This window comes from Triticum aestivum, chromosome 4A (genome assembly GCF_018294505.1).
Source record: "Triticum aestivum cultivar Chinese Spring chromosome 4A, IWGSC CS RefSeq v2.1, whole genome shotgun sequence".
NCBI classification, from domain to species: Eukaryota; Viridiplantae; Streptophyta; class Magnoliopsida; order Poales; family Poaceae; genus Triticum; species Triticum aestivum.
The window spans coordinates 208,951,340-209,023,428 of NC_057803.1; positions in this window are offsets into that span (position 1 = coordinate 208,951,340).

Genomic DNA, 72,089 nt, shown 5'->3' on the forward strand with positions numbered 1-72,089 from the left:
AGTGATTGAGTTTAAGATCCACCGAGAGAAAACCAGGAGCCCAAACTTAGATAGTGGTTTGGCATCACAGTAGTTCTGAGTGAGAGTTCTTGTACATATTACTCTTGAGAGCTGCGCACTCTCTAGACGGATAGATTTGGCTTCGAGTGTTGAAGAGTTGTTGTCTTCGCCGATCCTGATCTTTAGCAACCAAGGGTGATTGTGGTTCGCGGTCGACCGAAGTTTTGGAAATCACCGACAAGGATCTACCACGAGTGAAATCAACCTGAGTCTGATCAACTCTGTGTTGAAGGAGAATAGGGTGAGAGAGTTTATCTTCCGTGTCAAGTCAAGGCCTCTCCAACTAGATGTAGCCCTTTGGCAGAAGGGTGAAGTGGTCTACCCAATCTCTTGTCGCCATCAAGCACTATTGGTCAAATCTATTCTACTGCATTTCATTCAGTAGTTTTCATTCATGCTCTGTGTTGATAGATTACCTAATTGCTTATCTTGTTGATTTATCCTCATCATGTGTATCAATGTTTACTCCTATCATTGTCCTCGTTTATACTCCTTCATTGCTAGTATGTACCTTTGTCTACTTGTGTAATCTTTCCGTTGCATTTCACTCTGCTTCAGCTATGCTATGTCTCATTGTGTTACATCTGTTTGCTTGCTGCATAACCCTCATTGTAGTTAAACCTATTATCTATCAAGCTCATTCTATTGTAAATGCTTTCCTCGATGAATATGCCTCTGGCGAACAAACCAGATTCAGTGCATTTCTCTCAATACTCTATTCCGCTGTTGTGTTTGGGTTAAGTTTCAAAGCTTTAGAAAGAAATTTTGAATGTCCCATTCACCCCCCTCTGGTCGATGTACTCTCGGTCCTAACACTGTTGATGATTATTCTTGTTACACCTGGGTGCATATCATTATGTACAAAATTGAAGTGCAGGAAGTATTCAAACGATTTTCCTCAAGGGCCTCGACGAATTTTGGTGTGAAGATCAAGCATATCAGGAGTGACAACGGGACCAAGTTCAAGAACACTGGTCTTGATGACTATCTTGATGAACTTGGTATTACTCATGAGTTATCTACCCCATATACTGCTCAGCAGAATGGCGTCGTGGACCACAAGAACATGACTCTTGTTGAGATGGCTCGCACTATGCTTGATGAATACAAGACACATTGTCGCTTCTATCCTGAGGCTATTGATACTGCGTGACACATCATCAACAGGGTATATGTTCACAAATTCTTCAAGAAAACCTCATATGAGCTCCTCACTGACAAGAAACTAAAATGTGATTTATTTCAAAGTCTTCGGTGCTAAATGTTAGATTAGAGATCCTCATCACAATTCTAAATTTGCACCAAAAGCACATGAAGGTTTTATGCTTGATTACGGAAAGGACCCGCACACACACAGAGTCTTCAACACCTATCACAACAAGGTTGTTGAAACTGTAGATGTGCAGTTCAATGAGACTAACGGCTTGCAAAGAGAGCACCTACCTCCTGTGCTAGATGAAATGCCTCCTGAGAAATTCATTAGGTTCAAGGATACTGAGGATGTCATAGCCACTAAAGAACCCGCTGAAGCTGTTATTCCAGATCATGAAGAAAATCATGCTGGTGCACTTGAGGAAATTGGCTCTCAAGGAAATGCTCAGCCCAACCAAGTCGTCAACCTGGTCATCCTCGTGTGGCAAATGAAGTGCATATTGACAAAATCCTCGATGACATCAATGCACCAGGTCCTCTCACACGCTCAAAAGCTTCACATTTGTCTAACTTTTGTGGGACTTTGCTTTTGTCTCTATCACAGAGCCCACCAAAGTTGATGAAGCATTTTTGGTGCCTAAGTGGATTCAAGCAATGCAAGAGGAATTACATCAATTCAAGATCAACAATGTGTGGGAACTTGTCAAGCGACCAGATCCTCGCAAGAAAAACATCATAGGTACCAAGTGGATCTATCGCAACAAGCAAGATGAAAATGGCCTAGTGGTGAGGAATAAGGCTCGTCTTGTAGCTCAGGGCCACACAGGTTGAAGGAATTGATTTCGATGAAACTTTTGCAGCTGTTGCTAGACTTGAAGATATTCGCATATTGCTTGCTTATGCTAACCATCATAATATCATCTTATATCGAATGGATGTGAAAAGTGTATTCCTCAATGGTAAGCTTGAGGAAGAAGTATATGTTGCTTGATACATCTCCAACGTATCTACTTTTCCAAACACTTTTGCCCTTGTTTTGGACTCTAACTTGCACGATTTGAATGGATCTAACCCGTACTGACGTTGTTTTCAGCAGAATTACCATGGTGTTATTTATGTGCAGGAGCAAACATTCTCGGAATGACCTGAAACTTCACGGAGACATTTTTCAGAGAATAAGAAAAATACCTGCCAAAGATGAAGGCCAGGGGGGCCACCACCTTGCCACAAGGATGGGGGGCGCGCCCCCCTACCTCGTGGGGCCCCTATTGCCTCTCCGACTCCAACTCCACCTCCATATATTGAGTTTCGGGGAGAAAAAAATCAGAGAGAAGAAATCATCGTGTTTTATGATACGGAGCCGCTGCCAAGCCCTAAAATCTCTCGGGAGGGATGATGTGGAGTCCGTTCGGGGCTCGGGAGAGGGGAATCCGTCACCATTGTCATCATCAACCATCCTCCATCACCAATTTCATGATGCTCACCGACGTGCGTGAGTAATTCCATCGTAGGCTTGCTGGACGGTGATGGGTTGGATGGGATCTATCATGTAATTGAGTTAGTTTTGTTAGGGTTTGATCCCTAGTATCCACTATGTTCTGAGATTGATGTTGCTATGACTTTGCTATGCTTAATGCTTGTCACTAGGGCCCGAGTGCCATGATTTCAGATCTGAACCTATTATGTTTTCATCAATATATGAGTGTTCTTGATCCTATCTTGCAAGTCTATAGTCACCTATTATGTGTTATGATCCGTTAACCCCAAAGTGACAATAATCGGGATACTTACCGGTGATGACCGTAATTTGAGGAGTTCATGTATTTGCTATGTGTTAATGCTTTGTTCCGGTTCTCTATTAAAAGGAGGCCTTAATATCCCTTAGTTTCCGTAAGGACCCCGCTGCCACTGGAGGGTAGGACAAAAGATGTTATGCAAGTTCTTTTCCATAAGCACGTATGACTATGTTCAGAATACATGCCTACATTATATCAATGAACTAGAGCTAGTTCTGTGTCACCCTAGGTTATGATTGTTACATGATGAACCACATCCGGCATAATTCTCTATCACCGATCCATTGCCTACGAGCTTTTCCATATATTGTTCTTCGCTTATTTACTTTTCCGTTGCTATTGCTATCATCACAACAAAATACCAAAAATATTACTTTTACTACTATTACCTTTTGTTACCGTTATCACCACTATCATATTACTTTGCTAATAAACACTTTGCTGCAGGTATTAAGTTTCCAGGTGTGGTTGAATTGACAACTCAGCTGCTAATACTTGAGAATATTCTTTTGCTCCCCTTGTGTCGAATCAATAAATTTGGGTTGAATACTCTATCCTCAAAAACTGCTGCGATCCCATATACTTGTGGGTTATCAAGACTATTTTCTAGCGCCGTTGCTGGGGAGCATAGCTCTATTCTTTGAGTCACTTGGGATATATATATATATATATATATATATATATATATATATATATATATGCTTATCAATATGAAGAACTTGAGAGATCCAAAAACCAAGATCTATCCCTTAACTAGGAGGGGAGGTAAGGAACAACCATCTAGCTCTGCACTTGATTCACCTTCTGTTTTGAGTAAGCTTGCAACACCTACACCTGCTTCTGCTATTCGTTCTGATATGTCGCATGTTATTGATGATGCCACTTCTCCTATGCATGATACTTATGATGAAACTACCTCTATGTCTGATACTACTATGCCACTTAGTGCTTTTCTTGATGAACAACTTGCTAGGGCTAGAGAAATTGAAAATATTGGATCTGATGATACTGATAAAAGTGATGATGAAGAACCACTTGCTATTCCTAAGGGTTATGTTTTTGATCAAGATGCTTCTTTAGCTATTTTAGCTTGCAGAAATAGAACTGAACTTAAAAAATTATTAGCTAAATAGAGTAAGCAATCTCTAAATGCTAGAATGAAACCTGACCCTACTTTTGCTACTTCACCTATCTTTGTTACTGATAAGGATTACGAATTCTCTGTTGATCCTGATATAATTACTTTGGTTGAATCTGATCATTTTCATGGTTATGAATCTGAAACTGTTGTGGCACATCTTACTAAACTGAATGATATAGCTACCTTGTTTACTAAAGATGAGAGAACTCATTACTTTTATATCCTTAAAATATTACCGTTCTCATTAAAGGGTGATGCTAAGATATGGTTTAATTCTCTTGATCCTGGTTGTGTGCGTAGTCCCCAGGATATAATTTATTACTTCTCTGCTAAATATTTCCCTGCTCATAAGAAACAAGTTGCTTTAAGGGATATATATAATTTTGTGCTAATTGAAGAAGAGAGTCTCCCACAAGCTTGGGGGAGGCTTCTCCAATTACTTAATGCTTTGCCTGATCATCCTCTTAAGAAAAATGAAATACTTGATATCTTTTATAATGGACTAATCGATGCCTCCAGAGATTACCTGGATAGTTGTGCTGGTTCTATTTTCAGGGAAAGAACAACGGATGAAGCTGAAATTCTATTGAATAATATGTTGACAAATGAAAATAATTGGACACCTCCGGAGCCAATTCCTGAACCTATTCCTAAACCAACTCCGAAGAAGAGGGGTATTCTATTTCTCAGTCCTGAAGATATGCAAGAGGCAAAGAAATCTATGAAAGAAAAGGGTATTAAAGCTAAAGATGTTAAGAATTTACCTCCAATTGAAGAAATACATGGTCTTAATTTACCGTCTGTTGAGGAAACATATAATCCAAATCCTTTACCTATTGAAGAAACTCATGGTCTTGATAACCCGACACAGGTAGTAAAGGTAAATTCTCTCTATAGATATGATAAAGCTATAATCCCATTTACTAAAATTGCTAGCCCATGCTTAGATGAGTTTGATAAATTTATGGCTAAGCAAGAAGATTTTAATGCTTATTTTGGTAGACTATTAAAATACAACTCAAATATGCTTGGACACTTGGGTGATTATATGGCTAATGGCAAAGGTGAACTTAAACTTATTAGTAAACATGCTTCTATGGTTACCACTCAAGTAGAACAAGTACTTAAAGCTCAAAATGATTTGCTCAATGAATTGAATAGTAAAGATAATGATAATGCTGTTAGAGTTATGACTAGAGGTGGTAAAATGACTCAGGAACCTTTGTATCCTGAAGGCCATCCTAAGAGAATTGAGCAAGATTCTCAGAGAAATAATTTAGATGCACCTAGTTCTTCTAAAAAGAAGAAAAAGAAAAATGATAGGAATTTGCATGCTTCTAGTGATCCTATTGTTGAAACACCTGAGAATCCAAATGATATTTCTATTTCTGATGCTGAAACACAACCTGGTAATGAACCTGAAACTAGTGATAATGCCAATAATAACGTTCATGATGATGCTCAACCTAGTAATGATAATAATATAGAAATTGAACCTGCTGTTGATCTTGATAACCCACAATCAAAGAGTCAATGTTATGATAAGAAAGACTTTGTTGCTAGGAAACATGGTAAAGAAAGAGAGTCTTGGGTTCAGAAACCCATGCCCTTTCCTCCCAAACCATCCAAGAAAAAGGATGATGAGGATTTTGAGCGCTTTGCTGAAATGATTAGACCTATCTTTTTGCGTATGCGATTAACTGATATGCTCAAAACCAATTGTTATGCTAAGTACATGAAAGATATTATTACAAATAAAAGAAAGATACGAGAAGCTGAAATTTCCACCATGCTTGCTAATTATAATTTTAAGGGTGGAATACCAAAGAAACTTGGAGATCCAGGAGTACCCACTATATCATGCTCCATTAAAAAGAAATTATGTTAAAACTCCTTTATGTGATCTTGGAGCCGGTGCTACTGTTATGCCTCTCTCTTTATATCGTAGACTTGATTTGAATAAGTTGACACCTACTGAAATATCTTTGCAAATGGCTGATAAATCAACTGCTATACCTGTCGGTATTTGTGAGGATGTGCCTGTTGTAGTTGCAAATGTTACTATTTTAACGGACTTTGTTATTCTTGATATTCCTGAGGACGATAGTATGTCTATTATTCTTGGAAGACCCTTTTTCAATACTGTAGGGGCTGTTATTGATTGCACTAAAGGCAATGTCACTTTTCATGTTAATGGTAATGAGCACACGGTACACTTTGTGAACGAACAACCTCAAGTTCATAGTATCAACTCTATTGGAAAAATTCCATCGATTATATTTGGAGGTTTCGAATTTCCTCTTCCTACTGTCAAGAAGAAATATGATATTCTTATTATTGGGGATGTGCATATCCCCGTTGAGGTAACATAGTGTTATTCGAAATTTCTCCGGTTCCATGTTATTCGGAATGAGTTCGTTAACAAGACTTGATCAACCTTGTTAGTGGATTCCTTTTGATGATCATGGGATGAAACTAGAAGGCACAACCTTCTGTACCCCACTTTTACTTTTTGTTATTTATATTAAATAAAATAAAAATAAATATTTTTCTGTCTATTATGTCATTATCCGTGAAATATAAAAATACCTCGAAAATAAAAGTTCTCCAAATGCCCTGAAAATTAAATATGATTGTTTCTAGAATATTTGAGGATTTATGGAACCGAGAACACACCAGGGGGCCAACCACCTGCCCATGAGGGTGGAGGGCGCGCCCACCCCTCTAGGGCGCACCTCTGCCTCGTGGGCCCACAGTGGCCCTCCTCCACTTATCCTTTCACACACACACTCCTTCTTCCTCCCCCAAACACGAATAACCAGCTCAAACCCGAGTCCAAGCTCGTTTTACTGCCGTTTTCGATCTCCTTGCTCAAAGCACCTCTCACAAAACTGCTTGGGGAGATTGTTCCTTGGTATGTGACTCCTCCATTGGTCCAATTAGTTTTTGTTCTAGTGCTTTATTCATTGCAAATTTTTGTTGCTTAGGTGACCCTATTCTTGAGCATGAATGTCAAATTTATATGGTTCAAAGTAGTTTTGATGCATGATATAGGCCCTAGGCACTTGTAGGAGTAGTTGCTATCAATATTATTGAGTTTGGTTTACTTTTATTTTGAAGTTACTAAAAATTTCAGAATTTTTAAGACGAAGAAAAATGCTTAGGAAAATGTTCCAAGGTGGTTCTTCAAGGAAGCAAGGACCCATGCTTGCAATGCGTGATGTTAATGAAGAGCCACCAAGAGATGCTCCAGTTCGTCCTTGTGAATGGCCTTCTGAGAACTTTATGGATCGAGCGGGAATTAAAGAAGAATTCAACGCATATTTGCGTAACGCTGATCTTGTGAGCTTCGAGGAAGAGAAGTGCAGCCAGTATCACAACCTCACCAGTACCTTTGTGAAGAGGTTTGAATTTTCAACTTCACATAATTCTCCAACTGTCCTGTTTGATCTTTATGATAAATCTTACACCATGGACTTAGAGGATTTTACCACTGCATGCAAACTTCCACAATGGGGTAGTATAAGGGATCCTCGCAAATCTGAATTTAGAGATTTTCTTGCTGATATAACTGTGGGAGAATCTAGAGATATTACACAAGCTACCATAGGGAGCATTCACTTTCCTGCTATACATTATTTTGTTCTCTTCATAGGTAGATGCATAAATGGTAAAGATGAGGCATGTCACATGTGTGTCCCCGATCTCAGTATTCTCAGGAGTGCTGTGTTAGGAGACCAATCATATAATTTGGGAGCCATTGTTGCACGTAGGTTGAACCTTAATAGATATAATGGAGATTTCATTGGTGGAATTTATGCAACCCGCGTAGCTAATTTTCTTGGTATAGATGTACGTGAAGATGTTATTGAATTACCTCCTGCCTATCTAGATTTTAATGCTATGGTTCACCACCAGTTTGTCGAGAGGAACGAATCACCTCTCCAGTATCGACTAATCTTTGACAGACGCCGTGCTGTCCGTATTACTCTCCCTGCTCCTGCTTTCTTTGCTTATCAGGCAAGAGGAGGATATACTATTACCAGAGAGGAGGAAGATGAGTACGAGAGGAGAGAGGAGGCCACTCGTCGCCACATTGCAGCTCAGCAGGCAATAGCTGCTGCATCACAGTACGACCCCAACTATTATTATTGGTGTTAGTATAAGAAAACTTTTAAGAAATGGCAGCTTAGGTCTCTCTAAACCATAGTTCATACGGTGTCGTCTCAACGGAATTGTGTGGTGCCCTATTTAAAGTGAGTGCGGTTGTCTCTAATGCCTAACCCATAAACGATAGTGGTAATTCGATAAGAGACATCATGGTATGCACCATATCCAATAGGGTGAAGTTGTGATGTTCGGACACACCATCACACTATGGTGGTCCAGGTGGTATTAGTTGTGAAACAATTTCCATAATGTCTTAATTGTGTGCCAAACTCGTAACTCAGATATTTATCTCTATGATCATATCATAGACATTTTATCATCTTGTCACGACGATCTTCAACTTCACTCTGAAATTACTTAAACCTTTCAATAATTCAGACTTGTGTTTCATCAAGTAAATATACTCAACATCTACTTAAATCATCTGTGAAGTAAAAACATAACGATATCCACTGCGTGCCTCAGCACTCATTGGACTGCACACATAAAAATGTATTACTTCCAACAAGTTGCTTTCTTGTTCCATCTTACTAAAAACGGGGCCTTTCAGTCATCTTGCCCATGTGGTATGATTTGCATGTCTCAAGTGATTCAAAATCAAGTGAGTCCAAACGATCCATCTGCATGGAGTTTCTTCATGCATATCTACCAATAGACATGGTTTGCATGTCTCAATCTTTTCAAAAATGAGTGAGTCCAAAGATCCATCAACATAGAGCTTCTTCATGCGTTTTATACCAACATGACTCAAATGGCAGTGCCACAAGTACGTGGTACTATCATTACTATCTTATATCTTTTGGCATGAACATGTGTATCACTACGATCGAGATTCAATAAACCATTCATTTTAGGTGCAAGACCATTGAAGGTATTATTCAAATAAACAGAGTAACCATTATTCTCCTTAAATGAATAACCGTGTGGCGATAAACATAATCCAATCATGTCTATGCTCAACGCAAACACCAAATAACAATTATTTCGGTTTAACACCAATCCCGATGGTAGAGGGAGCGTGCGATGTTTGATCACATCAACCTTGGAAACACTTCCAACACATATCGTCATCTCACCTTTAGCTAGTCTCCACAACCTTTTATTTCGAGTTACTAACGCTTAGCAACCGAACCGGTATTTATTACCCTGGTGCTACTAGGAGTACTAGTAAAGTACACAATAGTATGACGTATATCCAAAATACTTCTGTCGACCTTGCCAGCCTTCTCATCTACCAAGTATCTAGGGTAGTTCTGCTTCAGTGACTGTTCCCCTCATTATAGAAGCACTTAGTCTCAGGTTTGGTTCAACCTTGGGTTTCTTCACTAGAGCAGCAAATGATTTGCCGTCTCATGAAGTATCCCTTCTTTCCCTTGCCCTTCTTGAAACTAGTGGTTTAAGCATCAACAATTGATGCTCCTACTTGATTTCTACTTTCGCGGTGTCAAACATCGCGAGTTGCTCAAGGATCATCATGTCTATCCCTGATATGTTATAGTTCATCACGAAGCTCCAATAGCTTGGTGGCAGTGACTATGGAGAACCCCTATCTCATCTGGAAGAAGTACTCAGACAATCTGAGCACATGCTCAATGATTGAGTTTTTCTCCCTTAGTTTGCAAGCTTAAGAAACTTGTCAGAGGTCTTATACCTCTTGATGTGGGCACTAGTCTAGAATTCCAATTTCAGTCTTTGGAACATCTCATATGTTCTGCGACATTTCAAAAACGTCTTTGGTGCCACAATTCTAAATCGTTAGTATTACGTACTAAACTATCACGTAGTCATCAAAACGTGTATGTCAGATGTTTCCCAACATCTACAGACGATGCTCAAGGTTCAACACATTGAGCGGTGCATTAAGGACATAACCCTTTTGTGCAGCAATGAGGACAATCCTCAGTTCACGGACCCAGTCCGCATAATTGCTACTGTCAACTCTCAACTAAATTTTCTCTAGGAACATATCTAAAACAGTAGAACCAAAGCATGAGCTATGACTTAATTTGCAAAGACCTTTTGACTATGTTCATGATAATTAAATTCATCTAATCAAATTATTCAATGAACTCCCACTTAGATAGACATCCCTCTAGTCATCTAAGTGATACATGATCCGAGTCAACTAGGCCGTGTCCGATCATCACATGAGATGGACTAGTCATCATCGGTTAACATCTTCATGTTGATCGTATCCACTATACGACTCATGTTCGACCTTTCGGTCTTTCGTGTTTCGAGGCCATGTATGTACATGCTAGGCTCGTCAAGTTAACCTAAGTGTATTGCGTGTGTAAATCTGGCTTACACCCGTTGTATGCGAACGCTAGAACCTATCACACCCAATCATCACGTGGTGCTTCGGAACAACGGACCTTAGCAACGGTGCACAGTTAGGGGGAACACTTTCTTGAAATTATTGCGAGGGATCATCTTATTTATGCTACCGTCGTTCTAAGCAAATAAGATGTAAACATGACAAACATCACATGCAAATCATAAAGTGAAATGATATGGCCAATATCATCTTGCGCCTTTGATCTCCATCTTCGAGGCACGGCATGAACACCATCGTCACCGGCATGACACCATGATCTCCATCATCGTGTCTTCATGAAGTTGCCTCGCCAACTATTACTTCTACTACTATGGCTAACGGTTAGCAATAAAGTAAAGTAATTACATGGTGTTTTCATTGACAAGCAGGTCATAAATAAATTAAGACAACTCCTATGGATCCTGCCGGTTATCATACTCATCGACATGCAAGTCATGATTCCTATTACAAGAACATGATCAATCTCATACATCACATCCTTTTGGCCATATCACATCACATAGCATACCCTGCAAAAACAAGTTAGACGTCCTCTAATTGTTGTTGCATGTTTTACGTGGCTGCTATGGGTTTCTAGCAAGAACGTTTCTTACCTACGCAAAACCACAACGGTGATATGCCAATTGCTATTTACCCTTCATAAGGACCCTTTTCATCGAATCCGATCCGACTAAAGTGGGAGATACAGACACCCGCCAGCCACCTTATGCATCAAGTGCATGTCAGTCGGTGGAACCTGTCTCACGTAAGTGTACGTGTAAGGTCGGTCCGGGCCACTTCATCCCACAATGTTACCGAATCAAGATAAGACTAGTAACGGCAAGCAAATTGAACAAATCATCGCCCACAACTACTTTGTGTTCTACTCATGCATAGAATCTACGCATAGACCTAGCTCATGATGCCACTGTTGGGGATCGTAGCAGAAATTTAAAATTTGCTACGCATCACCAAGATCAATCTATGGAGTAATCTAGCAATGAGGGGAAGGGGAGTGCATCTACATACCCTTGTAGATCGCTAAGCGGAAGCGTTACTAGAACGCGGATGAGGTAGTCGTACTCGTAGCGATTCAGATCGCGGTCGATTCCGATCTAAGCGCCGAACAACGGCGCCTCCGCGTTCAACACACGTGCAGCCCGGTGACATCTCCCATGCCTTGATCCAGCAAGGAGAGAGGGATAGGTTGGGGAAGACTCTGTCCAGCAGCAGAACGACGGCATGGTGGTGGTGGAGGAGCGTGGTACTCCAACAGGGCTTCGCCAAGCACTACGAGAGACGAGGAGGGAGAGAGGTAGGGCTGCGCCTTGGGTGAGAGAGACTCGTGTGTTGTGCAGCCCCAAAACCTCCACTATATATAGGGGCAAGGGCAAGGGGAGGCGCCCTAGGGTTTCCCCTAGGGGGGCGGCGGCCAGGGCAGATGGGATCTCCCCTTGGGTGACTTGGCCCCCAAGTCAGGAGGTGGGAACCCTAGATGGGGCACCCCAAACTCCCTGGTCACGTGGGAATAGGTGGGGGGGTGCACAGCCCCTTAGGGGGCTGGTTTGCCCCTTCCCTTGGCCCATGAAGCCGCCCAACACTTGCCGGGGCTCCCGAAACACCTTTCGGTCATGCTGGTCATCACCCGGTACCTCTGGAACACTTCCGGACTCTAAAACCCTTCGTCCAATATATCAATCTTCACCTTCGGACCATTCCGGAACTCCTCGTGACGTCCGAGATCTCATTCGGGACTCCTAACAACATTCGGTAACCACATACATACTTTTCCTATAACCCTAGCATCATCGAACCTTAAGTGTGTAGACCCTACGGGCTCGGGAGTAATGCAGACATGACCGAGACATCTCTCTGGTCAATAACCAACAGCGGGATCTGGATACCCATGTTGGCTCCCACATGTTCCACGATGATCTCATCGGATGAACCACGATGTCAAGGATTCAGCCAATCCCGTATACAATTCGCTTTGTCTACCGGTATAGTACTTGCCCGAGATTCGATCGTCGGTATCCCGATACCTTGTTCAATCTCGTTACCGGCAAGTCTCTCTACTCGTTCTGTAACACATCATCCCGTGATCAACTCCTTGGTCACATTGTGCACATTATGATGATGTCCTATAGAGTGGGCCCAGAGATACCTCTTCGATTACACAGAGTGACAAATCCCAGTCTCGATTCGTGCCAACCCAATAGACACTTTTGGAGATACCCGTAGTGCACCTTTATAGCCACCCAGTTACGTTGTGGCGTTTGGTACACCCAAAGCATTCATACAGTATCCAGGATTTACAAAATCTCATGGTCTAAGGAAATAATACTTGACATTAGAAAAGCTTTAGCAGATGAACTATACGATCTTGTGCTAGGCTTAGGATTGGGCCTTGTCCATCACATCATTCTCCTAATGATGTGATCCCGTTATCAATGACATCCAATGTCCATGGTCAAGAAACCATGACCATCTATTGATCAATGAGCTAGTCAACTAGAGGCTTACTAGGGACATGTTGTGGTCTATGTATTCACACATGTATTACGGTTTCTGGTTAATACAATTATAGCATGAACAATAGACAATTATCATGAACAAGGAAATACAATAATAACCATTTTATTATTGCCTCTAGGGCATATTTCCAATATATTTTATGCGATGATACTTGGTTAACTTACCATTTACTCTCTTCTACTGCTTCAAGATGGAGGCTGCCAGAAGCGTAGTCTTCGATAGGACTAGCTATCCCCCTCTTATTCTAGCATTCTGCAGTTCAGTCCACAGATACTACCCATTTCATTGACACCATTGCATATGTTGTGTAGATCCTTGCTTGCGAGTACTTTGGATGAGTACTCACGGTTGCTTTGCTCCCCCTTTTCCCCCTTTTCCTTTCTTCTGGATGCCGCAACCAGATGCTGGAGCCCGGAGCCAGATATCACCTTCGACGACTCATACTACATTGGAGGTGCCTACTGTTATGTGCAGGCCACTGACGACGATCAGGAGTAGTTTAGGAGGATCCCAAGCAGGAGGCCTGCGCCTCTTTCCATCTGTATCCCAGATTGTGTCAGCCATCTTATAGCAACTTGTTTAACTTATGTTTGTACTCAGATATTGTTGCTTCTGCTGACTCTTGTGTATTCGAGCTTATGTATTCGAGCCCACGAGGCCCCTGGCTTGTAATATAAAGCTTGTATTATTTTAATTTGTGTCTAGAGTTGTGTTGTGATATCTCCCTGTGAGTCCTTGATCTTGATCGTACACATTTGCGTGTATGGTTAGTGTACGATTGATTCGGGGGTGTCACATCATCGGTATGTTACTTTCCTGAGATTCGATCATCGGTATCTCAATACTTAGTTCAATCTCGTTATCGGCAAGTCTCTTTACTCGTTCTGTAATACATCATCTTGTAACTAACTCATTAGTGACATTGCTTGCAAGGCTTATAGTGATGTACATTACCGAGAGGGCCTAGAGATACCTCTCCGATACTCGGAGTTACAAATCCTAATCTCGATCTATGCCAACACAACAAACACCATCGGAGACACCTGTAGAGCATCTTTATAGTCACCCCATTACGTTGTGACATTTGATAGCACACTAAGTGTTCCTCCGGTATTCGGGAGTTGCATGATCTCATAGTCGTAGGAACATGTATAAGTTATGGAGAAAGCAATAGCAACAAACTAAATGATCATCGTGCTAAGCTAACGGATGGGTTAAGTCAATCACATCATTCTCTAATGATGTGATCCCGTTAATTAAATGACAACTCATGTCTATGGTTAGGAAACATAACCATCATTGATTCAATGAGCTAGTCTAGTAGAGGCATACTAGCGACATTCTGTTTGTTTATGTATTAGCACATGTACAAAGTTTCTGGTTAATACAATTCTAACATGGATAATAAACATTTATCATGATATAAGGAAATATAAATAACAACTTTATTATTGCCTCTAGGGCATATTTTCTTCAGCTAGTGCCCCGCTCGTCGATGCCCCCGTCAAGCGCTGCCGCCCCCGTCAACGCCGGGCGTTGCCGCCCCCGCCAACCCCAGGTGCCGCCGCCAACCTCCAGCATCTCGCCGCCGGCTCTGGGAAGCCGCTGCCAACCAAGAATTCGTTGGCTACGGGATCCCGTCGCTACCCCACGCGTTGCCGGGCTCCGGAATCCAGCGGCTAACCCGCTCGCCGCCAGGCACCTGGATCCAGTGGCCAACCCGCTCGCTGCCGGCCACCTGGATCTAGCGGCCAACCCGCATGCCGCCGGCCTCCGAAATCCCGCCGCCCTGGGCTCCGTCGACCGCCGCTGTGGTCAAACTCCTCCACTAGACGTTGTTCTCCCTCCAACACCGTCCGGTCTCTGCTCCGGCGCCAAGGTTGTACTTCACACGGCCATACGCGCTCAACATGAACTTTCATGGTTTGCACCTCTTCTCTCCTCTGATTGTGTTGCCCCGACTACCGGCCGGCATCCGGCTCCATCCGTCACCTGCAAACCACCCACTCTCTCTTTTGGCGATGTTCATGCTTGGTAGCCTGTAGGTAAGGTCACAATTCTGCTTCTTCATGCTATTCTTTTCTTCTGAATAAAGGCTCTAGACAAGTTCATGGTGAGAATTCAGCTGTGTTCCACTACTCTTCTTCCTGGGTGAGCATCAGTTATGTAAAAATGATCAAGTTCAAGAAAAATGGGTGCGTGATGGTTCATTGTGCAGGGAAAGCTGCAGGAATTCGCTACTACTTCTACATATTGGATCTGTGATGGGTATCCTCACACTGTACCTCTGTCCCAGGAGGATGCAGCTACAACCAGATTTGCTTTGTTCTTGAAAGAATGTATTTCGATGATTTCCTACAAAAAAGGAATTTGGCAGGTCAGATACGAAAACAACTGAAGTTCAAAAAGCTAGCAGGGTAGTTTGTAACAAAACATAGTAGTTGAACAACATTTTCTACAGCATATGTAGAATTAGATCAAGAATAAAAAAGATAACATTGAAAGACTGTGTGTGTGTGTGTGTGTGTTTTTGCGATCAAATCAGAGAGTTTTATTCAACAAAAGTGTTCCTAGGGCAGTCAGCATATGTGTCTGAAAGACTGTGTGTGAAGCAAGCAGAGTACTAGTTGCACATATAGGGGGCACGTACTAATTGGAACATCTACTGGACCGTCGTATGTTAAAAGGAGTCTACTCACTTACAAGAGGAGCACACATTCGTGTAACAACAAATGTCCGATATTGATGCTCTTACAGCTGGGGTTAGTATCATGGTGTCTATGTGCATGTCTAGATAATTTTTTTCCACTTCCATCGATAATGGCCGAGGGAAGAAGTAGTTCGTTCAATTCTTCTTTAGAATTCACAAGAAGTCTTTGTTTTGACCACCAGACCAAGATTCCAAAAAACAAACAGGAGTCCAACTAAAATCCAAAAAATAGTGTTCCTATAAAACCTAGATTTTTATAGCACTTCAAAAATATTTTTTAAAAACTAGATTTTACTTGTCTACAGAAAAAGACACTAATTAAAGAAGCGCTCCGATGTTTATTACAAAAACTAGTTTATTTCCGGTTACTAAAGAATAAACCAAGAAGTCCAAATTAAGAAAATGGAGCAGTCCAATAAATATAAAACATGCCGATTTTCCCCGTTTCTAAATAACCTAGAGATTCAAATTTAAATATCGGAGAAGTTCGATATTTATTACAAAACAAGGGAGTCCAATTTCAAAAAAATGATCAGGTCAAAAAAGCTTATATAACATGGATTTGCTCGATTTATAAAAAACCTAGAAGTTCAAATTAAAATAGCGGAGCATTGCTTTATTACAAAACTAGGATTCTTTTACGTTACTAAGAGAAAATAAAATCAAGAAGTCCCAATTTAAAAATTTGAGCAATTTAGCGTTTGTAAAAAATGAGATTTTCCTAGTTACTAAAGAATATAAAAAAAGTTCAAATTTGATAAATGGAGTACTTTGATGTATACAAATAACTCAAAATTCTTACCTTTTATAGGAAAATAAAATAAAAGTATGTAGTTCATTTTTTAAAGGTTTTGGTGCTTATTTAAAAATATATTTTTCCTAAGATTAAAATTAAGAAGTTCAAAATAAAATAATAGAGAAGTTCGAAGTTTATAATAGATTGGAATAACAGAGCATTTCATTTTCACTGTTAAACCAAGAAGTTCTAATTAATCTAACAAAGAAGTTCAATCTTAATAAAAAAATTGGATTTTTTTTGTTTCTAGATGTATAACTAGGAAGTTCAAATTTCAAAAACAAAGCACCATGATATTCCTATACGAAAAACGAAACAAGGCTCACCTAGGATAATGTTAACTCTCGGAGTTCATATTTAATAAATTGGAGAGTTAGACAAAAGTGAGAAAACAAAAAAGAGACACCTATGTTTGTACCAAAAAAGCACATGGATTTTCCTGTCTATTGAAAAATGGATTTTCCTCATTTCTAAAATAACCTAGAAGTTCAAACTTAAAATTTTGATCATTTCAAAAATTATAAAAAAATATTGATTTCCCTGTTCCTAGAAAAATTTAGATTTCTAAATTTAAAAGACAAAGAAGTCCAATGTTTATTACAAACCCCAAGAAGGTCAAACACAAAAAAACAAAGCATCTCAACACAGATTTATATAAAAAGGATTTTATGTGTTAAAAAACCTAGAAGTTCAAATCTAAAAAACGGAGCAGTTCGATGGTTTTACAAAATTCAGATTTTCCTCTTTATTAAAGAATGAAAACAAGAAGTTCAATTTTTTTTAAATAGAGTAGTACAAAATTCATAAAAAAGGATTTTCAAAGTTTCTTACAAAAAAATCTAGTAGTTCATATTTAAATAACGTGCCGGTTCAATATTTGTTTAGAAATCCACGATTTTTTCATTACTACAAGGAAATAAACCTAGAAGTCCAAATTATGAAAATCGAAAAGTTAGATATTTATAAAAAAAACTCAGATTTTCCTTGTTACTAAAGAATAAAAATGACGAAGTTCAAATTAAAGTAAAGGCGTAGTTTGATGTATACGAGAAACTCAAATTATTATCGTTCCTAAGAAAAATAAATAAAACTATGAAGTTCAATTTACAAAAAAATGTTTGATGCTTATTTAAAAACATATTTCCTTTCTAAGAATATGACTAAGAAGCTAAAATTAGAATAACAGAGAAGTTCGAAGTATATAAAAAACCAAGATTTGTTGCAAGAAGTTCACGTGCACCTCCGTGCACGGTCCATAATTTATATTGCGGGACGTACGACCTCCAATTACATGTTTTAAAAATAGCAAAACATGACGTCCGACCTTCAATTGCGTGTGATTCGACGCATACACAAAAATGTGACAGAAGTTCATAGTGAAAACAATGAGAAGTTCAAGTACTGCAAGGAATGCATTTCATGTGAGAGTAAAAGTATAGAAAAATAAAAGTTTAACAGTTTTGTTGAAAGAATTTCATGTGCTCTGTCCGGGGAAGTTCAAAGATTGTTGCGAGAGAGGTTCACCTTGTATTTCCATGTTCAAAAACACAAAAAAGGAATTATTTTTTTGTGTTTTGAAACAATTCTCTCAATCCACAAAGAAATTCAGTTATTATTTAGGAGCAATTTGATTTCAAAAAGAAAATAAAAATGCAAATTATAAAAACGGAAAAAGTTCATGTAGTACATGGTGTGTGTTTAATATGAGAAAAATGAATAAAAAGGCAAGGTTTTCCTCATTATTAAAGAATGGAAACAAGAGGTTCAAAAATTAAATAACAAAGAAGTTCAACTTTTAATAATAGAGTGCTTCAAAATTTCATAAATAGATTAAGAAATAAAACCAGGAAGTCCATATGAAAAAGATGGAGAATTCGATGATTATAGAAAATTTAGATTTTCCTCGTTATTAAAGAATGGAAACACAGAGTTCAAAAATTAAATAACAAGAAGTTCAACTTTTAATAATAGAGTGCTTCAAATTTTCATAAAAATGATTAAGAAATTCAAATTAATATTCATAAAAAACTCAGATATTTTCATGCAACCGGGAGAAATTTAGATTGATAACTACGAGAAGTTCACATACTACACGGTGTGCATTTTATATTAAAAAAGAATAAAAAAAGCAAAGACTAAAAGTTTTGTTGTTATAAGTTCAAGTCATCGGTCGAATAAAGTTAAAAAAATTATTGTGAGAGAGGTTTGTACAAAAATAATATCATTTGTGTAACACTAACGAATGGATGGGAAAATTACAAACGAAAATACGTCACAGAAGTTCAACGTGAAAACAGCAGGAAGTTCACCAACTACACAGAATGAATTTCAGACGAAAAACTTTTAAAATAGTCAGTAGTATGAAAAAATGATCAACACGGGAAAGTTGTGTGTTTACATGAGCTTCCCAAGGTATATCACTTGCTCAATTTCGGTGAGTGTTCCGGTGAGTGGATGCAGAGCTACGAGCAAAAAAAGCATGTGAAAAAACAAAGTGAAGTTCAAGTAAACATGCTGAGAAGTTCAAGTTCTTCACGCGATGCATTTTTGAAGAATCTGTTTCGTGATAAAGGCAGAACGAATGATCCTGCCATTTTCGAAATTACTTGAAAATGGCTAGAAATCAGAGAAAACCATCAACATGAAAAAGTTTCGCATTTTCCGTAGCTTTTCAACGGTATATTATTTGCCCTATTTTGATAAAAGTTGAAAAATTTACAGCAAAAATCCGATTTTAGCCATTTTCAAAATTGGCATAAAACTGTAATGAATTGGGAGAAATTATATATACCAAAAAGTTTCACATTTTTTCAAGCTTTCCAACGCAATATTATTTGCTTCATTCGGACGTATGGTTCAAAAATTAGATCCAAAATACGAACTCGGTGGAACTTGTACCATTTTCTAAATTACTTTTAAACACGTTCAATATTACAAAAAAGTTTCAACAACTGAAAGTAGCGCATTTCATAAGCTTTCCAATGCCATATCATTTGCCTCAATTGGATTAGTCATTTAGAAATAGCATCGAAAATATGAACTTGACTGTTCGGTTTGTGAAATTTTATGATTTTCCAGATTACTCTTTAACCATAGGGAATTAGAGAAAACTTTCAACATGTGGAAGAAGCGGTTTTACAGCAGCTTTCCAACGCATATTGTTTGCCTCATTCCGGTAAATGGTTTAGAAATGCGATCAAAAATATGATTCACGTTTTTTGTATGAAGAAAAAACGGTTTTCAAAACTGTTATTAAACCGCCTACATTTTTTCAAAAAATTAAGTTGGGTCCTGATACTGGTGTCCATATCTTTCTAATGGTATATCGCAAGCCCCATTTGGGCAATATTGGCGGAAGGTCAACCTAGCACTAGGAGAAGTTAGGTCGAACATGTCAGGCAGTAAAATTGCAAAAAACGCAATTTCATCATGACTCGAGAGGAAAATCCGCTAACGAGCGAGATTCCTATTTAAAACAAGTATTTAGTTGCTAAAAAAAAATTTAGATTAAACTAACATCATATAGCACCTGACTAACAAGAATAATTCACGCGGGGAGGCACGATTACGATGATAGCCCGAAGGTCGGGTTCCTACAGAGGGAAGTTCAGGCGTGTAACTCAGGAAGTTCATGTTGTGATCAGAATAATATTTTGATCCCGTGATCAGAATAGTGTTTATGTGTGTGTGTGTGTGTATAGCTGGTCTATTCTGCTAATATTAGTAGAATAACTATTCTGATAACACTTCCGCACTGCACACTCAACGCGAGGGCACTGCACTTTCAGTAGCTGGGGTATTGCAACAAAGAGACTAGTGTGTTGAAATATATTGTGCGCCTCCCTCCATCAGTTCGGACTGATGGATGAGTTGGTTGGTGCATGATTCAATATGGTATCCAAACCAAGAGGTCTTGAGTTCAAGACCCTGCCAATGCATTATTAAATAAAATGATTATGCGACCTACATCGATCCCATGTCTAAGGACTAAAGTAGCCTAGACGCGAGGGGGGATGTTGAAATATATTGCCCGCCTCCCTCCATCAGTTTGGACTGATGGATAAGTTGGTTGGTGCATGATTCAATATAGTGAACTTCGTGTCGAAAAAAACTGCACGTGCTATTTTTCGGCACCTTTTTCGCTCTAGTTTTTAACCGTTTATTGGAATGACGCATGTAATATACCGTTGAGAAGCTATGGATTAGGCACAACTTTGCCATGTTGAACACTTTTTGAGATTCATCATAGTTTAAGAGCAGTTTCGAAAATGATGCGGCTAACGACAAATGGCATCAAGCGTTTTTTTCGAAACCGCTCATCGGAATGAAGCAAATGATACACAGTTGGAAAGATATCGTTGAGCCGCATCTTTTTCATATCTATTATTTTCTCTAATTCTCTACGGTTTAAGAGCAGTTTTAAATTTAATAAATCGCGGAATTCGTTTTTTTTTGAAATTTTTGCAATTTTTGGTACTGTTTTCGCTCCAGTTTTTGAACCGTTTGTCAAAACGAGGCGTACGGTATGCCGTTCGAAAGCTACGGATGAGGCACACCTTACCTATGTTGAAATAGTTTTGAGATTCCTTATAGTTTTTAGTTAATTTTGAAAATCATGCGGCTGACGACGAGAGGCAGCGGCCGTTTGTTGTGAATTTTTTACAAACTTCTGGTCGAAATGATTCAAATTATACACCGCTGGAAAGATATCGATGAGGCGCATGGGAGGGCAGGGGGCCTTAGACCCGTCGGCTACCATGGTCCAGGCGAAGGAATAGGGAAGGGGAAAGGCTCGCGCTGGGGTAGGCAGGGTGGCCGATGACGCAGCGCTTCTGGGTAGCCGACGGTGGATGTAGAGGTGGTGCTAGACGCCACGGTGGCCGGTGCATGGGGGTGCATGAGCACAACGAGGAAGAAGGTGGGGTGCGGGGTGCCCTACAAGGATGAACGTGGGTTGTGGGGGGCCGTCGGGGAAGAAGGAGAAGGTGGGGGTGCGGGGTGCGGGGTCCCCAGCGACGAAGAAGGTGGGGTGGGGGCGGCGGGGAAGAAGGTGGGTGTGGGTGCCCCGACAGGGAAGAAGGTGGGTGATCGGAGGATTGGGTGCGTGTGTTTAAGGAAGGAAGAAGGTGGGGATGGGCACGAGGTGTGGTGGGTGTTAGCAGAATTCCACTTCTTAGTACGTGGGTGACACATGTCGATAGGATAGCAAGGGTCAGGGGCATGTTCGTTTAAATTCTTCGGGCGAATAGTTTTTCACATCGGCTATAAATATCTGTTAACCTCCACTTACCTCATTTACTCTGCTCGACCTCATCTCTCCTCGCTCAAGCATAGACCTAGTGCCGCTACTAAACTCCATCGTCGCTGGTGAGGGAGAGCTTCACTGCCTCGACCTCGTCGACGTTGTACTTGTGCCGGCAACGCAAATCTACACTCCGCTGATGCCGTAGTTGTCTCCCGCCGCTGAGTTAGGGCGTGGGAGATCTGGACTGATGAACTTCTTTGTTCTACTCCCAGTTTTCCGTGTTCTCCATCAATGGTAATTAAAATCTGATTTTACTACCTACTTTGATTCTTATGATTTTCACAAAATCCTCAAAAGGTGTCAACAATCCACTCCTTCAACACCGCAATGCTTCCTTTACTTGATTTATTTCTCTAAGCTATGATTTTCCTCAAGGTTCCTCAATTGCGTGGATTTTCAAATCTGTACAACTCTTGAACCTGAGTTAAGAATGCTTAGTGAAATTCCTCAAGACATCTATGGTCAAATTCCTCAACTTGATAGTTTTTGAAAAAAATTGAGAACGCATATGATCTCTTCAAATTCTTCACACCTATACTTCGTTCGCAGGTACAAAATGTTTGCTGATGAATATCTAGGTTCTCATCAAGTTAAGTCATTTGCAGCGTTCCTCGAAGACAACTTGTATACTTCCTTAGAATCTTCAAAAGTTCGGAATCCTCAAGTGAGGAAAATGGCTGATGGGAAAAGACCTCAGAAAGGAGGAAAGAAGCCTGAATCAAATACAACATTTGAAATCCCTGAGGGCATATATGATGAATATTGCACACCTGATGAAGGAACTCATGGAAAGGAGACCAAGACACAGCGCAAAGTGTGCATATAGAGGATTGAGAGAATATGGGCAAAGGAATGGAAGGAATATCGCTATGTTACTCCACAGTACATGAAAATTCGTTGTAAATCCTCCACACCCAAGACCACCTCTAGCTGCTGGCCAACGAGCTAATCCTACCAGCATCAAGCATGGTGAGGAATTTCGTAAGGAATGGGCCAAGCACCAAGCAAATCTTCGAAAAACTACTGCAGAAGCAGTGAGGAAATTTAATGAAGCTTCTCAAGCTGCTGCTACTGAGGCCTCTGCCAGTAGAACAACACCAAAGAAGGACATTTCGAAGAAATCAGTTGTGAAGACAAAGTCTTCAAGCACAATGCCCTAACGGCCAAGTTCCTCAACAACAAAGCCCTCAGTTCAATTTCCTCAGGCAACTTCCTCAAGGGCAGGGCCAACTCCTTCTGTTGCTGCAAAATCCTCAGCTACTACCACCAAGTCCTCAACACCTATGCATCTTGCAACATGTCAGCGGACTACTTGTTTTTCAATTGCCTCAGGGGCATTTGCAACTTCCTCAACTCAACCACAATCCTCAAGTGGTCCATCTCTGCTGAAAGTCAAGTCCACTGCTGGATGTGGAAAGAGGCCAAGTCCTCACAAGAAAAAAGTGGCTTTCCAGGTTCCATCTAATGATGATGAAGCTAATGATGATGAACTTGCTGAAATGATCAGAGATAGACAACAAAGAGCTACAAGAGCCAAATGAAGTTCTGTTCCTCTCATGCTGGATCCAAAGAAGATCCTTGACTTTAGTGATATTTGGCACAAGGATCCAAACACTCTGCTCCCTGACCTAAACTCGACTCCTGAACAAAGTCACATGTTGGCCGCCTTCATAGGCGAAGAAAAATGGAAATTTGAGAAGGCCAGGCGCGTCAAGAAGGACCAGTACAAGAAAGAATGCTTTCTGAGAAACAACGTTCTCACTTTGTCTCCTGAAGAACTTGTTGCGGTCCAACAGGAAATCAAAGTACTTAGTGATGAATTTGATCGTTATCATGCTGATTGGCTAGGTGCCAAAGTCAGATTCGTCAACATTGCAAATAAGACCATCAAGGACCACAATGCAAGTGTTTCTGCCCATTCCCAACCACAAATTCCTCAGGCTGGAACATTCACTCAGCCTGCTGAAGAAACTACAAGCACAACTGAAGAAATTTAGGCTGCTGAAGAAACTGCCAGGGCAACTCCCAATGTTGCACTTGACGAACAATCCAGGCCAGCTAAAAAATCTATTGAGCCTGAAGAAACTGAGAATACCAGGGCAACTGCATCATTCGTGCCTGAAGAAACTGCACCAACTTCATCCTCTGTTCCTCCTGCAAAATCTTCAAAGGTGAAGAACATCACACTTCCTTGTGCATCGGAAGTGAAGAAAACAAAGGCTGTGGAGAAGGAAGCCATGAAGAAAAGGAAAGCATCAACATCCGTAGAATCCTCAGCTCCCAACAAAATGTGGATTTTGACAAGTTCCTCAACTGAACCAATAGATGCTATTCCCATTTCTATTGTGCCAACAAAGGAGATATTTACTTTCGGTGAAGAATATGTCATTACAGATGACGAAAATGATGAAGAAAATCATTCTGCTGCTTCCTCAAAGCAGATTGATGAAAACATTGAGATGGAAGTTGTTGCTTCAATCCCACTGGTATCATCGCCTATGCCACAGTTCATTGCTAGATATGTTGGCGTAGAAGAAATTGATGAGGATGTGGATATTGCATCAACCACTCTAGTTCTCAATGATGAATATTGGGAAATTCTTCACCCAATTTCACCAATTGGCACACCTCTGCATCAAATTCCTCAATCCCCTGTGCAGACTAAAGAGATACTGACTGGCTCTGAAGGATGCCAAACCTCACTCCAGCCCATTCCCGAAGAAATTCTAGCTGCATCAGCTGAAGAAATGGAGACTCGGGCTATTGCTGATGAAACTTCCGCTTCAATTCCTCAGTCTGCTACACCATAAGTTGTAATTCAAGAGGTTGTGAGGCCTATTAGTGCAAATCTTCAGCCCAAGCCTCAAAATCCTCAGTCTGGCACAAGGAAGCCGAAATTCAACAATGTCAGCTGGACTCTTCAATTTCTGTGCTGACATATGTGATTGGAATGAAGAGCTAATTCTTCAATTCTATGCAACTCTTCACCTCACTAGCAATGTCAGTGATGTCAATTCATGGGTTTTGGACTGGATGACTGAAAACACTCACTACAAAGCCTCAACCATTGAATTGCTTCATGCCATTCCTGTCAGTCCTCCTGTAGAGGGTGCAAGGCTTATCTATGAGGAACCTGAACTTCCAAATCATCTCATGCAAATATGGATGAAGCCTTTGAGTCTTGGCCAAGCTCCAAGAACCACCTTCCTTGTGAAGGATTTGCTCTATGTTCCAAGGATAGTATACCACATTCTGACAATAACCCTCAGTCCTATCAAAGGCCACAATTCTGAAGAAGAAGAAGAATAAGAAGTTGTTGGCATCATGAAGAATCTGTTGTTCAACATCATTCATGGCATTCCCATAAACTATCATGATTTCTTCATGAGGACTTTGGCCAATGTTGCACTGTCGCCGTTTGAATTGAAGCCCTATGCTCATTAGATTATGAGATTCATCACAACCAGGTCTTCAATTCCATACAAGGCTAATTTTCAGAATCACTTCAGCTTCTGCCTCCTATTGAAGTCCTCAAAAGGACAATTTTCCTCAGTTTATGAAAAAAGGCAAAGCTGTTGTTATTGATGAAGGAACTCATCCATTGGATGGTCAATTTTGTAATGCTGCATCTTACTCCACCAATGATGTCTGTGCAACCCAGGACTCTGCTGCAAAAGCCACCGAGCAAAATCCTCAAGCTACCGCCCCTCGTGTGATGATTGATCATGAGCTTCTTCTTAGTCTTCACCAGAAAGTCAATCGCAATCACAAGTGGGTCAAGCGTCAATTTGGCTCAATTCTCAGAACATTGTCGCACAAAACACTATCAAGAAGAATCATTACTATGTGCATGAAATCTTCGATCGCACTTGGGCTATACTTTCTCATCTTTATAGTGATGAAGACCTCGGGCAGATGGACCTTCAGTAGAACTTGGACAGGTCACATCCTCCCTTAAAGATATTCAAGAAGGTCAAAGTTCCTCAGTTGGTCACAAGTTCATATTCTTCATCGTGTGTGACAGATGAAGCTGAGGATATCGACGACATTGTGGCGGGCCCTACATTGACAAACGACCCCAACAATGCTGGCACTCCTCGACTAACCTCAAGATGATATTCTTCAAGGGCGTTAGTCCTCAAGTTTTGTCCCTTTTGGTCATTTGATGTCAAAGGGGGAGAAATTTGAGTTAGGCTTCAAGTGGGTCTCTATATATGGGTTGTTTTCTTTAAGTTACAACTCTCGTTCTTCTGAAGTGCTTGTTTGATGAGTTGTAAACTTAAGTCCGATGGTGGTCTGACACTTTTGAACTGCCTTCTGCATGCTTATTTTCTCAAGTACCTTAATGCATGCATGCTGAATTTTGTCAGACACCATTTTCCTTCATGCATTTAAAATTCTTCATACTATATGTTAAATGCTGAATTTCATCAGACACCATTTTCCTTCATGCACACATTTGCAGTCCAAAGCGAATTCCTCAAATATGCACATATTCAGGGGGAGTTCTTTTATATCTTGCAATCAAATTCTTCAATATCAGTATTTACACTTCATATGTTTATACCCATTGAAAACATAACCTATTTGTCACCAATCACCAAAAAGGGGGAGATTGTAAGTGCATATAGTGCCCCTTAGTGATTTTGGTGTATTAAAGACTTATAGGTTAAGGGACTAATGTGTTTGTGAGTGTACACAGGTCTTATAAGTCTCTGAGGAGTTTGATATATCCAAAGAAAGTCAGACCCTAAAAATTAATGTCTTCATCCGAAGACTTTGGTTTTCTTGAAGACTTTGAAAATGAGGAAATTGGTGTGACCTTGAAGATATTAATGCGAGGACTATGAAGCATGAAGACTTTTATTTTCGTAGTTTCATTTCTTTCTTCTGAGTCATAGGAAACATCGTCCTGTTAAGGTGGATCGAGGTAATACTAAGGAAAACTTTCCAAGTGATGCTCATCTCAAAGCCTACACATACCCAATCCTTCGAGTGAATCCTTTGGAAATCTCTTGCAGTTCAGTAAATTTCTTCAATGATAGAGACAAAGTTCTTCTGGTCTCCGAGGAATTTGTTCTGACTGAGGAGTTAGAAATTCGCAATGCGAATTGCCTACAGCGAGGAACATGATAGCCCTGAGGAATTTGAGAGCTCAAATTTCCGAATGTTGTTGTGCTTTTGCGCCAGCTCTCCCAAATATCTTATCCACATAATGGCCATATCATTAGGGGCATTTATGTCTTATAATGTCAGGCTGCTCCCTGGTGATAAATAGCCACCCCCTCAACCATGGTTTGGTTGGCTACTCCGAGAGAACTTGACACTTGTCATTTAGAGCATCCCATCCTCCGAGGACTTTGAGAGAAAATCATTAGCGAGGAAAACCCCAAAAACCCCAAAACCTAAAACCCAAAGTGATTGAGCATCACTAAAGAGATTGTTCCTGTGTGGAATCGATGCTTGTTACCTTTGAAGATTGTGCATCTTCTAGACGGTTAGTGAGGGAGACCTGGATTAGGAGGAACTCGGGTGCCCGGCCTATTCAACATGGGCTGCACTGATGGGCCGTGAAGATAAAAACTGAAGATCATCCCCGTGTCCGGGTAGGACTCCTATATATGTGAACGACAAGTTTTGGTGTCCGGATGTATTATCTCCTTCTTTTGCAAACCGAATTCGTACTACCCTAGGCCCCACCGGTGTGTATATAAACCGGAGGATGTAGTCCATGGAGGCTATCGGAATTCTCATAGGCTAGGCAGCTAGGGTTTAGCCATTACAATCTCGAGGTAGATCAACTCTTGTAACCCCTATACTCATTGAATACAATCAAGCAAGACGTAGGGTTTTACCTCCTTTAAGAGGGCCCGAACCTGGGTAAACATTGTGTCCCCATCGTCCCTTTTTACCATTGATCTTCAAATGCACAGTTCAGGACCCCCTACCCGAGATGTGCCCGTTTTGATACTGACATTGGTGCTTTGTCGGGGCAAACTGATCCTCGAACACCTATGGGGCTGGCGGACCGGGCCCCTTTCGGTTCGGCGGGGGGGGGGGGGAGATCGCACGAAGAGCAGATCGAGGCGAGGCACATGAGCAGTTTACCCAGCTTCGGAGCTCTCCGGAGAGATAACACTCCTACTGCTGCTTGTCTGGTTGTATTATCTGGTGTTCTTGCTCTCCAAAGCGAGAGTGTGATGTTCTCTGGGCTACGGATGGATCCCAGCAAACTGTCTGAGGCTTCGAACCTATGAGCCGAACCCCCTCTACGTTGCGCATGGGCCTCCTTTTATACCCTCAAGGGGTCACCGACAGGTGGCAACGCAGAGGAGGGTAAAAACATAAAAAGCGAGGTAGTTGATACAATTGCTTGTACAGTGCACCCTACCTAACCCTGACGGCAAGGGACAAGGGCATTAAATGCCCGTCTGAGTCGCCCGAACAGTGCAGAAAAGGACCGTTAGGGGCGCCACCGTTCGCCACGATGGCGATCTTGTCAGCTTCGCATGCCACTACGCACCGCTGGCTGCACAGCCTCCCGCCACGCACGCACGGAGAGGCCCCCAGAGCGACACGTTGGTGGATGCACTGTAGCGTGGGCGCAGAGTGGCCGCCTGCCGCGGCAAGCACCTTGCCGCTGTTGTTATCTTGTCGGGTCCGGAAGCTTGTCGCTCACCAGGCTTCGATGTACCTTGGTTTGTCTTCCCGGCAAGCTCCTCTTGCCGGGGCCTTGTCGCCTTGCCGGAGCGCGTGGCGCGTCGCGGCAAGTCCATTGGAGCGTCTTGGTTGGCCTTCCCGGCAAGCTCCTCTTGCCGGGGTCTTGTCTCCTTAGCTTAAATACTTTGTTCTTGGATGGCTCCAAGGGAACCTTGGGGGATCTTGGCGATCACCCGGCAAGCCTTTGCCGCAGGGTGCTGCAACTGCCCGTGCACAAGTTCGGGGTACTAGGGTACCCCTAATCTAGTACACCGACAGGAGCCCCCGGGCCTGGGCCAGACATGGTGCCGAGCGCTGTTGGGCCAGGCCCAAGACAGGGCACGGGCACACGCGGGCTGGGCCACGCTAAATCTTGTTCCGTATCCACCGCACTCTCCCATAACGGCACGCGTTGATTCCGACATCGTGGGAGAGATCGTGGGTGGTTGTTTAAGCGGAAGGCTGAAACGTCCGCCCGTCCCTCTTTATAAGCAGAGGAAACAGGGGCAGTTCGTTCCCCCTTGCTGGTTGCTGCTACTCCTTCTTCACAAACTCCGCCCCTCCCCTCTTCTTCTCGAAGCCGAGAGAGCAGCGCTCCGCCCTCCCCATTGCCACCAGCATCACCACGCCGTCGACCTTCTCCACTACCTCCGCCATGGCCCCGAAAGGCGACAAGGGAAAAGGCGTGAAGTCGACCGAGGCACAGCGGCTCGTGGCACTGCGGAAGGAGCGGGCGATCTTCACCCCCCAGCTCGGAGTGCAGGAGCTGAGGGAGTACTTCTACCTCTTTTGGGCGACGGAGTCGCGTGCGCATCCGCGCACGAGGGTACTCCCGGCTGCTGCCTCGGAGTCGGCTCCAAATGGGTACCCGTTCTTCCCGCTATTCTTCTACTGCAGGCTCTGCCCGCCCTTCTCGGAATTCTTTTGTGACATTATGAACACGTATGGCTTCCGCCTCCTTGACTTCACCCCCAATGCTGTCTTGACCATGGCGGTTTTCGCACACTTGTGCGAAAACTTTGTCGGAGTCCACCCTAGTGTAGCCCTTTTCCACCACTTCTTCATACCTCGGGTAGAGAGAGGAGAGCCGCTTGCCGGAGGGATTGCCTGGGTCTCGAGAATCGGCAAGAAAGAGGCGTACTTGGAGGGTGAGCTTCGCAGCAAGTGGGAGGAGTGGAGAGCGGAGTGGTGTTGGATCGTCGAGGAGGATCCGCAGCCCTTCACCGCCGTGCGCCAAACCCCAATTGTGCGCGGCAATGACTGGAGCAACATGGCCCCGGAAGACGAGAGGCTGAAGATCGCCATCACTAGGATTCTTCGCCTCAGGCTTGCCGGGCTCACCGTAGGTGCTGTCGGGGCAGATTTCCTCCGCCGCCGCATTGCCCCCCTGCAGGAGAGGAGGAGGCCCGCCTGGGAATTTAAGAATTCGGCGGACATCATGAGGCTGCGGCCGGGCCTCAACTACAACTTCACTGTCTTGGAGTTGGATGCAATGCTCTTGGAGTTATTCAAACGCGACCCCCAGCATCCATTCACACTGCCGAGGGGCGTAGTTCCTTTGTGCAATAACTCTTCACTTGACCGGATCCGCGCCATGATGCCGTTGTGCGATTCACACGGCATCGTCCCCACTTGGCAAGAGCCTGCGGACGACGTTGTGCGAGCGTTCTTCAACACCTTGGAGGAGTTGCCGGTCCGCGCTGATGAGCAGAAGAGCCTCACTTGTGACACCACCGACGAGGAGCTGCAGCTTATCGCTACCAGGGCGGAAGAGGCTACGGCTGCAGCTGCTGCGGGTGTGTTTGGGTTCACTGTGGAGGAGGCGGAGGCTGCAGAGGCGGCAAACCTTGCCGAACGCGCGGAGTTCATGGGTGAGGAGGAGCCTGCCGGTTCTGAAGCCGAATCGAGCAAGGCCGGCGAGGAGGAGGCTGAACCTTCAGAGAGCTTGCCGCAGGAGGAGCCCCCGGCCCCGCCAAGGAGGCGCCTTCGCAGGGCCGGGGACGCAGCAGGGCGGCAGCCGGCTCCATAGCCACCGAGCCGCGCGACGCGCTCTACTGCGGCAAGTAATGTTGCTGCGGGAGCGCCTCACGCAACAGCGGCAACTGGAGCGGGACCTTCCCGGGCCACCGCCGCCGCCCCCGCCAAGCGAGCAAGGGATCCTACTCCTCCACCTCGCCGCACCGGAGCAGGGCCGGACTTCGATCTTTCCGCGCTCAGCTCCGATGAGGAGGAAGAAGAGTGAGTTTCTTTGGTGCTCTTATAATCCTTCAATCTTGCTGTTTATATCTTGTATTTGACTTGCTCCAATCTGGACTCTTTTCTTTTCAGAACACTGGCCCAGAGAGCGGCGAAGAGGGCCAAGGCCGCGGTGATCGTCATCGAGGATGACCCCATCGCGTCGGCAGGAGGTGGATCCGAGACCACCTTGACGGACCCGGCAATCACTCCTCGGAGTAGCCCCCAGCGCAGCCCCCAGCGTAAGTTCATAGTTTATCCTTCTGCTGTCGGGCGCGCTTGAGTGCTTTTTCCTTTGTTGATATCGTGCTTGTTGACTTGTGCAGGACCAGAGCGGCCTCATCAGGAGCGCCCGGAGGCCGATCCCGAAGCGCCACCTACTTCGACTGCGCCGCCAAGGGAGGAGTCCCCGGCAAGGGAGCGCTCTCCGGCAAGGGGGGACTCTCCGGCAAGGGACGGCACTGCTAATCCTGCGGCGACCGAGGCCGTAACTGAAGATCTTGGCGCAGGTAATCCACTTGCTCAAAAACTTTCCCTTGGTTTCTGCTTTTTCTGTTTTTATTTTCTTGGATTTTCTGATTAATTTTCCTCCCCTCTTCGTTCTTCAGACCCATCTTCGACTGAGCCAATGGAGATAGAGGGCGCCGGCGAGGAAGGTGCCGGTGCTGATGTGACCGCCGGCGAGGAGGCCGCCGGGGCTGCTGCTGCGGAAGATGGCGAGGGGTCAGGCGATCGCACTGACAACCCTGAGGCCGCAGGAGCGCCGGGCGCTGCACCGACCGCCGAACCCTCTGCCGCTTCTGCGGAGCTGGGCTCCGAGGAGCCCCAGCCCGGTGCCTACTTGCAGGCCGGTGACGACATCTTCATCAAGCTACCCTGGGCGTCGAGCTCCAGGGCGCCAGTCGAGGGGGAGACTTTTGACGGGGAGGTGCTCGCCTCACTGGTTGACGCGCCCGGCAGCAGCAGTGGCGAGCCTGAGGAGGAGGAGCTACTGCGGAAGCTGCTGTCACTCTACCGCACCCGGCAAGCCAAGCTGGCTTCCCGGGAAGCGCTTGTCGCGAAGGCGGGAGTTGACATGGAGAAGCGTGCGGAAGAACTCCGGAGCCAAAATCAGGAAACTCTTCGGTCCTTGGCGCAGGAGCGGGAGCGAGTAGACAAGGAGCGCATGGCCTTTCTTCTCGAGAAGGCCGAGGCTGAGGAGGAACAAAGGCTTGCTGCCAAGAAGCAGTCCACGCGGGAAGGCGAGCTAGTGCAGCGGAAGGCCCACCTTGACAGCTATGAGGAAGAGCTCGCCGAGCGCGAGCGAGCACTTGGCGGGGCGCTCAAGGAGGCAAAGGATGCCGCGGCAACTGCAGAGGCCGCCAAGAGGGAACTAGAGGAGAAGGTGGCGCGGCTGGAGGCCGAAATTGGGAAGAGTGGCGAGGAGATTGCCGCGCTCAAACGTGAGCGTGAGAAGGATGCCGCCGCCCATGGTGAACTGCAAGGCCTTCTTGCTGAGAGGGGCAAGGAACTCAGCGCCGCCAAGGATTCCAAAGCAGATCTGGAGCTGAAGCTGGCCACGCTGACGCAGACGCTGGAGGCCGCCAAGGAGCGGGAGAAGACCTTGGCGGAGAAGGTCAAGGCTGACGCGGCGCTGCTGGAGAGCATTGCAGTCACCCAGAACTCCTTCAGAGACACAGTGGAGCACTGGACCGAGGGTCTGGTGAACACTGCAGCCGTCATCAACGAGGAGCTGGCGCAGCTGGGGATGGAGGACTTTGGGTATCCTTCCGATGGGAGCCTTCAACCCAGCGCCAAGCTCAGTCTATTCTTCAAGGGCGTGGCGACGGCACTCCAGCGGCTCCAGGAGCGGATCCCGAAGCAGCTGGCCGACGAGTCATGCAAAATCTGCGCTGGGGTTCTCCAGAAGGTGCTGATGAAGGTGGCCTTCCGCAATCCAGGCCTCAGCTTCACCAATGTCCTCCGATCCTTGCCGCCTGCTGCCGATCTGGACGCACTCAAGGCCCTTGTCGCACCCATTGTGGACAAGGTGAGCGAGATCAAGCGAGTCGAGGGCAGGCGCGTAGACTAGGCCGCCCATTTCTTCTTTTCCCTTGTCGCTGCTAGTTATGTCATGAAAACAGTCTGTTAGAGCTGCGACAAGTTATCTGTGTAATATAACTTTATTTCTGTTATCAATTGCAATGTTATTTCCTCTACTGGATTCCTCCCTTTGTATGTTTTCACCCTACGCTTCCGGGGAACTTGTCGGCGCAGGCGCCCGAGCCGCGAGCGCTGAGTGCGGAACTTCAGCAGCCTGCTGGCGGCACTGCTTCCAACAAGAAACCTTGTCGTGACTAGATGCAGCACGCTTAAGCTGTTGAGCGGACTCGAAACAAAGTAAGGGCGCAACTAGCCACGAGTTGGTTCCTCCGCGCACAGGTTTTTCATACAAAGCAGGGTCGTTCGAGGAAGATAACTCAAAAATTTAAAAAAAGTGATTGCTCAAACTTTGGCAACTTAGCTTTTCTGTTATTTGCTTCCCGGTAAGGCAGGTCCTTGCTTGAACGACGCCTAGCTCATACCACAATCTTCTCCTTTCCCCCCGGCAAACTTGTGTGTGGGAGAACCTTCTTTTTCTTTAGAAGAAAAGGAAAGAAGAGAAAATAATAATATGGAGCACTTTTGCTCGTTACTGCTTACCGGATGTAAGTGCTGCACAAAGTGTCAGATAATCACATGCAAGAAAGGAACTAATGCATGAAATGGCCAAGCTGTGCGGAGCACATAGGTTTTTACTTATGCACGGGATCTGCGCCCGGCTTTGTACAAAGGATTACATGCACCAGCGGCAAGACTTGTACAAAAGGTGGTTGCCGGAATGGGTTCCGGCAACCGCGCCTTATGGGAAAAACTTACGAAGATGTTCTATGTTCCAGGAGTTGCTCACTGGAATGCCATCTTCGGTCTCAAGGCGGACAGCGCCAGGCCTTGTGACATGTCTTACCCGATAAGGGCCTTCCCACTTCGGCGTCAACTTGTTGGAATTCTTGGCGGGTTGAACGCGCTGAAGAACAAGGTCGCCTTCCTCGAAGCTTCTGGCTTTAACTTTGCGGCTATGATAGCGGCGCAAAGCTTGCTGGTATCGAGCAGCTCGTACAGCAGCCTGAAGATGATCTTCCTCGAGGAGCAGCGCGTCGTCTTGCCCTAGCTGCTCTTGATCAAGCTCATCATAAGCGAGCACTCGAGGTGATCCATATACGAGTTCCATGGGGAGAACTGCCTCTGCTCCATAGACTAGAGCGAAAGGTGTCTGGCCAGTGGCTCGATTTGGCGTCGTTCTGATCGACCAAAGAACCACAAGGATGTCGGGGCAAACTGATCCTCGAACACCTATGGGGCTGGCGGACCGGGCCCCTTTAGGTTCGGCGGGGGGGGGGGGGGCGGAGATCGCATGAAGAGCAGATCGAGGCGAGGCACACGAGCAGTTTACCCAGCTTCGGAGCTCTCCGGAGAGATAACACTCCTACTGCTGCTTGTCTGGTTGTATTATCTGGTGTTCTTGCTCTCCAAAGCGAGAGTGTGATGTTCTCTGGGCTACGGATGGATCCCAGCAAACTGTCTGAGGCTTCGAACCTATGAGCCGAACCCCCTCTACGTTGCGCATGGGCCTCCTTTTATACGCTAAAGGGGTCACCGACAGGTGGCAACGCAGAGGAGGGTAAAAACGTAAAAAGCGAGGTAGTTGATACAGTTGCTTGTACAGTGCACCCTACCTAACCCTGACGGCAGGGGACAAGGGCATTAAATGCCCGTCTGAGTCGCCCGAACAGTGCAGAAAAGGACCATTAGGGGCGCCACCGTTCGCCACGATGGCGATCTTGTCAGCTTCGCATGCCACTGTGCACCGCTGGCTGCACAGCCTCCCGCCACGCACGCACGGAGAGGCCCCCAGAGCGACACGTTGGTGGATGCGTTGGAGCGTGGGCGCAGAGTGGCCGCCTGCCGCGGCAAGCGCCTTGTCACTGTTGTTATCTTGTCGGGTCCGGAAGCTTGTCGCTCACCGGGCTTCGATGTACCTTGGTTTGTCTTCCCGGCAAGCTCCTCTTGCCGGGGCCTTGTCGCCTTGCCGGAGCGCGTGGCGCGTCGCGGCAATTCCATTGGAGCGTCTTGGTTGGCCTTCCCGGCAAGCTCCTCTTGCCGGGGTCTTGTCTCCTTAGCTTAAATACTTTGTTCTTGGATGGCTCCAAGGGAACCTTGGGGGATCTTGGCGATCACCCGGCAAGCCTTTGCCGCGGGGTACTGCAACTGCCCGTGCACAAGTTCGGGGTACTAGGGTACCCCTAATCTAGTACACCGACATGCTTTCATTGAGAGTTTCATTGTGTTGTCGATAGAAGGATCGATGGCTTGCCTTGTCATCAATAATGATATCACTTCTGGAAGGAGCCAAACTTCAGGACAGGCCCTCCAACTCGGGGGTTTCACTATCGGCATCGACACGGCCAGCAAGCCGACGGCACCCCTCGCGATCGCCAAACATCACCTCCACATCGGTCTCGAACACTCCAAAAATATGGATCCGGCAGACATCTCATCCTTGAACGAGCTGCTAGATCGCATCGCCGCCCTGGCGCTTTCAAGAGATTATGATCGGATCAGGCTTAAACCTGACTAGAGAGAAATCAGTCTCCCGCCGATCACTCTCCTAGTGGCAGTCGTCGAGGAACGAGACAAGAACACTTCTTCCTCTAAGTTAAAAACTAGCTATGTTCGGATCTCTGAATCCATTGAACCAGATACTCTTCCTTCGGAGGAGACCCCGCGTCCCCCAATCTCAGGGACGGACTTAGGGTCCGGGGAGCACTTTGATCTTCCTGGACCCGAACAGGTGGCCTCAGAGATTTTACCAGCTCCGAACACAATTTTGGGTAGGGATTTGATTTTTAGCCCACTCGCCCACCACAATCAATAATCTCCAAGTTACTCAGGCCCTCTAGACATATACGACATGATGTAAGTACGGCAGCAACCTCAGGAAATGGTCCATCATTTTTGGGCCAGGTTTCTACTTGTCAAAAACAAGATTAAAGATTGCTAGGACGATGATGCGGTCTCGGTTTTTCATTACAATTGCACCGATGAGGGAATTCAGAACGCCCTCGATCGCCGCCGCATACAGAGTTTCATGGAACTATTGCACGTAGTATGAAAGTACTGCATGATGGAAAGCAAATGGAAGGCCCAAAAAACTCAATTGGAACCCACTGTCTTTAAGCAGTGTACTGCCTGGGCGAAACGGGTACACCCTTACGAGGCATCCAATCATAAGTTCATCGGCAAGAAAAACAAACCCTTTACAGGATACAGGTTAGTTCTTGATGAACTCCTCGACAAACCCTGTCAGATACATGTGACGCCGAGAACCGAACCAACTCACAGCCTTCGGGCATGTTGGGTACTCCGGCAAGTGGCTAAAAGCGGTGAGGCTATCCTCACCACCGCTACTCCAGAGAAGCATTCTCCGGAGGATGGCGATCTTACTGCTTTACGGTCTTCGAGACTTTCTCTTCAAATAATCGGCGCAAAAGGGCACTCCGCGACCTCGCCGAAATCAACCAAGTAACCGCAATGAGCCCATGGAATGATGTGGCAACAACTTTCACCGCTGAAGACGAACCAACGGCCTGATCAGTCCGGGCACCAGCCGCCTTGGTCTTAAACCCAATTGTGGATGGCTTTCGACTCACCAAAGTGCTCATGAACGGCGACAGCGGACTTAACCTCATCTACGAGGACACACTCGACAAAATGCAAATTGACAAGTCTCGCATCGAGCAAAGCAGTACCATCTTTTGAGGCATCATCCCCAGTCGAGAAGCACGATGTTCGGGGAAAATCCAATTTGATGTAGTATTCGACACGCCTGAGAATTACATGTCCGAAGAGTTGCTTTTCCACTTGGCTCCCTTCAATAGTGGATATCACGCCCTTTTTGGGCGGGATGCTTTCTCATGCTTCTAGGACATACCTCATTAAAATGCCGAGGCCCAACGGAGTAATCACTGTTACAAGTGATCCAGATAAAGCACTCCATGCCGAAAACAAAACCGCATCCTTGGCCCTTGAGGCACTATCTAAAGCCCTTGCGGCCGAAGAACTAACCACCCTGCAATCTATGGTGGATGAGGATCATGTGATTGTTGATAACAGGCCCAAGTCTACCTCTTTCAAACCAGCAGATGAAATAGTAAAAGTTCAAGTGCACCCAGCTTCCGTTGGAGCATGGCTGGATCCGATGGTCGTTGCCGCCCTACGAGCATTCCTGCATGAAAATTTGGATATCTTTGCCTGGCACCTTTCGGACATGCCCGGGATCCCACGCAGACTAGCCGAACATAGCCTAAACATAATCAAGGGGTTCAAACCGGTCAAACAAATGTTGCGGCGATTTTTCGAACCCAAACGACAAGCTATGGGGGAGGAGCTAGCCAAACTACTCGAGGTTCATAGAGAAATCAAACACCCAGATTGCCTAGCCAACTTGGTCATGGTGCCGAAGAAGGATAATTCTTGGCACCTTTGTGTCGACTTCAAAGACCTCAATAAGGCTTGCCCTAAAGACCCTTTCCCATTGCCCCGCATTAACCAAATTATTGACTGACCGCGGGACACGACTCATTATGTTTCCTCGACGCTTATTCCGGATACCATCAAATTAAAATGAAGGAGTCCGACCAGGATGCAACGGCATTTATCACCCCATGCGGGCCTTTCTGTTTCAACACTATGCCTTTTGGGCTTAAAAACGCAGGTGCCACTTACTAACGCGTGATTCAAACATGCTTCGAAAAACAAATTGGCAAGACATTGAAGCATATGTGGACGATGTGGTCATCAAAACTAAACACGTTGAATCATTGGTGGATGATCTCCGCCTCACATTTGACAACCTGCGAACATATGACATATGTCTCAATCCGGAAAAATGTGTTTTTGGCATTCCAGCTGGAAAGCTGCTAGGGTTCATTGTCTCCAACAGAGGAATTGAAGAGAACCCAGCCAAAATCCGAGCCCTGTCACAACTGGCCATGCCAACAGACTTAAAGCAGGTCCAAAAACTAGCCGGGTGCGTGGCAGCATTAAGACGCTTCATCTCCAGATTAGGAGAAAAGGCATTACCACTTAATAGACTGCTTGGACGCACCAACAACTTCGAGTGGACGAATGCAGCTATAGCCGGATTGGAAGAAATAAAAACCTTATTAGCAGGCAACCCAATCCTAGCCGCCCCAAGTGTTGGCGATCCTATATTGCTTTATATATCCGCAACTCACCAGGTAGTGAGTGATGTACTCATCGTCGAGCGAGGGGAAGAGGGACATAAATTCCTCATCCAGAAACAAGTGTATTACGTATCATAGGTCCTTACACCATGCTAATCTCGATACCCTCACTACCAAAAAATAGCTTACGCAGTCTTTATGGCATCCCGAAAACTCCGGCACTATTTTCAAGAGTGTTCGATCACGGTGGCATCCAAAGTACCACTCAATGACATTATAAACAATAGGGATGCCATCGGCCGCATAGCTAAATGGGCCATTAAACTCTTACCATTTGAAATAACATGTAACCAGGCAGTAACCAGACAGCGGACATTCTTGCTCGAATGGGCTCCAAGCACAACCCCGTCCCACCCAATACCTTTGTGGAAAGGCTCTTCAAGCCATCCGTGGTGTGGCACGACGAGAGTGGAAACACTAGTCCATACCTAATCATGTCCCCAGCAGTCAAACATAATACGGATAACATCGCGGGCGCGGGTACTGAAATAACACCCTCTGCCCATGAAATCATGGTCATTATCGCTCCATGGGCCGAGCCCTGCCTGGCCTACCTTAATAGGCAAGAACTTCCCGATGATCAAAATGAGGACCGTCGCATAGTTCGACGTTCTAAAGCCTTTAAAATTCACGAAGGTGAAATGTACAAGAAAAGCACTATTGGATTCCTCCAGAGGTGCATCCATGAAGAGGAGGGACGGCAACTCTTGGCTGAAATACATGCTGGTCTAGGCGGCCATCACACCACAGCTCGGGCCCTCGTAAGCAAGGCCTTCCGGACAGGTTTCTTCTGGCCAACGGCCCAAGCAGACGCACAAGCTATTGTGCAATGCTGCGTGGGATGTCAGCTTTTTGCCAATAAAAGTCATATGCCTCCCACTGCCATAAGAACAATCCCCATCACTTGGCCTTTCACGGTCTGGGGGCTAGATATGGTCAGACTCCTTAAAGGGGGAAGCCACAATAAGAAATATTTACTGGTTGTGGTGGATAAATTCACTAAGCAGATATAGGCCAAACCAGTAAAATTGGCTGAAGCAGGGCCAGTGATCGACTTTATATCCGGCGTCGTACACCATTATGATGTCCCGCACAGCATCATCACTGATAATGGCTCCAATGTTATAGCCGATGAGGTGAAAAACTGGTGTGCCAACTTGGGCATTAAACGCGACTATGCCGTCTACCACCCTCAAACAAACGGTCAGGTTGAATGGGCTAATGGCCTAATAATGTGCGGTATTAAACCCAGACTGGTGCGCTCTCTACGGGAGTCAGATAAGCATTGGGTTGAGGAACTCGATTCCGTGTTCTGGGGGCTACAGACTACGCCTAATCAAACGACCAGATACACACCTTTTTTCATGGTGTGCGGCGCAGAAGCTATCTTACCCTGCGACATTATTCATGATTCACCTCGAGTGCATGTACGAAGAGAGAGAAGCCGAGCTCGATCGACAGGATGTCCTAGATGGCCATGAAGAGGAGCGTGATATTGCACGAGCCCTTTCCGCATTTTATCAACAACAGGCTAGGCGATACGAAAGCAGAGAAGTGCGGGCCAAGACTTATAACGTCGGTGAACTCGTTTTGCGCCTCCCAGAGAAGAAGAAGGATAAGCTCAAACCAAAATGGGAGGGACCCTTCATCATAGTTGAAGTTCTCACAGGAGGAGCCTATCGCCTTTGTAATGCATCGAATAATTGCCTTGAGCCGAATCCCTGGAACGCTGCTCGGCTCTGACGATTCTACGGATAGTTCGGCCGCATCCTTTCTGTTTTTTCTAGTTTCCTTTTTCTATTTCTCTCCTCTTCTTTTTAGTTTTTTCTTTTTTGTATACATCCCAGGGTATGTTTGATTCTGCCAAACTGTTAGGGGTACACATCTTTAAATGTATACACCCCACTCCGACTGGGGGCTTCTTTGATGAAGCTTCTTACTAAAAGCTTTTGGCTTACATTGTCTATGTTGTTTGTTATATACACTTTTTTGCCATTATATGCACCTTTCTGACTTAAGTTTTTGCCAAGCTGGGTTTCCTTGCTCCTGTGTTTATACCCTACGTTCCCGATTATTCGGCTAGGGTGTAAGAGGAGCACCTCTGCGATTGTTACAACCGGGTAATCCGGACCTGTACCTTAGATGGGTGAAGCCGAAAGCTAGCATTCTTAAGAGAATAATTGGTCGACCAGCAACAACAGATTGTGTATATTTCTGTAATTCTTCTAAAAATATACGGGGTAGGCTCCCCGTAATTCGGATCAAAGCCTAGGCACGCAGAATTAAGCATGCCAACCCAAGGAAAGGAACCCTTAACGGAACTATTTTCCTCTGAAGATGTTTCTTATGTTAAATAATTAATATAACATAACTCCCTGAACAAATTTTGTCTGTTTGAGCAACATGACTGGGTTGCCTGGTTTCTGGACATAATGAACATTTCTTACATTCCGATATGGTATCCGGAAACACTCCACCTTTCTGGTTTGGAGGTTGAAGCCGAAGGCCTGCGATGACAAATTTTGACATGTTCGGTTGGAGATAAGTTCGATGATAAAAGTACATTGATACATAGAATCAAACGCCTACTCTTTATCTATGCCATCTATATGACTGTCTAAACTATAGTCTTCTTGCGAATATTTCGCAGCTATCATCACTTGGTCATAGACCAAGTTCATGGGAATCTCTTTTCCGTCTGGTCCCCGAGGTCCAACTCGGGCCATATGATTTGGATCAAATCTGGTGTAGCACGTCTTCACCATCGCCCACGCCTCTCGTGCACCTTCTCAGCATGCAGACACCTTGCATAGCTCGAAACGGTGCCAGGAACCTTTGAACAGGTTCACCAACCCCTCCATACTTTCTGGAGGGGCATCGTATGGCCATAAAGCTTTAGCCAAACATCTCATAGCTTTTTGGGCCTGCTCATGCACCATGGATAGCTCCTTAAGCATGTTGCCTCGAAATATGGACACTTCCTCTTCAGTTCGACCGGTTAACAGACCTGACAATCCGAGTTATGGGATACTATGAGCCCCTTGGATGATTCAACAGGTCATACCGAATATGCCGCCTTTCAACCTCTTATTCTCTTTTTGCACGATTGATAACTGAGCCTTTAAGCTATCTATATCTTCGGCTTGTTTATCCTTTTCCTCCTTGAGTTTGTTCTTCTGATCACTGGTCATTTTTGCCTTCTTCATCTCCGCAAGCTTTATGGCAACGGCGTCCAGCTTTGTCTGCTTTGTTTTCAGCTCCTGGGACAACACGTTGTTCTTCTCCTGGGGAACCTGCAGGTCATAATGATCCTTAAATCGGTTGGCTTGTCCGCTTTAAGTCTCGGGGGCTACTGGCATATATCTATTAAAGTTGCACAAACTATTACCGCGTTGATACGTCTCCAACGTATCAATAATTTTTGATTGTTCCATGCTATATTATATTCTGTTTTGGACATTATAGGGCTTTATTATACACTTTTATATTATTTTTGGGACTAACCTATTAACCGGAGGCCCAGCCAAGAATTGCTGGTTTTTTGCCTATTTTAGGGTTTCGCAGAAAAATAATATCAAACGGAGTCCGAACGGAACAAAACCTTCGGGAACGTGATTTTCGGAACGAACATGATCCAGAGGACTTGGACCCTACATCAAGACATCAACCAGGAGGCCACGAGGTAGGGGGCGCGCCTACCCCACTGGGCGCACCCTACACCCTCGTGGGCCCCCTATTGCTCCACCGACGTACTCCTTCCTCCTATATATACCTATGTACCCCCAAACTACCAGATACGGAGCCAAAACCCTAATTACACCGCCGTGACTTTTTGTATCCACGAGATCCATCTTAGGGCCTGTTCCGGAGCTCCGCCGGAGGGGGCATCGATCACGGAGGGCTTCTACATCAACACCATAGCCCTTCCGATGAAGTGTGAGTAGTTTATCTCAGACCTATGGGTCCATAGTTATTAGCTAGATGGCTTCTTCTCTCTTTTTGGATCTCAATACAATGTTCTCCCCCTCTCTTGTGGAGATCTATTCGATGTAATCTTCTTTTGCGGTGTGTTTGTTGAGACCGAGGAATTGTGGGTTTATGATCAAGTTTATCTATGAAGAATATTTGAATCTTCTCTGAATTCTTTTATGTATGATTGGTTATCTTTGCAAGTCTCTTCGAATTATCAGTTTGGTTTGGCCTACTAGATTGATCTTTCTTGCAATGGGAGAAGTGCTTAGCTTTGGGTTCAATCTGGCGGTGTCCTTTCCTAGTGACAGTAGGGGCAGCAAGGCACGTGTTGTATTGTTGCCATCGAGAATAACAAGACGGGGTTTATTTAATATTGCATGAGTTTATCCCTCTACATCATGTCATCTTGCTTAAAGCGTTACTCTGTTCTCTTGAACTTAATACTCTAGATGCATGCTGGATAGCGGTCGATGTGTGGAGTAATAGTAGTAGATGCAGGCAGGAGTCGGTCTACTTGTCTTGGACGTGATGCCTATATACATGATCATACCTAGATATTCTCATAACTATGCTCAATTCTGTCAATTGCTCAACAGTAATTTGTTTACCCGCCGTCAATACTTATACTCTCGAGAGAAGCCACTAGTGAAACCTATGGCCCCCGGGTCTATCTTCCATCATATTAATCTTCCAATACTTAGTTATTTTTATTGCCTTTTATTTTACTTTGCATCTTTATCATAAAAATACTATCTTATCATATCCATCAAATATGACTCTCGTAAGTGACCGTGTAGGGATTGACAACCCCTTATCGCGTTGGTTGCGAGGATTTATTTGTTTGTGTAGGTACGAGGGACTCGTGCGTGGCCTCCTACTGGATTGATACCTTGGTTCTCAAAAACTGAGGGAAATACTTATGCTACTCTGCTGCATCACGCTTTCCTCTTGAAGGGAAAACCAACGCAAGTGCTCAAGAGGTAGCAAGAAGGATTTCTGGCGACGTTGCCGGGGAGGTCTACGCAAAAGTCAACATACCAAGTACCCATCACAACCCTTATCTCCCGCATTACATTATTTGCCATTTTACTCTCGTTTTCCTCTCCCCCACTTCATCCTTGCCGTTTTATTCGCCCTCTCTCTCTCTCTATCCTCCCTCTCTTTCTCTATTTGCCTCTTTTTACCCGTTCCTCGTTTGCTTGTGTGTTGGATTTCTTCCTTGTCACGATGGCTCAAGATAACACTAAATTGTGTGACTTTACCAATACCAACAACAATGATTTTATTAGCACTCCAATTTCTCCTCTTACCGATGCTGAATCTTGTGAAATTAATGCTGCCTTGCTGAATCTTGTCATGAACGATCCATTTTCCGGCCTTCCTAGTGAAGATGTCGCTACCCATCTAAATAGCTTCGTTGATTTGTGTGATATGCAAAAGAAGAAAGATGTGGATAATGATATTGTTAAATTGAAGCTATTTCCTTTTTCGCTTAGAGATCATGCTAAAGCTTGGTTTTCGTCTTTGCTAAAAATAGTATTGATTCGTGGAATAAGTGCAAAGATGCTTTTATCTCTAAGTATTTTCCTCCCGCTAAGATCATCTCTCTTAGAAACGATATTATGAATTTTAAGCAACTTGATCATGAACATGTTGCACAAGCTTGGGAGAGGATGAAATTAATGATATGTAATTGCCCTACGCATGGTTTGAATTTGTAGATGATTATACAAAAATTTTATGTCGGATTGAATTTTGCTTCTAGAAATCTTTTAGATTCGGCCGCGGGAGGCACTTTTATGGAAATCACTTTAGGAGAAGCTACTAAACTCCTAGATAATATTATGGTTAATTATTCTCAATGGCACACTAAAAGATCTACTAATAAGAAGGTGCATGCGATAGAAGAAATTAATGTTTTGAGTGGAAAGATGGATGAACATATGAAATTATTTGCTAATGAAAGTGTTTCTTCTGATCCTAATGATATGCCTTTGTCTACTTTGATTGAGAATAATAACAAATCTATGGATGTGAATTTTGTTGGTAGGAACAATTTTGGTAACAATGCGTATAGAGGAAACTTTAACCCTAGGCCGTATCCTAGTAATTCCTCTAATAATTATGGTAATTCCTACAACAATTCTTATGGAAATTATAATAAGATGCCCACTGATTTTGAATCTAATATTAAAGAATTTATTACTTCACAAAAGAATTTCAATGCTTTGATTGAAGAAAAATTGCTTCAGATTGATGAGTTGGCTAGGAACGTTGGTAGAATTTCTCTTGATGTTAATTCTTTGAAACTTAGATCTATTCCACCTAAGCATGATATCAATGAGTATCTCAAAGCCATGAGAATTTCCATTGATGAGTGCAAAGAAAGAACCGCTAGGATGCGTGCTAAGAAAGATTGTTTTATGAAAGCGTGTTCTTCTAGTTTCCATGATAATAAAGATGAAGATCTAAATGTTATTAATGTGTCCCTTATTAAATCGTTGTTTTGCAATATGAATTTAGATAATAATGGGACAGAATATGATCCACCGTTACCTAGACGGCGTTCCAAAAATTCGGAGTCTTTAGATCTTGATGCTAAAATTGTTAAAAGTGGGATTGAAGAAGTTAAAACTTTAAATATTGATGAACCCACTATTTTGGATTCCAAGGAATTTAATTATGACAATTGCTCTTTGATAGATTGTGCTTCCTTGTTGCAATCCGTGCTAAATTCTCCTCATGCTTATAGTCAAAATAAAGCTTTTACTAAACATATCGTTGATGCTTTGATGCAATCTTATGAAGAAAAACTTGAGCTAGAAGTTTCTATCCCTAGAAAACTTCATGATGAGTGGGAACCTACTATTAAAATTAAGATTAAAGATCATGAATGCTATGCTTTGTGTGATTTGGGTGCTAGTATTTCCACGATTCCAAAGACTTTGTGTGATTTGTTAGGTTTCCGTGATTTTGATGATTGCTCTTTAAACTTGCACCTTGCGGATTCCACTATTAAGAAACCTATGGGAAGAATTAATGATGTTCTTATTGTTGCAAATAGGAATTATGTGCCCATAGATTTTATTGTTCTTGACATAGATTGCAATCCTTCATGTCCTATTATTCTTGGTAGACCTTTCCTTAGAACGATTGGTGCAATTATTGATATGAAGGAGGGGAATATTAGATTCCAATTTACATTAAGGAAAGGCATGGAACACTTCCCTAGAAAGAAAATTAAATTACCTTATGAATCTATTATGAGATCCACTTATGGATTGCCTACCAAAGATGGCAACACCTAGATCTATCCTTGCTTTTTATGCCTAGCTAGGGGCGTTAAACGATAGCGCTTGTTGGAGCCAACCCAATTTTATTTTTATTCCTTGCTTTTTGCTCCTGTTTAGTAATAAATACTTTATCTATCCTCTTTTTTGGTTGTGTTTTTTGTGTTTAATTAGTGTTTGTGCCAAGTAGAACCGCTGGGAAGACTTGGGGAAAGTCTTGTTAATCTTGCTGTAAAAAACAGAAACTTTAGCGCTCACGAGAACTGCTTCCATTTTTATTTGGAAAGTGATATTTATTTAATTATTTGTGCAGATAATTAATATATAAATTTCTCACGCCCAGCAATTTATTTTAGAATTTTTGGGGTTCCAGATCTTGCGTTAGCTACAGATTACTATAGAATGTTCTGTTTTTGACAGATTCTTTTTTTCATGTGTTGTTTGCTTATTTTGATGAATCTATGGCTAGTAAAATAGTTTATAAACCATAGAGAAGTTGTAATACAGTAGGTTTAACACCAATATAAATAAATAATGATTTAATTACAGTACCTTGAAGTGGTGTTTTGTTTTCTTTCGCTAACGGAGCTCACGAGATTTTCTACTTTAAGTTTTGTGTTGTGAAGTTTTCAAGTTTTGGGTAAAGATTTGATGGATTATGGAACAAGGAGTGACAAGAGCCTAAGCTTGGGGATGCCCATGGTGCCCCCAAGATAATCTAAGGACACCTAAAATACAAAGCTTGGGGATGCCCCAAAAGGCATCCCCTCTTTCGTCTACTTCCATCGGTAACTTTACTTGGAGCTATATTTTTATTTACCACATGATATGTGTTTTGCTTGGAGCATCTTGTATTATTTGAGTCTTTATTTGTTAGTTTTCCACAATCATCCTTGCTGCACACACCTTTTTGAGAGACACACACATGATTTGGAAATTATTAGAATACTCTATGTGCTTCACTTATATCTTTTGAGTTATATAGTTTTTCCTCTAGTGCTTAACTTATATCTTTTAGAGCATGGTGGTAGATTTTTTTATAGAAACCATTGTTCTCTCATGCTTCACTTAGATTATTTTGAGTGTCCTACAAAACAGCATGGTAATTTGATTTAATTATTTGAGGCATTCAAGATTAAATAAATAAAATTTCTTATGAGTGTGTTGAATACTATGAGAAGTTTGAAACTTGATAATTGTTTTGAGATATGGAGATGGTAATATTAGAGTCGTGCTAGTTGAGTAGTTGTGAATTTGAGAAATGCTTGTGTTGAAGTTTTTGATTCCCGTAGCATGCACGTATGGTGAACCGTTATGTTAAGAAGTTGGAGCATGATGTATTTATTGATTGTCCTCCTTACGAGTGGCGGTCGGGGACGAGCGATGGTCTTTTCCTACCAATCTATCCCCCTAGGAGAATGCGCATAGTAATTTTCTTTGATAACTAATAGATTTTTGCAATAAGTATGTGAGTTCTTTATGACTAATGTTGAGTCCATGGATTATACGCACTCTCATATACCCACCATATACCTTCCTCAAAACAACCACCATACCTACCTATCATGGCATTTCCATAGCCATTCCGAGATATATTGCCATGCAGCTTTCCACCATTCCGTTTATCATGACACGCTCCATCATTGTCATATTGCTTTGCATGATCATGTAGTTGACATTTTAGTAGTGGCAAAGCCACCGTTCATAATTCTTTCATATAAGTCACTCATGCATCATTGCTATCCCAGTACACCGCCAGAGGCATTCATATAGAGTCATACTTTGTTCTAGTATCGAGTTGCAATCATTGAGTTGTAAATAAATAGAAGTGTGATGATCATCATTCATAGAGTATTGTCCCAAATAAAAAAAGAGAGAGAAAGGCCAAAGAAAAAAGAAGGCCCAAAAAATAAAAAAAAGGGGCAATACTAGTATCCTTTTTCCACACTTGTCCTTCAAAGTAGCACCATGATCTTCATGATAGAGAGTCTCCTTTGTTATCACTTTCATATACTAGTGGGAATTTTTCATTATAGAACTTGGCTTGTATATTCCAACGATGGGCTTCCTCAAAATGCCCTAGGTCTCCGTGAGCAAGCAAGTTGGATGCACACCCACTTAGTTTCTTTTTGTTGAGCTTTCATATATTTATAGCTCTAGTGCATCTGTTGCATGGCAATCCCTACTCACTCACATTGATATCTATTGATGGGCATCTCCATAGCCCGTTGATACGCCTAGTTGATGTGAGACTATCTTCCCCTTTTTGTCTCCTCCACAGCCACCATTCTATTCCACCTATAGTGCTATGTCCATGGCTCACGCTCATGTATTGCGTGAAGATTGAAAAAGTTTGAGAACATTAAAAATATGAAACAATTCCTTGGCTTGTCATCGGCGTTGTGCATGATTTGAATACTTTGTGTGGTGGAGACGGGGCATTGCCAGACTATATGATTTTGTAGGGATAACTTTCTTTCGCCATGTTATTTTGAAGAGACATAATTGCTTAGTTAGTATGCTTGAAGTATTATTATTTCTATGTCAATATTAAACTTTTGTCTTGAATCTTTCGGATCTGAATGTTCATACCACAATTAAGAGAATTAGATTGAAATTATGCCAAGTAGCATTCCACATCAAAAATTCTGTTTTTATCATTTACCTACTCGAGGACGAGCAGGAATTAAGCTTGGGGATGCTTGATACGTCTCCAACGTATCTATAATTAATGATTGTTCCATGCTATATTATATTCTGTTTTGAACATTATTGGGCTTTATTATACACTTTTATATTATTTTTGGGACTAACCTATTATCCGGAGGCCCAGCCTAGAATTGTTGTTTTTTTGCCTATTTTAGGGTTTCGCAGAAAAAGAATATCAAACAGAGTTCAAACGGAATGAAACCTTCGGGAACGTGATTTTCGGAACGAACATGATCCAGAGGACTTGGACCCTATGTCAAGACATCAACCAGGAGGCCACGAGGTAGGGGGGTGCGCCTACCCCCCTGGGCGCGCCCTCCACCCTAGTAGGCCCCATGTTGCTCCACCGACGTACTCCTTCCTCCTATATATGCCTACGTACCCCAAACTACCAGATATGGAGTCAAAACCCTAATTCCACCGCCGTGACTTTCTATATCCACGAGATCCCATCTTGGGGCCTGTTCCGGAGCTCCGTCAGAGGGGGCATCGATCACGGAGGGCTTCTACATCAACACCATAGCCCTTCTGATGAAGTGTGAGTAGTTTACCTCAGACCTACGGGTCCATAGTTATTAGCTAGATGGCTTCTTCTCTCTTTTTGGATCTCAATACAAAGTTCTCCCCCTCTCTTGTGGAGATCTATTCGATGTAATCTTCTTTTGCGGTGTGTTTGTTGAGACCGATGAATTGTGGGTTTATGATCAAGTTTATCTATGAACAATATTTGAATCTTCTCTGAATTCTTTTATGTATGATTGGTTATCTTTGCAAGTCTCTTCGAATTATCAGTTTGGTTTGGCCTACTAGATTGATCTTTCTTGTAATGGGAGAAGTGCCTAGCTTTGGGTTCAATCTTACAGTGTCCTTTCCCAGTGACAGGTAGGGGCAGCAAGGCACGTATTGTATTGTTGCCATCAAGGATAACAAGATGGGGTTTATTTCATATTGCATGAGTTTATCCCTCTACATCATGTCATCTTGCTTAAAGCGTTACTCTGTTCTCTTGAACTTAATACTCTAGATGCATGCTGGACAGCGGTCGATGTGTGGAGTAATAGTAGTAGATGCAGGCAGGAGTCGGTCTATTTATCTCGGACGTGATGCCTATATACATGATCATACCTAGATATTCTCATAACTATGCTCAATTCTGTCAATTGCTCAACGGTAATTTGTTTACCCGCCATGAATACTTATGCTCCCGAGAGAAGCCACTAGTGAAACCTATGGCCCCCGGGTCTATCTTTCATCATATTAATCTTCCAATACTTAGTTATTTTTATTTCCTTTTATTTTACTTTGCATATTTATCATAAAAATACCAAAAATATTATCTTATCATATCTATCAGATCTCACTCTCGTAAGTGACCGTGTAGGGATTGACAACCCCTTATCGTGTTGGTTGCGAGGATTTATTTGTTTGTGTAGGTACGAGGGACTCGTGCGTGGCCTCCTACTGGATTGATACCTTCGTTCTCAAAAACTAAGGGAAATACTTACGCTACTCTGCTGCATCACCCTTTCCTCTTCAAGGGAAAACCAACGCAAGTGCTCAAGAGGTAGCATGCGTATCCTTTGAAAACAGTTCAGTAACTCCAGCAAGTCCATCCCGGGCGGCTCGGATATATGCATCCAGAGAGTTGAGTGAGGTAAATTCATGTTTAGTGAAAACTGGAGTGCGCATGGCCTCTTTCAGCCGATGATGATTCATCACGCTCTCCACCTTGGAATTCGTGATGGATACGTCATCCAAATCCTCATGAGGGGGGATCTGGCTATCAGCTATCATCCTGGTTGACGAGTCCGGTGCCGGATTAGCTGAAATTCGGCTAGCAGGGTGTTTTCCCATAGTTTGCTGCGTGCTCCTCCTGAAATAAAGGTAGAGGAGAAATTTAACTATCCGATCTCATGCTTAGGCACATATCAAAGGACATACCTCTTTGAAGAAGGAGAGGGCTTGACAGCACTCCTGGTTTACTTTCATTTTGAATGATCGCCCTACGTAGAGGCCGCTCTCGAGGGAGTGCGGCTTGCCGAGCACTGATCCTATGAAATACAGTTTAGTGTAATGGATAAGGTGCAAGTAGGGGCTTCTTTTTGAGTACTTATAATGGAGAAAGGGTAATAGCCAATTTTGATACGTGAAGGCTCGCTTGATAAAATACTGCATCATCGAACTCTCTCTCTCTCTCTCTCTCTCTCTCTATATATATATATATATATATATATATATATATATATATATATATGGATCCTCGCAGAGGTCGGGGTCCTTGTTGCGAACGTGATCCTCTGGCTGTGGGGAGGGGTAATGAATGTTCTCGACCACCTTCCTCCATGACTGTTTTAAGACAAAAAGAGCAATTTGATTAGCATGCTTTGATAACAAGGTACAACAGTGCTTATAATCAATGGCTTACCCATTCAATGGGGTTGTACATGGAAAAAACTTCTTGGCAGTTTAAGAGGAGGAAGTCTTCTGTCTCCCCCTTATACAAATCGGCCAAGATTATGACCAGATCGGTTGGGGTATCCAGGCCCTTGCGTCTGTAACGAGATGCGTCATCCTCTCCATTGTAACACCATAAAGGAGTTACTCTAGACTGAAGGGGCTGAATACATCGTTTTATTGCGTTGGCCATGACTTCTATTATCGAGAGCTCAGAATGAGCAAGTAATCGGACCTTGTTGACCAACCTCTTTACTTCCGCACCGACTTCCTCCTTGTGACTCCGGGGGCGCTAATTGAGGCGTTTCTTCAGAGAAGCACTAGAGTATTCGGGGAGGCCACGCCGAACTGGGCCTAGAAGGGGGACGTCCTGAATGTAAAACCATTCCGAAGACCATTCTTGGGATACCTCCTTGGGAGTTCCAATAGGGTAGCCTGCTTTAGCTGTGCGCCATACTTCGGCGCCGCCCACTTCAAATATAGAACCCCCTCAATGACGAGGGACGAGGCAAAAGAACTTTCTCCATAGTTCAAAATGGGCCTCACAGCCCAAAAACAGTTGCAGAGAGCGATAAAGCCCGAGATGTGTAGAATTGAACCTGGGGTGAGGTTCTGTAGCTAGATCCCGTAAAACCCCAACAGACCCCTGAGGAAGGGATGGATCAGAAATCCTAAGCCCCGCAGAAGAAACAAAACAAAGCACACCCTCTCCTCCTTGTTGGGTTGGGGAAACTTCTGCTAGCACATCATTGCCGATCGAGGCCAATCTTGCTCGCACAGAGACTAGATCTGCGAGAGGGAGATATCCCTGCGTCTGAAGTTGACTCAACTAAAGATGAGACATGGAGCAACTCCACCGGTCACCCTCTTGAGGGCCATGAGGGCGCGAAGAAGAGCTGTCCATGTTTTGAAGTTTTTTGTGGCTGGTCCTGATGTTCTCTGTACGATTGTGGATGACATTTGGGGATCTAACCTCTTTATATAGGCGTTGTCCCTATGAGGTCAGGGGCGTATTTGTAAAAAGTTATTATGGACCATTTACATTCGACCAGCGCATGGAAATCAAGGCAACGACGGGAAAGGAGTCACATTGGTAGAACATGAAGGTCAGGGCCGGACTGTTATCTGTCCAAGGTATGATGAAGAACTTGCCTTGCAAAAGCCAAAGACATAAGCCAGATACTACATCGTCATTGAAGAAAAGTTCGGGGGCTACTGAGGGAGTCCTGGATTAGGGGGTCCTCGGGTGCCCGGCCTATTCAACTTGGTCCGTACTGATAGGCTATGAATATAAAAACCGAAGATCATCCCCATGTCTGGGTAGGACTCCTGTATACGTGAACGACAAGTTTTGGTGTCTGGATGTATTATCTCCTTATTCTGCAAACCGACTTTGTACTACCCTAGGCCCCTCCGGTATGTATATAAAGCGGAGGGTTTAGTCCATGGAGGCTATCAGAATTCTCATAGGCTAGACAGCTAGGGTTTAGCCATTACGATCTCGAGGTAGATCAACTCTTGTAACCCCCATACTCATTGAATACAATCAAGTAGGATGTATGGTTCTGCCTCCTTTAAGAGGGCCCGAACCTGGGTAAACATTGTGTCCCCATCGTCCCTTGGTACCATTGATCCTTAGATGCAAGTTCGGGACCTCTACCCGAGATCTTCGGTTTTGACACCGACAGTTAGGCGTCAAGGTCTACAGCATCCAAGAGGATGTGTGGATTGCCGAGTGACCAAGTCTGTGAAGGTTTGGAAGTCACCTTGAAGAATTACCATGTAGCACACAAGATGTGATTCTATCCCAATCATGTGATGAGTTCATGATTGGGGCACAACCGCATTTCGAGCGCATAGCAAGGTGGATATCACTACAACATACCATGTACTGAATAGATGAGAATACAAGATAAAGGCTTACATTCGCCACAAGATACAACATCAATACAACAGTTCATCGACACATAGCAGTCATCATAAACAAGAGCAGGATCCGACTATGGATGAAAACAAACGAAAATAAGAACGACATCCACCCTGCTAATCCTAGGCTCCCCGACCCGGAACCTAATGCCTTGATCGAAGAAGAAGAAGAAGAAGAAGAAGAAGAAGAAGAAGAAGAAGAAGAAGAAGAAGAAGAAGAAGAAGAAGAAGAAGAAGAAGAAGAAGAAGAAGAAGAAGAAGAAGAAGAAGAAGAAGAAGAAGAAGAAGAAGAAGAAGAAGAAGAAGAAGAAGAAGAAGAAGAAGAAGAAGAAGAACTCCAAAAGCAATCAAGCATTGCTCTCACGTCAGATCATCACATTACCCGTACCCACAACTGTTTTTGTAGTAATCTGTGAGCCACGAGGACTCAGCAATCCCATTACCATGGGTATCAATACTAGCAAAGCTTAATGGGCATGGACAGGATAAGTGGTGAGGTTGCAGCAAGCGACTAAGCATTGTATGGTGGCTAACTTACGAATACAAGAGTAAGATGAGAAACTACGCAAACGGTCACAAACTAGTAATGATCAAGAAGTGATCCTGAACTACTTACGTTCAAACCCAACCCAAATGTGTTCTCTTCTCGAACTCACCCGAAAAGAGGCAGTCACGGTTACGCACGCGGTTGGTGTATTTTAATTGAGTTTACTTCAAGTCCTCTACAACCAGATATTAACAAATTCCCATCTGCCACATAACCAAGGGCACGGCTCTAGAAAGTTTAAACCCTACAGGGGTGTCCCAACTTAGCGAATGACAAGCTCATGATCCACGGAGACAATCCTCCATCGCGGGACCCTGCGATCAGACTCAGAATCCCGGTGCACAAGACATTTCGACAATGGTAAAACTAATCCAGCAAGACCTCCCGGCGTGCCGACACCCTGATAGTAGCCGTGCGTATCTCATCTTAGGCCACGTCCGGATGGGTCAGCCTACAGGTATATACCAAATACCTCAGGTTTCCCCGAGGCGGCCCCACAGTCTGCCCGTTTGGGACAAACACCATCAGCACTGGCCCCCTGTATTAGGTTGAATAACGAACCTTGGGTAGCGCTAACTCCCTATGCGTCAAGTTTATCATCATGTTAAGTTATTATGTTAACCAAATGGTAAAACCAATGTTGGGCCTTGCTGGAAGAGTTTTATTCAAAGCGAACTGTCAAGAGGGGCCCATAAATCCTCACTGTGTTAGGGACACAGAATCAAGGAACATACCACCGGTATGACGGAAACTAAGGCGGCAAGACTGAAACAAAACACCAAGAAAAAGGCTAAGCCTTCCACCCTTTACCAAGTATATAGGTGCACTAATTAAATAAGATATATTGTGATATCCCATGATATCCATGTCCCAACATGGAACAACCTGCAACTGCACCTAGAACTAGCAATGCTACAAGAGGGGTTGAGCAAAGCAGTAACATAACCAAACAACGGTTTGCTAGGATGGTGGGAACAGGTTAGATGTTGTTTCATGACATATTGGGACGCTTGATAAACAAGTGGTAGGTAGCGCGACATAACGATAGCATCAAGACAAGTAGCAAAGCAAAGATAGTAGTGGTATCCAGAGTAACGGTCATCTTGCCTGAAATCCCGCTGGGAAGAAGACCGATTCCATGAAGTAGAAGAACCAACATAGTCCAACGGAACCTCACAGTCATAACGTGACCAGAACTATCAAGAAGAAGCACAATCGGAAAGAAGCAAACAACATAGTAAACAATCATCACATAAACATGGCATGATGCACAACCAAGTATGATGCATGTACATTTAAATAAGGCATGGCATGGCAAAGTGCAACAAACAATACTACAATTTAAGTGGAGCTCAATATGCAACGAGTTGCATATTGGAGAAACACCACATTTAATTATTAAGTTAAATCTCGTTTATGTACTCAACAATATTAAATGTTGGTTAACATGGCAAGAGGTGAGGCATAAGTAAACTACACAATTTAGGAAATTTAAATGAGGCCGGAAATAACAAACAACAATTCTGGTAAATCCTCATGTGCATATAGCAATTTAATGCAAACAACAATTTTAAACATTTTAAATGTTGTTATCATGATGCGGATGACATATCCAAGTTTTATGCAATTTGAAAATGTTGGTATAAAATGATATGAGGCGTTTGTCGCCATGGCAAAAGGAAAAGGGTGCCACGGCGGCAAAACGGAAATGGTGCCACAGCAACGAATCCAAAAATGATGCTACGACAACATTTCGGTTCCGGTAACTCATGGAGATACCAGTGGAAAAGAAGGAGTAAATGTGGGGGAAATGCAAAAGATGGTGGGGTGATCCCGCTTACCGGGTTCCCACGGGTCGACGGCATAGCAAACAAGGTGGACCGAGCAAAGACAACTCGGACATGATGCAAACACGGGCATCTCATACATCACACATGCATTCGTTCACGGGCTATACCTTAGAAGCGTGCATTTTCAGAACGGGTCAAGTTCGTTGAGGGAAGTAGTGGTACGCGACGACGGTAGAGGTACTCGCGGTATTGCGACGGTAGTGGTACAAGGTCATCATGGGAAGTAGTCGTACTCGCGAACTTGTCGGATCCACGGCGATGGTAGTGGAACTTCACGGATCTGTGGTCTCCGGGCGTAGTGGTACTTGGCGACATGCACGGGATGGTAGTTGTACACATTCGTATACATCCAGTGTCGTTCGTAGAGGTACTTGATGTCCGGTGTGGTACTTGGCGAATCCAAGACATAGAGGTCCACTTGTTGAAATGGAACTTGACGAATCCAGGGTCCTCGGGGTACATGACGCTTGAGGTTCAAACTGGTTTTGAATGCGTCCACACAATACATCACAAGTACAAGAGGCAACAACTTGGTGTGGTTCTGGCCATGGCAACGACCACAGCCGAAGCAAGGCGATAGTAGGCAGGCAACAACAACTTGGGTCGCGGCATGGCGGCGGAGGTAGACAACCGAGGGGGCGGTGATGAGGCGTAGGGGATGGAGGTGAGGCCGAGGAAGGAAGCAAGGAGGCCCATGGTTGGGAAGGATGGAGGCGTCCGATGGGTGGCATGGCAGCACCGGAACCAAATGCCGTGGCGGATGGAGCAGAGAGGCGCGCGGACGATGGGGAGAAGGAGAACGATGGGAAGAGCAGAGAGGTAGGCGTGGAGGAGGCACAGGCGCCATGGGAGGCGGAGGAGCGGCAAGGCAAGGTGCGCGAGGCAAGCTAGCGACGGCAAGGGGAGACGGCAGCAAGGCGCGGCGGCGGCCTGCTGGTCTTGGCCGACGACGGCGCACGGGAGAAGAAGAGCTATGGCGGCGAAGGCAGGGGCGCATGGCTGTGCAGGCTCCAGGAGGAGGAGTGGAGCTCGCTGGCAGCTACGAGATGAAGAGCGACGGGAACGAGCTGGCACAGGGTCGGGCGAGATGCCCTAGTGGCAGCGCTAGGAGGAGGATGAGGGGATCGAGAAGGAGTGGGACAGCGAGCGAGAGAGGTGGGGATCGAGCGTGCGGCTCTCCCCTGGCAGCGCGATTTGTAGGAGGACAAGGGAGGTTGGCGGTGCTGGTGGAAGGGATCGAGGGAGAGAAGTGGGAGTTCACTAGGGCTAGGGTTAAGGTGCGGCTGGCCTAGGTGGGCCGCGGGGATGGGTCGGCTTGGATGGGCTGAGGTCGTGCACTCTTTCTCTTTCTCCTAGATCTCTTTTCCCTCTTTTAGCATTTAAACAGAACGTTTAGAAATATAGAGAGAGATAGGAGAAGAATTTGAGCACGAGGAAAATTTTCTTGGACTCATAAAAAGGAGCTTCATCCAAGAAACAGGAGTGGGCATGAACGAAAGATATAAATTCAAAATAATTTGAATATAATTCAAATGGTTTTGAATTGCGACTAGCTTTTCGAAGTGCCCGAAAATATTGAGACTTTAGGAGGAGCCTCAATAAAAGAGATAATAATTGTTGGCAAAGTTTGAGGCAAGGAATTGAGATAGAAAATGCATGGAACTTAAACTGCAGTTGTGTTATGGTGATTCCAAAGTTAATGGAATATTTTGATATAGCTCCCTAATAATATTAGGAGACTTTATATGTTGTACAGAGAAATCACCAAGTGCATTTCCCTCAATTTAAACGGATCCGAGATCCATGCAATTTATTTATGTGAGTTTTAAAATAGTTGCAAAATTAATGGCATGATGACATGATGCAATGCAAATGATGCTATGAAGAATGCAACAAACAAAACAAGTCACATGACGAATCTCAAAATCCATGAAAGGCATCTGGAGCATCGGTCTTGGGGCATTACATACCATGAGCGATTGGGTGAGGTTGTGTGACCTTAGCTCAAGGAGAATACGGTAAGGACTATGTGTCCTTTGGATTAAATACCAAGCCGCTCCAACCAGACGTACAACTGTCACAACAGTTGGAACTGTTCTACCAAATCACTTTCTTCACCGAGCTACTGGTTCTATTTCCTCAACCCTTTCATTTCATCGCTTATGTGTTGATGAAATTGATCGTTACTATTTGAATACTTTGACTGAAGACTTTCTCAATTTCCTCAACCCTATTTCTTCAGTCACCTTGTCTTCCGCCTACTTATCCTGTTTACACGCTACATGTGCTCTGTGTATGTTTCATTTCATCATGATGACTATGCTACTGTCTTGTTATGCACGCACCTGAGTACTTTATCCGCTGCTTGTATTTTGTCACTTAGCAAATTCCTCAAGTAGTATTTTCTCAGTGACAAATTTGTAAATCGCCTATTCACCCCCCTCTAGTCTATATAACACACTTTCATTATGACGTTATTCATGACAATGATCATGTATACATGCATTACGTCCGTGACAAGTAGACCAACTCCTGCCTGCATCTACTACTATTACTGCACCCATCAATCGCTATCCAGCATGCATCTAGGGTATTAAGTTCATGAAAATCATAGTAACGCTTTAAGCAAGATGATATAATGTAGATAGAATAAAACCAAGCAATATGATTAAACCCCATTGTTTGACCCGTAGTAGCAACAATACAATATGTGCCTGCTACACCTACTGTCACTGGTGTGGACACCGCAAGATTGAAGCCACTACAAAGCACCTCTCCCAATGAAGATAAATCAATCTAGTAGGACAAACCAAACAGATAGTTCATAGAGAAATACAAAGCTACAATAATCGTGCAGAATAAATTTCATCAAAGACTCAATTACTTTCAATGAATAATCTGATTATAAACCCATAATTCATCGGATGCCAACAAACACACTACAAAAGAAGATTACATTGAATAGAACTCTGAGGAGAACATTAAACAAAAGATCAGAGAGAGAGAAGAATAAGTCATCTAGCTAATCACTATGGACCCATAGGTCTATGGTAGACTACTCGCACATTATTGGAGGTGCAGTAAGGATGATGTAGAAGCCATCCGTGATCGACTCCCCCTTCGGCAGAGTACCAGAAAGGCCTCCTGTTGAGACTGCGAAAGGTGGAATTAGGTCAAACAAAGTTGCATGGGACCCATAAGCTCAGGTGCCACGCCCCTTGGGGGCACATCGTGTGAGCTTGTGGCTCTCCCATAGGGCTACTAGCCTCCTTAGAACCTTCTAAGGCCCCTTTTGGTCCATAAAAAATCACTGTAAAATTTCATCGTGTTTGGACTTTGTTTGGTATTGATTTTTTGAAAAGCTGAAAAGATGCAAAAAAAATAGCAATTGGCACCAGGCACTAGGTTAATAGCTTAGTCCAAAGAATGATATAAAATTGCATATGAAGTATCTAAGATTGATAATATAATAGCATGAAACAATAAAAATATATAGATACATTGGAGACATATCAGTCCTCAGGCACTGGTTGGTGTGGCGTGTCAGCAGAGGCTGGCTCAGCAGCAGGCCGACGCGTGGCGGGCGTCGATTGGCGCAGTGTGGGTGTGTCGGGGCTGGCACGTGTCACCTCACGAGTGATGAGTGGTAATTTTACACTCCTATACCCTTAGTTTAAATGATATATTTCATTAAAACTGAGATATTTGCTCCGATATTGCCACTAATGACTAACAAATGCATAGGATTCCACAAATCTTCTCTTTATTGTGTTTCCACATGAAATGGGGTATATATGTACGAAATCAAGTGAGAACTAGAAAATGAGTAAAGGAGGAGATAGAAGAAATCAAGTGGAGGTGCGCCATCAATTCTAGAGCAAAAGATGGTGTTTCATGCGACTGTGACCAATCACATGGCAGTCGTATGGTGTGTAAACCGATTCTCCTTGTCCACCTGAACAACTTTTATAAAGGGGTCGAGGCCAAAATGTCAAGAGAATAACCATGAGCAGAGCCAACATAGAGTCATCTTCATCCCATCTTCATCGACCCTAGCCATCGCCATTTCCCATCTCCATAGCCACCATCTCCATTTCCATCATAGTTCTTCCTCCTCTAGATCATACTTGTAATCGTGTACCACACACGGCATCCATTGTAAGACATATTATCAATCAATCTACATTCATGATGACTTCTCTGATGTGTCCTTCATGTGATATGATGTCCATGTGTGAGTAGTTCAGTAAGGTATGGGTTGAGGCAAGGGCCTTGCAACCCGATGCATTTGTTGGAGGGATCAATGGAAGTGCTTTGAATTAACATCCCATATGTGTTAAATAAAATTGTTCCATAGATGTCTCTTGTCTGGTTTGCGTTCTTCATCCCTGCAGGTACCCAGGATCATGGAGGACAAGCCACGGATAGGCTAAGGGCAGGGAGACCGTGAAGTGTTATTCTAAACACTAGTGACAGGAAGGTTTATTATGGTAACACGGATCCTATCTCTGGGGATTCAAGAGGTGTAGTCATTAACGCCTAATGCTTTTGTCTAATTATTGCAATCTTAATTATAGAGGCAACCTCGTGAGACTGGTAGGGATTTCAATTGGAAAACTAACTCTTGATGCACGCGCGCTGGTCAAGACGTAATTTGGACACATCCCCCACTTTGGTTAGTAACAAGCATATCTTGATGGGTGACTTCCAACGCACAAATTAAGACCATATTTGGTCCTGTCACAAATATATGGTTGTAAGAATTAAGACCTCATACCCATGCCTAAATTTATTATAAGTGTTCCCTTCAATTGTTTTATTTTGATTTAGTCAAAAGCTGGAATTATTTCTTTAACAAAAACTTATTTGAGACCCTAGCTTAAAGTGGATCTACCTCCCATTGGTTCTAAAACTCAGGGTCACCTCTAGGGAAAAAGGCGAGAATCCTTCTTGCTCCATTTCCGGATCACCAAAGGAAGTAGTCAGCGAGGCGTTAATCCTGATGTGCATTTAGTGGAATCTAACACTATAAGGTGAGCAGATCCTGAAGAAGATCGCACCGGTTCGTTTGTGGCCGCTGGAGAGCATCCTGATAATCCTCAAGTGCAAGGAATCATCATAGAAATTTCCAAAGGTGGAAGTGATAAGCATGGAGTGTCGTACCCACAAGGAGCTAAAGGTAAGATCAATATTCTCTCAAGTCCTATCTGCCGCTAATACGAATCTACGTACACCGAACGTTTGCTTCCAACTAGAAACGAGAAATAAAACTACATTGTGGGTTTGAAGAGGATAACTTTGCATGATATCAGAGAACTGAAATATAAAAGTAGGTGATGTTAACATGAAGTTATATTACTATATATTATAAATAGCGAGTGTGGAATAATGATGGGTCGGTGTGCGGAATTGTCCTAGGCAATTGTTAGCAAGATCAGTAATCATTATTGCATTTTCATATGAGGGAGAGGCATAAGCTAACATACTTTCTCTTCTTGGATTCTAAGCACTTATGATTGGAACTCTAACAAGCATCTGCAACTACTAAAGATCATTAAGGTAAAACCCAACCATAGCCATAAAGTATCAAGTCCCCTTTATCCCATACACAACAACCCCCTTACTCGGGTTTATGCTTTGATACGTCCATTTTGCATCATGTTTTCCTACTCTTATTTATGATGTTTTTATGCATAATAATGCTTTTTGGAGTAATTCCAATGCGCTTTCTCTCATAATTTGCAAGGTACACACAAAGTGGGAGAATTCTGGCAGATAGAAATCTGGACCTGGAAAAGCTACATCAGGCTACCTATTCTGCACAACTCCAAACAAGCTGAAACTCCACGGAGAATTTTTATGAAAAATATGATGAATATTGGAGCAAATAAGTACCAGAGGAGGCCCACCATGTGGGCAAAACCCACCTGGGTGCGCCAGGGATCCCAGGCGCGCCCTGGTGGGTTGTGCTCTCCCAGGCCCACCTTCGGTGCCCATCTTCTGGTATATAAGTCATTGGACCTAGAAAAAATAAGCAGAGGACTTTCGGGATGGAGCACCGCCGTCTCGAGGCGGAACTTAGGCAGGAGCACTTTTGCCCTCCGGTGGAGCGATTCCGCTGGGGGAACTTCCCTCCCAGAGGGGGAAATCCGTCATCATCATCACCAACAACTCTCCCATCTTGGGGAGGGCTATCTCCAATGTAACGCCCTGGACACACCCGTCGGTGGTCGTTACTCCTGGCGGGATCTGGACTGGCCCCACAGATCAATATTAGTCTTTTCTACGCACTTTGTCCTCACTCGTGCACAACCGGGAGCAACTTCGCTGTCGGTCACCCATCCTGAAACTACTCCAAGCTGAGCACGCTTAACTTTCGAGTTCTGTCCGAATGGGCTCCCGGAAAACAAGGAATTCCTTATTGATATGAGTAGTCTATCATCCCTAATAAGCCAGGCTATCACATACACCCCCACTCGGAGGAACCAACGTCCTCGTTGGGCCACAGGAACGTTCCCTCTTGGCACATATGTTTGTGCATCCAGTCTGGTACGTGTGCCACGATGGGTCACAAACGTCATGCACAACATGACCGCGCACCTGTCCGCAGACATCCGTGTAACCGCGAGGGTAGGCTCTAATATACTAGTCTTTTATGCGCACTTTGTCCTCACTCATGCGCACCCGGGAGCAACTTCCTGGTCGGTCACCCATCCTAAAACTACTCCAAGCTGAGCACACTTAACTTTGGAGTTCTGTCCAAATGGGCTCCCATAAAAGAAGGAATTCCTTATTGATATGAGTAGTCTATCATCCCTAATAAGCCCGGCTATCACATCCATCAACATCTTCAAACAGCACCATCTCATCTCAAACCCTAGTTCATCTCTTGTATTCAATCTTGTTACCGGAACTATAGATTGGTGCTTGTAGGTGACTAGTAGTGTTGATTACATCTTGTAGTTGAATACTATATGGTTTATTTGGTGGAAGATATATGTTCAGATCCATTATGCTATTTAATACCCTCTGATCTTGTGCATGTTTATCACTTGTGAGTAGTTAATTTTGTTCTTGAGGTCACAGGAGAAATCATGTTGCAAGTAATCATGTGAAATTGATATGTGTTCGATATTTTGATAGTATGTATGTTGTGATTCCCTTTGTGGTGTCATGTGAACTTTGACTACATGACACTTCACCATATTTGGGCCTAAGGGAATGCATTGTGGAGTATCAATTATATGATGGGTTGCGAGAGTGACAGAAGCTCAAACCCCAGTTTATGAGTTATTCCACAAGGGACTGGTTGGATCCAAAAGTTTAATGCTATGGTTAGAATTTATTCTTAATACTTTTCTTGTAGTTGCGGATGCTTGTGGGAGGGTTAATCATAAGTAGGAGGTTTGTTCAAGTAAGAACAACAACTAAGCACTAGTCCACCCACATATCAAATTATCAAAGTAGCGAACACAAATCGAACCAACATGATTAAGGTGACTAGATGAAATTCCCGTGTACCCTCCAGAACGCTTTGTTTATTATAAGAGACCGTTTTGGCCTGTCCTTTGCCTCAAAAGGATTGGGCTACCTTGCTGCACTTTTTCTACTATTATCGTTACTTGCTCGTTACAAATTACCTTGCTATCAAACTACCCTGCTACTTACAATTTCAGCACTTGCAAACATTACCTTGCTGAAAACCACTTGTCATTTCCTTCTGCTCCTCGTTGGGTTCGACACTCTTACTTATCGAAAAGAGCTACAATCGATCCCCTATACTTCTGGGTCATCAAGGCTATTTTCTGGCGCCGTTGCCGGGGAGTGAAGCACCTTTGGTAAGTGGAATTTGTTAAGGAAACATTTATATAGTGTATTGAAATTTATTGTCACTTGCTACTATGGAAAACAATCCCTTGAGGGGTTTGTTCGGGGTATCTTCACCTCGACCAGAACCATAATTAGCTACCCCTCAACCTACTGCACCTACTGAAAATATTGAATATGAAATTCCTTCAGTATGATAGAACAACTGCTAGCTAATCCTTATGCAGGAGATGGAACCGAACATCCTGATATGCACTTGATATATGTGGAACAAATTTGTGGATTGTTTAAGCTTGCAAGATTACCCGGAGATGATGATAAGAAGAAGGTTTTCCCTTTATCTTTGAACGGAAAAGCATTGGCATGGTATAGGTTATGCGATGATATTGGATCTTGGAATTGGAATCAATTGAAATTGGAGTTCCACCAAAAAAGTTATCATATGCATCTAGTTCATCGTGATCGGAATTACATATATAATTTTTAGCCTCGTGAAGGTGAAAGTATGGCTCTAGATTGGGGGAGGTTGAAGTCAATGTTATATTCATGCCCCAATCACAAGCTCTCAAGAGAAATTATTATCCCGAATTTTTATGCTCGGCTTTCTCATAATGATCGATCCATGATTGATACTTCTTGTGTTGGTTCTTTTATGAAGAAGACTATTGAATTCCGGTGCGATCTTTTCGAAAGAATTAAATGCAACTCTGAAGATTGGGAACTCAATGAAGGTAAAGAGTCAGGTATTAAGCTTAAGTATGATTGTGTTAAATCTTTTATGAATACCGATGATTTTCAAAAGTTTAGCACTAAATATTGACTTGACTATGAGATTGTAGCCCCCTTTTGTGAATCATTTGCTACTCATGTTGATCTCCCTAAAGAGAAGTGGTTTAAATATCACCCACCTATTAAAGAAGAAATTAAAGAATCGGTACTAGCTAAAGAAGAAACTATACTTTATAATGTTGATCCAGTTGTTCCTACTGCTTATATTGAGAAACCACCTTTCCCAGTTAGGATAAACGAACAAGCTAAGGTTTCAACTATGGTTAACAAAAGTTATATTAGAACACCCCAAACCTGATGAACAAATCAAAGTAGAACCTACTGTTGCTATGGTTAAGGATCTCCTAGAAGAAAATATAGATGGGCATGTTATTTACTTCTACAATGAAGCTACAAGAATTGGCAAACCTAATAAAGAGGAAAAACATAGGCCCGTTGTGGGCATGCCTGTTGTCTCAGTTAAAATAGGATATCACTGTTATCATGGTTTATGTGACATAGGTGCTAGCGTGAGTGCTATTCCCTTTACTTTGTATCAAGAAATTATGAATGACATAGCACCCGCTGAAATAGAAGAAATATATGCCACTATTAAACTTGCTAATAGAGACACCATCACACCACTTGGGATTGTTAGAGATGTTGAAGTCTTGTGTGGGAAAATAAAATACCCTACTGATTTTCTTTTTCTTGGTTCCCCACGAGATGACTTTTGTCCCATTATCTTTGGTAGACCTTTCTTGAACACCGTTAATGCTAAGATAGATTGGGAGAAACAAACTATCGGTGTTAGTTTTGGTGAAGAGTCTCATGAGTTTAATTTTTCCAAGTTTAGTAGAAAGCATCATGAAAAAGAATTGCCTAGTAAGGATGAAATAGTTGGTATTGCTTCTATTGTTGTGCCTCCGACTGATCCACTCGAATAATATTTGCTAGACCATGAAAATGATTTACATATGCATGAAAGAAATGAAATAGATAAGATTTTCTTTGAATAACGTCCTCTGCTTAAACACTATTTGCCTATTGAAACTCTAGGAGGTCCTCCTCCACCTAAAGGTGATCCTGTGTTTGAATTAAAATAGTTTCCAGACACTTTGAAATATGCTTATCTTGATGAAAAGAAGATATATCCTATTATTATTAGTGCTATTGGATATACTCTTGATGATTTAAAGGGCATTAGTCCCACTCTATGTCAGCACAAGATTAATATGGAACCCGATGCTAAACCCGTTGTTGATCACCAACATCGGTTAAATCCGAAGATGAAAGAAGTGGTAAGAACGGAAATATTAAAACTTTTGGAAGATGGTATAATCTATCCTATACCTAATAGTAGATGGGTAAGTCATGTTCATTGTGAACTTATTCCACAGAGAATTGCTATAGGCTATAGAATGGTAATTGATTTCAGAAATTAAATAAAGCAACTAGAAAAGATCATTACCCTCTGCCTTTTATTGATGAAATGCTAGAAAGATTATCTAAGCACACACATTTTTGCTTTCTCGATGGATATTCTAGTTTTTCACAAATACCTGTTTCTCAACCTGATCAAGAAAAGACAACTTCCACTTGTCCCTTTGGAACTTATGCTTATAGACGTATGCCTTTTGGTTTATGCAATGCACCTACTACCTTTCAAAGATGTATGACTGCTATATTCTCTGACTTTTGTGAAAGGATTGTTGAGGTTTTCATGGATGACTTCTTTGTTTATTGGAAGTCTTTTGATGATTGTTTAAGCAATCTTGATCGAGTTTTGCAGAGATGTGAACAAACAAATCTTGTCTTGAATTGGTAGAAGTGCCACTTTATGGTTAATGAAGGCATTGTCTTGGGTCATAAAATTTCTGAAAGAGGTATTGAAGTGGACAAAGCTAAGGATGATGCAATTGAGAAAATGCCATGTCCTAAAGATATCAAAGGTATTCGTAGTTTCCTAGGTCATGCTGGTTTCCATAGGAGATTTATCAACGACTTTTATAAAATTTCTAGGCCTCTTACAAACCTTTTGCAAAAGGATGTCCCTTTTGTTTTTGATGATGATTGTTTAGCAGCCTTCAAAACACTCAAGAAAGCCTTAATTTCTGCACCTATTGTTCAACCACCTGATTGGAACTTGCCTTTTGATATTATGTTTGATGCTAGTGATTATGTTGTTGGTGTTCTTCTAGGACAAATAGTTGATAAGAAATTGAATGTTATTCATTATGCTAGTAAAACTCTAAACAGTGCTCAACGAACTTATGCTAGTACTGAAAAAGAATTTCTAGTAGTGGTGTTTGCTTGTGATAAATTTAGATCCTACATTATTGATTCAAAAGTAATTGTTCACACTGACCATGTTGCTATTAAATATCTTATTGAAAAGAAAGATGCTAAACTAAGACTTATTCGATGGGTTCTCTTGCTACAAGAATTTGATTTACATATTACTAATAGGAAAGGAGCTGAGAACCCCGTAGCCGATAACTTGTCTTGGCTTGAAAATGTGCTTGATGACCCACTACCTGTTGATGATAGTTTTCCTGATGAGCAGTTAGCTGCAATAAATGTTGCTCATAATACTCCTTGGTATGCTGACTATGCTAATTACATTGTTGCTAAATATTTACCACCTAGTTTCACATACCAACAAAACAAAAAAAATCTTCTATGATTTAAGACAATACTTTTGGGATGACCCACATCTTTATAAAGGAGTAGATGGTATTATGAGACATTGTGTACCTGAGCATGAACAGGGACGAATCCTACGGAAATGTCACTCCGAAGCATATGGAGGACATCATGTTGGAGATAGAATTGCTCATACAGTATTGCAATCTGGATTTTATTGGCCTACTCTCTTCAAGGATGTCCGTAAGTTCCTCTTATCTTGTGATGAATGCCAAAGAATAGGTAATATCGGTAAGCGTCAAGAAATGCCTATGAATTATTCACTTGCTATTGAACCATTTGATGTTTGGGGATTTGATGACATGGGACCTTTTCCTTCCTCTAATGGGTATACACATATTTTGGTTGCTGTTCATTATGTTACTAAGTGGGTAGAAGCTATTCCAACTAGTAGTGCTCATCACAACACCTCTATTAAAATGCTTAAGGAAGTTATTTTCCCAAGGTTTGGAGTCCCTAGATATTTAATAACTGATGGTGGTTCACACTTTATTCATGGTGCTTTTCTTAAAATGCTTGCCAAGTATGATGTCAACCATAGAATTGTGTCACCTTATCATCCTCAATCTAGTGGTCCAGTTGAACTTAGCAATAGAGAAATAAAATTAATCTTGCAAAAGACTGTCAATAGGTCCCGAAAGAATTGGTCTAAGAAATTAGATGATGCACTTTGGGCTTATAGAACAACTTATGAAAATCATATGGGTATGTCTCCTTATAAAATGGTTTATGGAAAAGCTTGGCTTTTACCTCTTGAGTTAGAACATAAAGCATATTGGGCAATCAAAGAACTCAACTATGGTTTCAAACATGCCGGTGAAAAGAGGCTATTTGATATTAGCTCTTTAGATGAATGGAGAACCCAAGCTTATGAAAATGCCAAGTTGTTTAAAGAAAAAGTTAAAAGATGGCATGATGAAAGAATCCAAAAGAGTGAGTTTAAAGTTGGAGAATATGTTGTTTTGTACAACTCTCATTTTGGATTCTTTACAGGAAAACTCCTCTCCAAATGGTAAGGACCCTATGTTATCGAGGAGGTTTATTGGTCTAGAGCTATCAAAATAAATAATGCCGAAGGTACTAACCTGAAGGTTGTTAATGGGCAACGAATAAAACCTTCTATCTCAGGTACGCCCATTAATGTTGAAAGTAATATTATCCAAACTTTGACACCGGAAGAACACATAAAAGAGTCCTTCTGGAACACTCCAAAATCATGAAAATAAGGAGGTACGTGATATGCTAAGTAAACGGACTCCGAAAAATCCGCAAAAATATTTTTTGTCAGTTTTGGAATATAACAAAAATTAGGAAAATAAGAGACAACTAGGAAGCGTACCCTGGTGGGCACATGACACCAGGGCGCGCCTAGCTTGCCTCAACCTGGGGACATGCATGTGGAATTCAAGAAGTCAAGCCTCCCCCAACAAAGCAAAGAGGCCTAAGGTTCAGTTTATACCCTTCTGCCTTTTGCAGGAAAATAAGCAAGATTTATAAAAAAAAGGTACTGGACCTTGAGCAGGAGATTGGTGAACTAAAAGAGGAAAAATCATCCTCAAGCATAAGATGAGGAAGAAGGACAAGACCTCTACCTCACCACCACATTCTTCTTCATCACCAAAAGAATATTGAGTATCGGGTATGGGCACTCCCCTTGGCTTCCGCCAAGCTTGGGGGAGGTGCCCCGGTATCATATCATCCCCACTATCTTTTGCCTTTACTTATTTTAGTTCAATCTTTTGCTTTAGATGAATAAAAGTTTAGTTCGATCTTTCCTTTTCGAGAGTTTGCTTAGTGATCTATCTTTGTAATCGTGTGCGAGATATATAATAAAGTTTAGTTTGAGTTTTTGCTTTCTTTACTTTCATGTTGCAATAAAAAAGAAAGGAAATAAATCAAGAAGATCATATGCTAATCTTATGGTAGGTGATGACATCACATAAAGAAAAGTATAAGTAGAAAATTTTATTAGAGATTGACAAACATAGCATTAGTCAATGATGCAACTCATGAAAGAATTAATAAGGGAAGAGAAGATTCACATATAAATATACTATCCACATATAAATATACTATCCTAGAATTTTTTTGTGATTGTGAGCCCCCATCGAAATATTATATGCCAAAATTGTTGACGTTGGACAAGGAAGACAACTTAATGATTTATGTTTGTTCATATTCACATAGAAGTTATATTGTCATAGATCCTTCAACATGTGGTGCTTGCCCCTATCTTCGCTAGCCAAAAACTCTGCACTAAGTAGAGATACTACTTGTGTATCCAAAAACCCTTAAACCCAAATCTTATTTTCAAGAGTCCATGATACCTACCAAGGGATTGAGCAACATCCCTCAAGTAAGTTGTCATCGGTGCAAAAAGGCAATAAAAATTGCTTCTAAAAATGTGAGATCATTTAGTGTAAGAGAAAATTGAGCGTTGTACGAACTTGTGATGGAGAAGAATAAAAGAGACAAACTGCATAATAAAGGTTGCCATCACAAGGGGCAATACAACGTGACATTCTTTTGCACTAAGGGGTTGAGCATACAGACAAATAAGCGCATGGCAACCTCTGCTTCCCTCTGCAAAGGGCCTATTTTTTGCTTTCATGTACTTACTTTTATGCAAAGAGTTAAAAGTTTTTCCCTCTATTCCTTTTAATCTTCTCCTTTGGCAAGCATCATATGGTGAGGAAAGATCTAGGCACATATGTCCAGTTGAATATGAGTAGCACGACTTATTATTGTTGACATCACCCTTGAGGTGAATACGTTGGGAGGCAAAACTATAAGCCCCTATCTTTCTATGTGTTTGGTTGAAACGTTTTTCTCATGTGTATGCGGTGAGTGTTAGCAACCATAGAATACTACATGATGGTTTAGTATGTGGACTTGCCTAAAGGCTCCGACACGTGACCCTTCCTGAAAATATGATGCATTTTAGTTGCAAAGTTGACTGAGAACATAGTTTGTTAGTTTCTAATAGAGTTTTTGCTTTATACTTTGATTATGTGATGAATTGTCACTTATTCATGACAAGTCTATGATAAAAGTTCTATGATAGGAGTCTTATGTTTAAGTTTCTTGCTATTATAATATTCAACATGATGCTTCTATGTCTATATTTTGTTTTTATCGACACCTCTCTCTCTAAGCATGTGGACATGTTTTCTATTTCGGTTTTCGCTTGACGACAAGCGAGGTCTAAGCTTGGGGGAGTTGATACGTCCATTTTGCATCATGTTTTCCTACTATTATTTATGATGTTTTTATGCATAATAATGCTTTTTGGAGTAATTCTAATGCATTTTCTCTCATAATTTGCAAGGTACTCACAAAGAGGGACAATTCCGGTAGATGGAAATCTGGACTTGGAAAAGCTATGTCAGGCTACCTATTCTGAACAACTCCAAACAAGATGAAACTTCACAGAGAATTTTTATGGAAACTATGATGAATATTGGAGTAAATAAGTACTAGAGGAGGCCCACCAGGTGGGCACAACCCACCTGGGTGCACTAGGGAGCCCAGGCGTGCCCTGGTGGGTTGTGCTCACCCAGGCCCACCTCAGGTGCCCATCTTCTGGTATATAAGTCATTTTGACCTAGAAAAAATAAGAAGAGGACTTTCAGGACAGAGAGCCACCGTCTCAAGGCGGAACTTGGGCAGGAGCACTTTTTCCCTCCGGCGAAGCGATTCTGCTAGGGGAGCTTCCCTCCCGGAGGGGGAAATCATCGTCCTCATCATCACCAACAACTCCCCCATCTTGGGGACGGCTATCTCCATCAACATATTCAACAACACCATCTCATCTCAAACCCTATTTCATCCCTTGTGTTCAATCTTGTTACAGGAACTATAGATTGGTGCTTGTGGTTGACTAGTACTGTTAATTACATCTTGTAGTTGATTACTATATGGTTTATTTGGTGAAAGATTATATGTTCAGCTCCATTATGATATTTAATACCCCTTTGATCTTGAGCATGTTTATAACTTGTGTGTAGTTACTTTTGTTCTTGAGGTCACGGGAGAAATCATGTTGCAAGTAATCATGTGAAATTGATATGTGTTCGATATTTTGATAGTATGTATATTGTGATTCCCTTAGTGATGTCATGTGAACGTCGACTACATGACACTTCACCATATTTGGGCCTAAGGGAATGCATTGTGGAGTAGCAATTAGATGATGTGTTGCGAGAGTGATAGAAGCTTAAACCCCAGTTTATGCGCTATTCCGTAAGGGACCGATTGGATCCAAAAGTTTAATGCTATGGTTAGAATTTATTCGTAATACTTTTCTCGTAGTTGCGGATGCTTGCGAGAGGGTTAATCATAAGTAGGAGGTTTGTTCAAGTAAGAACAACACCAAAGCACCGGTCCACCCTCATATCAAATATCAAAGTAGCAAACACAAATCGAACCAACATAATGAAAGTGACTAGATGAAATTCCCGTGTACCCTCAAGAACGCTTTGCTTATTATAAGAGACCATTTTGGAACGTCCTTTGCCTCAAAAGGATTGGGCTACCTTGCTGCAAATATTCTATTATTATCGTTACTTGCTCGTTACAAATTATCTTGCTATCAAACTGCCCTGCTACTTATAATTTCAGCACTTGCAGACATTACCTTGCTGAAAATCACTTTTCATTTCCTTCTGCTCCTCATTGGGTTTGACACTCTAACTTATCGAAAACAGCTACAATTGATCACCTATACTTGTGGGTCATCATGCTTCTGTCACTCAAGAAACCCACTATAAGCGAATCACGATCGTATTGCAACACCCTCCAGCGGGGATCCTTCATGTGTGCGCGAGACGGACGACACCATAGGACAACACCAAAATAAAACATGCCACTCAAACCAACTATGTCATCAATCAACCAAAAGACAAAAGAAATCTACTCAAAACATCATAGGATGGCAACACATCATTGGATCATAATATGTGGCATACAGCACCATGCTCAAGTAGGCGATTACAGCGGGGTGCGGGAGAGTGGACCGCGTAAAAGACGATCACCGCGGTGATGGTTCCCCCAATGGCACTCCGCCACCACCAAGAGAGAGGGGGAGCAGTTCTCCCCTTTGTACTTCCTCGATACGTCTCCATCATATCTACTTTTCCAAACACTTTTGACCTTGTTTTGGACTCTAACTTGCATGATTTGAATGGAACTAACCCGGACTGACACTGTTTTCAACAGAATTGCCATGGTGTTATTTTTGTGCAGAAATAGAAGTTCTCGGAATGACCTGAAAATCAACGGAGACACATTTTGGAAGAAATAAAAAATACTGGAGAAATAATCAACACCAGGGGGCCCACACCTTGTCCATGAGGGTGCAGGGCGCCCCCCCGGGGCGCGCCCCCTGCCTCGTGGGCCCCCTGAGGCTCCACCGATGTCAACTCCAACTCTATATATCCATGTTTGGGAGAAAAAAATCAGGGAAAAGGATTCATCGCGTTTTACAATACGGAGCCACCGCCAAGCCCTAATCTATCTCGGGAGGGTTGATCTGGAGTCCGTTCGGGGCTCCGGAGAGGGGAATCCATCGCCATCGTCATCATTAACCTTCCTCCATCACCAATTTCATGATGCTCACCGCCGTGCGTGAGTAATTCCGTCGTAGGCTTGCTGGACGGTGATGGGTTGGATGAGATTTACCATGTAATCGAGTTAGTTTTGTTAGGGTTTGATCCCTAGTATCCATTATGTTTTAAGATTGATGTTGCTATGACTTTGCTATGCTTAATGCTTGTCACTAGGGCCCGAGTGCCATGATTT